Below are 72,089 nucleotides of genomic sequence, written 5' to 3' on the forward strand. Positions count from 1 at the left end.
GCACTAGAGCCGAGCTTTTGCCGCTTCTTCAGAATATCTGCCAGACACAAGCCCGTCAGACTCAGAATATTACAAAAATAAAGAAGGGCAAGAGAGAAGACCCAAGTCACCTGCTCTCTGGAACCCCCGAGGAACACGAGTCTCGTAAGACCCGGACTCAGCCGTCTCCCAGCGACCGCAGGCCCAAAACCAATGTTCTCTCCAATGTTTGTTGGAAGTGGGAGGGTCAGTTATTAGGGAGCCGCCTCCGCCCCGCCAAGCAGTGAAGACATAAAAGCCGGGGTAGTTCGGGTTCACGCGCACTTGGTATAAGTGGAGAAATTGCCGATCGTTAGCGGTGGTCGCTCCATCTCAGCCCACAACACCGCACATCCGAATAAGTTCCTCCACCCATTCGGAACTATTTGCCCCGGGGCAATCTGAATACGAGATAAAACTCCCCGGACAATGGCCTGAAGGGGCAGACGCAAGCCGCATTGCATCGAGACTTGGTAGATCGCGACCGCCCCAGCAGGAGGATGATCCGGCAAGTCATTCGGACGGGGGAGATAAGTGATAACCGATTCGGGGATGTGATACCCGATTCGGATTCTATCTAAATCCGCCTCAGTTAAAACTGAAGGAACCGGGCTGCTTAGATCATCCCCCGATCCTTCTCCTTCAGACTCGGCATGTGCCAACTTATCAACAGGAACCGGCCCAGAGGTTCCCTCGGCAATCAATATTTTCTCTTCCTCCTCCTCTTCTTCCTCCATGCCCCTTGGAAGATTAGGCCTTCCCGGGCGGGTTATTAAAGACGACCCACCACGAGAAGGATCAACGGAAGCAGGGGGCTCCGCCGGAGCTTCAGTGACCCTCTCAAAAAGAAAAGTAGCGTTCGCATCAACTGTTATCTCTGTCAGTAAGGAAGGCGATTCCGCAACATTCCAAAAACGTTGCGCTTCCCCTTCATCTCCGGAAACTCCCTCCTGGAGACTTCGAGAACCTCTAGCCGCCATTATCACTAAATAAAGAGGAAGGGGAGACTCACCGGAGGGAGGAAGGAAAACGGAAATGGCGAAAGGAGCCGCTGACAGTTAAGAAAGAGGAAAGGAAGAAGGCGAAAGACCGAAAAAGCTCCAAAGGAAATGCAAAGCGGGAATAGCAGTAGAAGTTCGAAATGCGGGACCCCCACCATTTTATAAGATTGCCATGTGGCGGAAGCAATTAATGGGGAAATGATTCGACGCCTGCATCGACTCCCCCACTCGACACGTGGCGCACGTCGACTAACGACAATAATGCCCTTGCTACGTGTCCAACCCTCATTGGCGGGGCGAGCGATTTGACGGCTGTCGGCGCATGCGATGTCAGAAACTGAACCGTCTCCCGTCAAAGGCGACACAGAATGCATTAAATGACTACTTATTGTCTCGGACTAAGTTATGAACCGACTCAAAACTCGCTACTCCTAAGTGTCATATGAAACACACGGAGTAAGGGGGCTTACTGTTGGGGACAAAAGATACAGAGTTCGGAGACTCGGACTTAATGCCTCGGGTCGCCAAAGGATGTGTCAGATCCGAGGCATGGTTCACTAAACCGAGACAGAAGTTAAGTCGGTTCGGACGACACATCAGCAATCCGGGCATGCATCGGGCCGATCTTCTTATCAGATCGGCCAGCGCAAGATAAAACCTCATCCCGAATATCTTGGGATAAGATCCCCGACCCCGAAGCTCACGGGATCGGATGAAGACTGGAGATGGGCACGATCCCATCTCCGTGATACCAGGAGAGGATCCCGCACACGATATCAGGAGTAGAATCCTCGTATGATTAAATGCTCCAGCAGCTATAAAAGAGGAACCTCTATCGTCTTGTGAGGTGGGCAAAAATTCTTTCTCAAAACCCCTCAATACATTTAGACCCAGAATCCAGGCCTGACTTTGGCATCGGAGGGTCCCCTGCTCAAGTCAGGGTCTCCTTTGTCCTCTTTCCGTGCAGGTATACGAAGGTCTAAGAAGAGGACGAACCAGATTTTCGCATCAACAAGTTCATTTTAGGATATAAAGTAAAAAATGAACCGTATATAATAGTCAAGTGGGCCAAAAACGTGATAATTGAATGTCCACAATTGAAATATTCATGGGCAACAAAAGTTTTAAATCATGCTAATATTTGTGTTTTCAGTTCATCCTAGTATGAATGACGTTATCAACAATACGAATGGCATGTAAACATCACTGTCGAACCCAAGGAGGTTTCAACCGTGGGAATTTCCCTAACCTCCTTTTCCTTTAGTACAGCCCACCTGAGTCTTGGATGTAATAACCCATTTTATCGTGGGAACCAACCCCATCGTCTGCTTGCGTGTGGCCCACCTGAGTTTTGGATTAGCCTTATTTTTTGCCTCATGTCCTCTCATGGTCAGGCCAAGATGATGGATAGAGTGAATTTATAACATCATTAGTGGGACCCACCACATCTTTTTTTTTAAAAAAAAGAATTATCTACTTCTACACATCACCGCCGGAACCAACCCACTCCTCGACTTTCTCTATTCTTCCTTTTTCGTACAGTAATGGGCACCGAACCCTCCCACTAAACGAAATTGTCCCATATTCCCCACTCTTCCATTCTGTTTCTCGCCCGCTAAAAATAATAAAATAAAATAATAAAATAAAAACCAATCAAATCAAAAGGAGAGAGAAAGAGATAAGATAAGGAAAGCTCTGTAGATCAAGAGAGAGATTGATATTGAATCATGTCCTTTCAAGTTAGATCAACAGAAATTTTTTTTAAAGGCAGGTAATCTTATATGAATTTGGAATTTTATATTTCTATGTTTTTAAATTCGAAATTTCTATGTAATTTTATTTATAATTAATTAATTATAATCTATATAATAGGTTAGTTAATCCTTTAATTTTTAAATAAATTATTCTGCATTCTTAGTGTGATTCTAACTCATATATAAAATTTAAATACTTCTATCTATTAAATTTTTGTTATAAAAATTAATATATAATTAATTTAAAATATAAAATTCTTGAGAATTATTAATTTTAAATTATTACTAAAAATGTTTATGTAAATTTATGGTTTCAATTTGTTACAATTTATAGACTCTTTTGAATTGAATTGTTTTACTATCAATAATATAAAACCCACTTTAAATTTATGGATTTATTAATTAATTGAAATTCTTTTATATCTAACTTCAAATTAGTCCAGAAATTTGTAAAAAAATAATAATAATTAATGTTATAAATTAATTAACTTAAATACAAATTATAAGAAAATTTGATGTATATAAATTAAATTAGTAGCATAAATCCTCTTGAAGATTTTAAAATTTTAATTTGATGTATGATTAATATTTTGGAATAATTAATTCAATAAATTCAATATATACAAATATAGATCTAGGAATTTAGATTTGTTGATTTATTAACCTAAATCAAGAATTACCTTAAGATGTTTAATTGAGTTATGAGTTTATATTATAATTTAAATTGTATTTACTATTTATAAAATTAATAGTAATTACGCTCACTTGGAATATGAATTCAATTCAAATATTAAGAACTAAATCTATTTGAAATTAATTAAATAAGATTAAGATTATTTATGGAATTGTTTAGAATTATAGAATTTGGTGTTTAGTAATTAATATAAACTTTAGTATATATGGTTAAATAATTATTTAAGTTAGAATTTTAATATCATAATTTTTATATTATTTTAAAATTAAAAAATTAATTAGTTATGTCAAAATTTTAAAAAAATAATTAGTTATATCAATATATAAAATATAAAAAGAAAATCACAAATTAAGAGCTTAAATAAAATTTTCAAAAAAGTCAAGGGCTTGGCATAAATGTTCACATTGTTACGAAACACGGCTTGTACCTCAGAAAATTTAAATTTACTGTCAGTTACAATAAACAGTCTTTTTATAATTTTATGGACTAAATTTTTATCAGCATTAATTTATGCACCTTAATAGATTTTGTATTGTAGCGTAGAAATTATATTTATTAATTAATTTATTGCTAATTTTAGAATTATTTATATCGTTCATGCTCTTCTATTTAAAATAAATAAATAAATTATATTTGTATCAGCAAGTAGGGCAATCGTGCCCCTTGGTTGAAAGACCCTAAAGCTAGAAAGTAAGATAATTGTGTCCCTTAGGTGAGAGACCCTAAAGTCAGTAATTAGGGCAATCATGTCCCTTGGGTCAAAAACCCTATAACCCGTTGGATCCTTCGGAGTCTCCTTTGTGTACAACATATGAGTACAATTGTGTGCGTGGACATACATTAGAAGTACAACTAGAGCAATAGTTAGACCAGCTAAAGTATAAATGGATCCCTCACCACGAAATACCGGTGCATAGGTGTTAATGCAACGTGGTCATATACTGAGTAGGTATTGTAATTAATTCTAAATGTTTATTTAATTAATTTTGTTGAATCATTAAATAGTATCGCATGCATATCATTTTTACATTCATTTTATTCGATGTTAGCATAAGTCATGTTGTTGTGTTTATTCTAAATATATAACTTACTTAAAGACATAAGAAATTTAGAACTTTAGAGTTGTATCTGAGACGATCCTATTAAATCGTTGTACTCACGTTAAATTTAAACCATACAGTACCGAGTTGGAATATTTTGAGCATGCGGGCCTTTATTATTAGTTACATTAGGTTTAGTTTGAAATTTCAATGTCAATGTAATAAATTAAGTTACTTAATTTAATTAGTTGTTCCAATTATGGATGTATGAATAATGTTGCCTAATTAAGTTTAAAAATTTGTAGTTGTCCTCCTTTATTTTATATGTACATAGCCTTGTGGGAGTATTTACTTGTGCATTAATGATAACATATAAATTGTAGCTTACGTGCTTGGAATTTGGGTATTGAGTAGCCCTACTTGGGTACCCAAATTTTGGGTCGTGACATGTGATCCTACTCAATTTTAGTTTACTCTCCTAAAATGAGCTCACAAAACGGATGGACGGAGCAGATTCCTGACAAACATTATGGTGAACCCCACTTAAGTTTACAGCGCAGGAACTTCCTGTGAAAGGATTTCGCAGGAAATCCGCGTCCAGTCACAGGATTCTTATGACCCCTAATTAATTGGAAACGGATTGGTTGGTGGCTGGTGGTCGGTGCTCTGTGGGTCCCACCATGATGTATGTCTTTCATCCATTCAATCCGTATATTTTTATAGATCATTTTATGTTATGAGACCAAAACTTAAGTGTATCCCAATCTCAAGTGGACCACATTACAAGAAACAGTGTTGAATGAACAACGACCATTAAAATTTTTTTAGGGGCCATAAAAGTTTTGGATCAAGCTGATCTTAGTTTTTTCCCTTCATCTGGATCTGTATGACCTAATCAACAGATTGGATGTCAAATAAATAGTACAGTGGGCCTTAGGAGGATTTTAATGATGGATATCCAATCACTAGTTTTCCTGTGGTGTGGTCCAAATGAGATTTATATTCCTATAATTTTTTGGATCAAGACCCTAACATGATTGGTAAAAATGGATGAACAGAATGGATGAAGCATATTCATCATGGTGGGTCCCACAGAGCACTAACCACCAGCCACGGAGCTGATGGTAGGGGGAGTAGTCAATCCGTTCCCTAGTTAATTTGCACCTGTTAATGAGATGGAGAGAGAGCTCTACGACGAGTAGCAATAGGTCAAGTTGTGCTCGGGCAACTGGCCTAAACTGTTTCTAAAGCTAAGCGGGTAGTTGGTTGGACTTGGGTTAGAAAATCGACTTTTTTAAGGTCATTTGGCAACATGGACTTAGTGTATTCGAATGCATTCAAGACCCAAAAGTTGTTTAACAATATGAGAGTCTATTTGTGTAACGCCCCGACTTTTCAGGACCCGAGTATATGACCCGTGTCCTAAAAACTCGAGTGTTAACTTTAAAGGATGGTCAAATTTGAGTGTACATTTTTTTTTCTTCATCAGAGTAAACAAATGAGCGTAGAGTGGATAAATCGACATAAAGGAAAATTTCATTATCGTTCAAATATACAAGAAGCTACCCATAATGACTTATACAAACCAATGTCTCTGAATTTAAACAAGTACAAGATTTACATGATTTAATATATGAAGAATAACAGAAGGCATATAAACATAAGCCGCGAGATTAGCAGTTCCTCCAAACAAATACAGTCATGCATCCCTAGCGATCGTACCATACTCCTCATCAAGTCTGAACAAGCATATTACTTAAGCTACTTGTATTACCTGTACGATTGTATATTTTATGGATGAGTGGCCAACTCAGTGTGAATTCCCCTCAAGATTACATACCACCGCATTAGGTAAGAAATAGTATAAAACATCCAGACAACTAAAACAGAGTAAATGCAGTCTTATTAGGTGCATGGATGCATGAATGCAATCATCGGCCCGGGTAAATCATCCGGACAATCAGTGCCCCAGGAAAAACATCCAGACAGGCAATGGGGTCGTCACCCAAGGATGTGACTGATCATCAGCGCAACACGCAGCGTAATTGTATGGGCATGAATGATCCAAGTCATCATCATAAATCGATCGGCTGGTCATTAGCGCAACACGCGGCGTAATCGTATGGGCATAATGATCCAAGCCGTCGTAGTATGCTATGCGTGCATGATTTGCCAGCCCATTATTAGTCCAATTGCAATCAGCCGTTTTAGAATAAGCTCACGGTCACTTTGGGGAGCACAGGGCGGAGCATAGGCCGACGGCTCGGGCATAATATCCCATGACTACCATCCTCGGCCCATGAGGCTAATATCTTGGGATGTTTAATGGAAACCTGTCGACTAGTGGCCAATCATATTACAGTATATGAGGCTTACCATCGTATGGTTGCACAGTATAAAACATCGAACCCATATAGGGAAAATACTAGGACAAAGCCATATAGGGCAATATCAAACAAGCCACATAGGGCAATTATCAAAATAGGCCTCATAGGGCGAGTATCAAAACCATGCGATAAAAGACCATCCTTGAAAATTATTGGACACAACAACCATGGATGGTAGGCCCACATTAATGATCCATTTAGACCACCACTCAATAACCACTAAGTCGAAGGTCCATTTTAATCACAACCAGTCGGGTTACATCCTAAGTATGGGTGTACATTTATAGGTGGGGGTTTCCTACTAATGTACCAGTTTAAAGTCCATAAGCAATACACAAATAATCCATAAGCATGAACAAATATACAGGATGAACATTAAGCAGGCAATATAGCAATTCACATTAAGCAGGTATAATAAGAGTATTAATTCAGCAATATTAACGATGGTTCATGAGTTCTTGTTCAAATGTACTGACATTACCTAATATTCTTATGGTTACTGATAATCTCTCAAATAATTCAAGTAATAATAATAGAATATTTACTAATGATACTATAATAGGGATTAATATATACTTAATAATTATTTTAACGAGTATTATACTAATCCCAAAAGGACAATGACAAATAGTTTCTAATGCTAATAGCCCTAGGCTATCCACAGTGAGTTTAGTCATGATAGAAAGTATTATGGTCTACCATGAATTACGAGCTTCCATAACTAGATACAGACATAGCACTCTATCTAGGTTTAGGGTTTGAAATCTAACTTATATAATTAATTGTAATAATATTAGAATGAAGTAAAATAATCAGTAATTGTCTACGTATTAACAATACTAACATTATAATCAATGACAAAATAAGAATAGCATTAATAATGATAATTGTTAATATCAAGCTTTTATAATTTATTATTAGTAAAGTTATCCTACTCGCGGTTAATCATATTGCAATAATTGTAGTAATGCTAATGAAGATGATAAATCATGGAGCTTACTTAGGGAGAGGAAGTTTACTCACATAGATTGACTTGGTAATTCAACTCGTCCTCTATTCGAGCCATAGACCCGCTCCGTGACTCGACTCAGCTGAGTCGACCCAACTTGACCTCAGCAAGGCCTGGACTAGGCCCAAGCATTATCTAGCCCAGCTGAACTCGGCCCTGACTCGGTTCCAACCGAGTCGACTCGGCCCTTCTTCAAGTTTCTCATCTTTCCTCTCTCTCTTTTTCTTCTTCTTCCCTATCTTTTCTTTTTCTGGTTTCTTCTTCCCTCTCTTCCTACTAGAACCCAGCTAGACCTAAACCAGTCCCCTGGTCAACTCATCCCAGCTGACTCAACGAGTCAACCCATGGCTCAGACCCAGACTCTCTCTTTCCTCCTCTACTCTCTTTTCTATCTTTTCCTTTCTTCTTCTTCTCTCTTCTACTTTTGCCCCTACATAGACCCACGCGTCCAACAAGGTTGCTGGAGTGAACCAGCACAACTCAACTGAAACAGGCCTACTCAGGCCGAACTTGACCCAGTTGACTCGGCAACGAGTTAGCCCATAACTCAGCCCCATCTCACCCTCTCTGTCTCCTCTCTGCCCTTTTCTTTTCTTCTCTTCCTATCTCTCTCTTTTTCTTTCTCATTTCCTCACCTCAGCGAGATCGTTGGGCCGAAACCCGGACACCAACTCGCACCAGCGAGTAGTGTGAAGTGGTGCAACGGCTGCACCCACCTCCTCTCTCTCTCAACTCTATTTTCTTCTTCCTTTCTACTGTCTGCTTCCAGAAATGCTTGGAGTGAGTCATCCCGACTCGAGCTGGTGCAGCGGGAGGTCGAACAGCAACCCCCAACTCAGTCCGAGGTCGGCAGCAACCCGTGCGCATGGCCAGTGACTCGGTTGGGCTGAGGCAGTGCAGCGGACCGCACCCACGCACCTAATTCTTCCTTCTTCTCTTTTCTTCTTTTCTTTTTAGACCTATCCCACTAGGCATGGACGAGGCCGGACGAAGGCTAAAACCAACAACAACCTCCTATTTCTCGGTGGAGAAGAAGACAGCCATTAATGGTGTTTTGCAAATGAGAGCTTCTTCCTTCGATCTGCTTCTTTCAGACGATCCATATGGACCCTACGAAGCTTGTAGATGAGCATCTTCGAAGGTTGGAGGTGATAAGGTCGGTGGGTTCAAAGGTAGAACGGAAACAACTGTTTTCTCATGTTGCCGCAGGAATGGTGGTAATAGGGCGTTTCGCTTTCTTTTGTAGGGATTTCAGCACCCTCAAGACTGTCAGATTGGATCGGAAGGCTCGAATGAAATCCCGCCATCCAGTTTTCTAAAATTGTGGGAAGGATAGGTGTCGGTTTTGCATAGAAAGCCCTAGCACACGAGCAACGGACGGACGGTTGGGATCTGTCTCAGTGAAGGGCTGGGATTGGAGGATGCCTCCCACTGCGCGGATCGCTGAGCTGGCTGGGAGAGGGCAGTCTCCCCTTTAGGAAACATGGTTGTATGCAGCCCGCTTGCGCCTGTGAATGTTCATCTGTATGTGCATTACCCTGTATAAAACTTCCTTGATTTTGGTCAGAGCCATGCTCTGAGTGTGATGGACGGCTCGGATCTCGCATGTGACAATAGATGGTGGGCACACTGATCGAACAGTGGCGTCATCCGTCAGAAGGAAGAAAAACGAAAGAGGGAGAGAATCTCTCCGTTTGCGGGAAGTCACAGGTCAGACCCGTTTGACTGTGCTAGGCCGACCAGTGCACAACGGGTGTTCATAGGTTCGTGTACATGCATGGGTTAATAGGTGGGGTCCACGCACTTCTTGCGTAATCTGTACCATCTATTCTGTTTGGGGGTTCCTAAGAAGGGCCTTAGATCAAGGATCAGGTTGATGGGATGCCTGAGTGGGGCCCACAATCTGATTTGGGCTCTATTTGTGAATTCTCGACAATTTGGCAGTCGGATTGTCCCGAAATTGAACGTTAACGACTAAATGATCCTAATGACTCTTTTAATTACTAGTCAGCTACTAATATCAATATTAATTTTATTACTATTGAACATTACCTATAGTTACATTGATTAAATAATTTAAACCTATATAAATAAAAATTTTATATTAACATACTACTATTTACATGCTATTGGCCACACATTTATTAGTGTATAATTCCTAATATCTTTTATCATACTACATATATATATGAATTGGAAATTGTACAACATCCTATTTAAAATCACATTGTTACATAATATAAAATTTTATTCAAATATCTAATAATTTTTGGTGTACATGTTTATAGAAATATTCAATACTATAGTAATATTTATAACTCAATTATACAATGTAAAATTATTATTTATTATGTTAGTTAATATAATATTATTTTCATAATACTTTATGTATATTAAATATATAGTTGCGGACTGTTTTTCAACAGTCAGATTTAAATTAGGATGAATGTAAGTGCTTACTTAGGTCTGGTTTGTATTTATGCTAAGCTTGGCTATACGGTAACACCCGAGTACTGAAAAGTACAGGGTGTTATAATTTAGGAGATTGTATTTTAAATATTTCAATTTTAAATTAAGGTGATTCGGAATGAATCCTTGTTATGTTTGTCAGCTTGGATTCAAAGTATATGAAATCCAAAAACACTGATGCATTAAAATTATGTAGTATATTTATTGTTGTGAGATGTCTTTATTCTATATCGAAACTGGTCCATCAATAGTATCGAAAGAACCCTCGATCCCATCAAGAATTTCTCATTTTTTTCCTATGCTCACTAGATAGTTTTTGGATCATTCTTCGATCTCATTAAAGGTGGCTTCGATCCCACCAACAGGCATCGATAACTATTGATTCTATCAGAAGTCTCATCGATAGAATGACACAATTTTATGAAAGTGTTGGTTTTGTTTCCTAATTTGATTGTAACTCCATATAAATGGTTTGTAATCAGGAATTAGTTTAAAGAATAACATGTAAGGGTTATTTTGAGCGTAAGGGAAAGAAAAGCTAGGATTTGTGAGAGGAATTTTGAGTTTTTCGGATCAGTAAGTATCGTGGTTTTTGTCATGGTTTTTTCCTATCAGATTCGTTTTCGCTTTGTGCCGTGGTTTTTTTCCACAACGGTTTTTCCACTTAAACTTGTGTATTATCTGTGGTGTTTGTTTATATTTATCTCTCTTATTTGATTCGAATTCGGAGTTTGCTTCCGTGATTCCCTAACAAGTGGTATTAGAGCTAACGTTGAGTTTCGAGTTTGAATTTGAAACATGTCAGCAAATGGATCAAACGTGAAGTTCGAAACGAAGAAGTTCATTGGTAAAAATAACTTTGAAATATGGAATGTAAAAATGAGAGGCATTCTAATTCAACAAGGATTGCAACACGCTCTCCTTGGTAAAGTGAAGCGTCTTGCATCTATGAGCGATGAAGAGTGAGATAAACTTATGAAAAAACGACTACTTCAATACAATTATGTTTAATGGAGAATGTTCTCTATAATGCCCTTGATCAAAAGATTACCGCAAAGGTTTGGACGAAACTAAATAGTTTGTACATAAAGAAATCAATGGGCAATCGTCTGTATCTTAAGAAACAGTTCTATAATCTTAAGATGACAGAAGGGTTTGATATTAATGAACACATTATTACATTCAATGAATTGCTTTACAAATTGACGAATGCGGATGTGAAGATCAAGCAATAATCTCGTTGAACTTTCTTCCACCGTCTTATGAGAATCTCGTATACACTGTGTCATAGTAAGAAGACCATAGATGCCGAAACTGTCATCGCGTCCCTTCATGCAAAGTAGTTAAGAAAGAAAGACATTGGTGATAGGTCTTCTATGAATGCATTGGTCATTAGGGGGAATGAATTCTGATCGAAAAAAGGGTAACTTGCAACCAAGATCTAAATAGAAGTGTTAAGGTAAGATGAAGTGCTGGAACTATAGGATGATGTTACATATGCAAAATGATTGTCAGAATCCTAAAGCTTAGAAGAGAGAGAAATTAGATAATTTCAAGTAATTCTCAAAACCAATCCAATCCAGAGAAAACTAAATTCACTAGTATTGAGCATAACATTCACCTAAACTCTAGTACTTAGTAGAATGCTCAATTAAGTTCAAAGCAATGATCATCCAATTAAATAAATCTCAATATTGAGTTTCATGAATGCATCATGTAAGCTAGACTTATCATAACTATAGGTTCAATTCTTTCACTTTCATGTTCATATTGATAATCAAAATATTTCTTTTATTTCAATACTTTACTCTTCCAGATATTGATTTTTCCATCGACAACTTTCATTATATCTTTTTTCTTTTTTCTTTTTGTCTATACATTCTTTTTTCTCTATACCAAACAGTCTTTTCATAGACAATTCAATAGGTAGCACATTTTAACAACTTTTTTTTAAAAAAAAACTGGGATTTATTCTTTCCTTTTTTTCTTTTTTTCTTTTTCATTTCATTAAACATGATGGACAAATTCTTTAAGTTTAGTTCATAACATTCTCAATAATTAGCAAATTAACACTTAAGTATCAAGCTAAGCTCTCTAGAGTATAAGTTAGATATGATAGACTCAATATACACAAATATATCAAGACTAGTCCAAAATGATCTTGGTGCCAACTAGGTAAAACAATGGTCCGATATATACTCTCCATCATGATCATGAGGCTATGTGAGTGTCCACACCTTCCACGTCACAAGTGTGCACCAACCGCACAATAACACATTTATACAGCATCACCACAACAAGTTATATATTAAATATGTACAAGGGATGCGCACATACCATAACATGTATCAAATTGGCATGTAAAGATCCATACCTATTCAGAAGCTAGGCCATACCACCAACATATTCATTCACGGTTAATGGTTAAGTGATCTACCTCATCAGCCCCATGGTAAGTGGGTGCATAAGTGTTGCACCACCATACGGTGCTAGGTGTACTTTCTATAACCCAAGGTAATACATACAATGGTCTACGTAGTCCTTATGTTCACTTAATCACCATCCAAGCATGTAAAGCTAAGCTAGCATTACTATACACATACAATCATCGCATCCAACCACACACATACATAATCATCATCACATGCATCATATCACATAATCACTACACATGTGACATCACCACATGCATACTTCAATTGCAATCCAACACCTCAACATGTCTGCCTATCGTTCAAAGCGGACTAAGGCCCAATTCATTGCCACACTTGAATGGGCTGATTAGTAGGTCACTACATCCTTACCCTTTGGCTTGTTGGGTGACCCATTTGATCACCAAAATCGGTCCATTCAAAGGCTCAACCATAACTCATTCGCAAGACCCAAATGCGACTTGTCATACACACATCACAATGAGTCTCATGCATTTGCTAGGAGGCCCAAACATAGGCCCAATACGCCTTCCACTAATAAGCCCACAAGGCATTTGCTTAAGGTGAACCTCAAAGCAGCCCACCATTCTAATGCCATAGTGAACACTATATTAGGGACCACACAAAGCGGTCTTATAGCATCAACAAGTTATCAAGCCGACACACATCTCAAGTTCACACCCCTAAGATGCTACACAATTAGTATAGTTCACAATTCCAAGTGACCACACAATTTTCATAAGTTCCCATGATCGAGGGGCCACATAAATAGCACTCTACCTACCATCATTAAAGATCTATGATGACATGGTCACTTACTACACCATAGCTCACATAATATGGCAACCACTTTATTAAACTTTCACATGGTCAAGCGGCTAGTGCCACAATTTCAAATTGTTTAATGGACATTCAGTTATTATAAGTTATCATGAACTAGTGATCTCATTTTTAGGCATCCAAGGCATAGTTACACACAATACAAGTATACACTACATTACACAAAGTCTTACATTTTCTTATAGTCACTGACTTAAATTTGGTGTCACATGAGCTAAGGGCCACATTTTGGCACATTGCATATAGTCTAGTAGTCCCCACCTCTACCTTCTTGATGAGTATAATGTAAGGACCATATTTGGGTCACCTACGGCCACACTATCATCAAGATTTATTATTCAGCCCTAACATCATAGTTCACATGGTTAGATAATCCACGCACACTCCATGTGAAACCAAAAATGAGGTATATCCCGATCTCAAGTGGACCACATTACAGGAAACAATGTTAAATGAATTTTTATGGGGGACATAAAAGTTTTGGATCAAGCTGATCTTTGTTTTTACCCTTCATCTGGGTCTGCATGACCTAATCATGGATGTCAAATAAACATTACAGTAAAAATGATCTGTGGTGTGGTCCACCTGAGATTTATATCCCTCTCATTTTTGGGTTAAAACCCTAAAATGATCTGTAAAAATGGATGAACTGAATGGATGAAATATTACATCATGGTGGGGCCCATAGAGCACCGACCACCAGCCACCGGGCTATTGGCAGATGTAGTAGACAATCCGTTTCCGGTTTGGTGTAAAATAAACGTTATAATGGATTCTAGGAAGTTTTAAACAGTGGGAATCATTCTCCCAAGATTCCATTCGCATGGTCGACTTGAGATTTTAATCAGTCACGTTTTTGTCTCATGCTCTGAATGAGCTGCTAAAACAAATTGACAGTTTGAAGGGCATATGAGGTCATAATAGGGCCCACATCCTCACAGGGGCTGCACGTTGCTGGTGGGCCCCTGGACAGGCTAAACGGTGAATAAACATTGCAACGGGTCCTAGTGGTTGGATGGAATGGATCAAGCACATTCATCATGGTGAGCCCTGTAGGTCGGTTGGGGGCCACCATCAGATTGGGTGTCAAATAAACATTACAGTGGCACTAGAAGGGCTTTAACCGTGACCGTTCAATCATCACTGTTCCTATGGTGCCGTCCACATGAGATTTGGACGACCGGGCAGATACATTATGGCGGTCCCGGGTATGGCCCCACCTAATGGATGGTGTAGGTAAAATCTACACATCACAGTGGTCCCCCTTTCACTTTCAAAACTGTGGACGTTCAAACCACTATTTTTTTTTTTTTTTTTGGGTCCACCTGACATGCGGATCTGGCTCAGATCTTGGGCCCCACCTTAAAAAGATCTAGAAAATTGGATGGACGGCCCAAATATACAGTACATCATCAAGGAGTGCCCCAGAACAATTTCAATGATTCAATTCTCACTGTTTCAAGTGGTATGTCCCGCCCGATCATTGGACCGACCTGATTTTTGGAACCATACCATAAAACGGGCTGGTGATATGGATGGACGGTGTGGATAAAACATATATCAAGGTGGTCCCAACGTTGTCCAGTCTCCATTTCTTTTTTCTTCTTTTATTAATATTATTTTGTTTTCATGCAGACATAGGTGACCTTATAAGCAGCAAAAGGGGAGTGGCATCTAGGCATTACGGTGGTCCCTACTTCTTTCAACGGTGGACGTTCAAACCCACCAGTTTCTGCTTGTGGTCCATCAAAGGTCTGGATCTGCTCCAGTCCTGGGACCATGGCCTAGAATAAGCTGTTAAAACAGATGAATGGATTAGATATGGTTTACGTCATCAAGTGGGCCCTAGGACGATTTTAGTGGTAGAAGTTCAATCCTCACTATTTCAACCAGTATGGCCCACCGAAACTCTGGGTCGGCCTGATTTTCACGGTGGCCCGCCTGAAATGATCAGGGGAAATGAATGGATATATGGCTTGGAAAGAACACTCAATCATGGTGGGGCCACGGTGGGCCCCACAGTTCTTTAGCTCCCAAAAGAGACAGACCTCTCTCTGGATGTGCATCACGTCCTTATTTATTATTATTATTATTATTATTTTATTTTTATTTTCAGTGTGCGCATGTGGAAGTGTGTCTGTGTGTGAGCTAGAGAGGATGTGTGAAGGGGTGTGGGTCCCTGGGTCACAATGAGGTCCATGATTTGGACAGCTCGGGTCACAAATAAATATCATGGTGATCCAGTTGGGCTCAATCAAACTGATATTGGTGTGATCTCTTCATCCAGGTCATTGTGACTGTGTGAACAGGTTAGATGGCTGATAGTCATTATGGTGGGGGTCCACAGTCAGTGGGTCCCAAACAAGCATTTGGGATAAGTTATTTTTGTGTCTTCCCTTCGATCACATGTAAGGAATTCATTGAATGGGATGAATGGCGTACAAATATTATAGTGGGGCCCACTATAAGTGGGTCCCTCAATCATTATCATCATCTATGTAATTAAAGAAAACATACTAAAGAGACAAGTGAAGGGGGTGTACTCACCTTGATGAATAGTTGAGATCGACAATTATGATGAAGATGGCCCACCCAAGTCCCACAAGCTCTCTCTCTCTCACTTAAAGTGAAAAATGATGAAAATGGTTAAAGGAAAGGGATATTTGTAGAAACTTAACAATGGATAGGGGGTGAATTATGATTAGGTTAAAAATTTAACTATGGACAGGGATTAAGGTAGGATTTGGAAACTTAATCCATAATTTAGGGTTAATGGTGGATTAAAGGAGGCATGGGATGGCATGGTATGATGAAGTCATGCATAGGGTGTGGTATGGAGATGTGAAAGAAGAGATGACTTTGTGGTACATATGAGAGAGGGATGGTAATGTCACATGGCGTGGTAGAGATTCCCTCACATGTGTGGGTAGAGATGTATACGTGAGTGATGTGTGTGTGAGACATGTATAAGTTTATTGGGTTTGACATCATGCGCACATAAAAGATGAGAAGTTCTTTGCGGCGTATCTCACCAAAGGAGTGTCACACAGACATGTAGGTAGCACTTCTGCGACCGCGGCGACGAGGCGATCGATATGGTGAGGGTCTCGAGGTCTCAGGGTTCTGATCGGTCGGGTGCACACTATGCACCACCAATCAACGTCTTGCCAAGGGCACCGGTCATTATGCACACATGCATAGAAAATATACGGAATGGACGGGGTCTTACAGTCAGTCCAATAACCTCCATATTCATGACAGTTTCCTTTTCAACAAAAATTGGTTATGCATTATATGGAGTTCGTTATGAGTGTTATCCGATAACTCCATGGAGGTGGCCTTGGCAGTCACTTAGGGCAAGACAAGACAATAGCTCTATTGGAGGAGCTTTACTATTGGCCATAGTTGAAACAGGATGCTGAAAAAGCGATGTAGCGATGTCATACATGTCAGGCCTCCAAGTAAAGATCATATAACATGAGCCTATACACTCTATTGTTGGTGTCTAATGACCATTGAGAGGATTTGTCTATGGACTTTATGATACGTCTTCCGCAGACCCAGTGTGGAATAGACTTAGTGTTTGTTGTGGTTGACAGATTCTTCAAAATGACTTATTTCATACCGTGCAGGAAGACTCTCGATGCTACACATATTGCAAATTTGTTCTTCCAAGAGGTTGTTCAACTACACGGTGTCCCAAAATCTATCACCTCATATTGTGACACTAAGTTCATCAGTCACTTTTGGAAGACTTTGTGGAGGCGATTTGATACCAAGCAACAATTCAGTAGTACATATCATACATAGATAGATGGGCAAACTGAGGTAATGAATTGTATACTCAAGAACTTTATATGATGCATCTCCGATGATAAGTCTAAATAATGAGATTTTGCCTTAGCTCAAGCGGAATTCGTGTTCAACAATATGCAAAACCGTTCCACCAGCAAGTCCCCGTTTGAAGTTGTGTATGAATGAGTTCCTAAGTATACTCTTGATTTGATTCCATTGTCCAAGCTTCTAGCATGAGCGTTGATGCAAAACAATGGCGGGCCAAATAATAAGTGTACATGCTGACGTTTAGGCCAAGTTGCAAGCATCAAACGACAAATATAAGGAAATGGCTAACACACATCGGTGTACGAAGGTGTTCAACATGGGCGACAATGCCAAGGTTCACCTGCGCAAGGAGAGATTTCTGACAGGGATGTACAATAAATTGAAGAACAAGAAGATTGGACCGATACCTATACTCCATAAGATCAATGACAGCACATATGTTGTTGATCTTCTTGAAGACATGAAGATCTCATGCATGTTCAATGTAGAGGACCTGTATGAGTACCATGAACCAGAGCCAGGGGATAACTCGAGGATGAGGTTTATTTTTTTCAAGTAGAGGGGATCTAATGTAGGATGTGGAGCAAGCTCGTTCCTATCATAAATGGGCCAGAAGAAGTCCAAAGGGAAATCAACAAAAATTCAATATAGTTTGATCAATCAAAGTCAATCAAGCAAACTAATCGATTCGATTGATTGATCGATCGATCAAGTCGATTAATTGATGGAATTTTAGATTTAGGTGAAAGCTTATTCGACATTTTTTGCTTAGTTCAATTGATCGACCGATCAGGTCAATCGATTGGAACAAATAAAATTTTGGGATTTAGTGTTTGGATGTTTTTGTGCCCATCCGCTCGATCGACAATTTGATCAACAGATGGTGAAAATTTGTGTGTTTTTCAGTTTTTTGTTTCTTCATTTACGCAAGTAGTTTCTAATTGCATTTTACATTTTGTTTAAAAGTATTTAAGCATACAAACTCGGTTATTTTAATAGCTTTTTAGTAAAATTCTTTAAAATGTTTATTTCTCTTGTGTATTTAAGAGAATTCTCTCGTAAATTTAAAATAACCTCGTGGATTTTAAAGTCTTAATTGTTTGAGGAGGATGGTGATAGTCTTTATGACGACCTTCCCTGCGTCATTTGTAATCCAACTTGTTAATAAGGTGGCTGAGACCTGCACGAAGGAAAAACACAAATGCATGATTCAAAACTTCGGTGGCCTCAAGCAGTTTTTAATGGTAGGCGTTTAATCACTAGTGTTTTGGTGAAGCGTAGTTCACTTGAACTTTAGATCTGCTACATTTTTAGGTTTATGGGTTCATGAATTGAAATGAAGGGACAAAATGGATGGACGGTGTGAATATAAAACACATACATCACGTTGGGCCCCACAGCGTCCCACGACCGCCAGGGGTGGTTTTGGCAACACCACCTGATCCACGTCCATGGTTCCACTGGAAAGTCCTGATTAATGCCTCATCCTGCAACGTGTGCCAAAGATGGATGGCGCTAGTGTCACGATTCTTCCGTCTCTACCGTGTGTCCTCTCAGATCATGAAAGCCAAACTGCTCATCTCTCCTCCCTCAAGGCTTTTGATCCAGACCGTTCACCTACATTCCACACGCAAAATAGATTATTACCCATCAAAGTCCTAAACCGTGTTAGAAACAACCGTCCAAGAGCAGTTTCTAACTAACCTTTGTGTGGGCCAGGTGGGTAATTTTATTTTTATTATATATATATTTTTTCATGTGCCCATTTACGATGGGATTTTCTAGATGAACAATTTGGATCATCGCGTACCATGGCAGAAGGAGCGAGCCTCTCCATTCCGGGTGCTTATATGGTGAGCCCGGGTGCTTATATGTGTGGACAGGTGGGCCCACCGTGATCTATCTGTACATCCAAACCGTCAATCCCTTTTCTCAGATTATTTTAAGCATTATAATAAAAATGAGGCAGATCCAACAATCAACTGGACCACACCACAGATGACTCTTGCATTTAATGCTGCATTTTAATGCAATCAAGCTTATTATTTGGTGTGGTCCACTTGAGCGTTGGATATGCCTCATTTTTGTGTTCATGCCTTAAAATAATATTAGAAAAGGGATTTACGGTTTTGATATATAGATACATCACGGTGGGCCCGCCCACAGACCTGAGCTAGGGACGGGCGGGGGTAGTACGCAATCCGCGTCCACAATTTAGTGGGTGAGTCGCTGACCGTTGGGCCCACCTGACGTATGCGTTGTATTTACATGCCCTACGTGGCTTATTTGCAGGGGCCAAAAAATGAAACAGATTCAAATCTAGTAAACAATGGTGACTGACCATTAAAAATTTTTTGTGGGCCACAAAAGCTTTGGATGAAGTTGATATTTGTATTTTTGACTTCATTGAGTGACCTTATCAACGGGTTAGATGAAAACTAAACCTTACAGTGGATCCTAAGAATTTTTTAATGGTAGGCATTCATTGAAAAATCCTTATTGTGTGGGCTACCTAAGATTTATATCTGCTTCATTTTTGGTTCGATGACCTAAAATGATATGTAAAAACGGATGGACAGCGTGGATATACAAAAAATCCATGGAGGTGGGCCCCACACTCAAGTACTCACTCACCCAGCTGTTACCCCGGACGCACCTAATCCGCGCCCCTCAATTCCTAACTGCTGAGTGCGGATAGGCTTTGGCTTCCGTCTTCTTTTCCTTTTTCTTTCCGAGACCAAGAAATACTAGAACGATTTGCGCGCGGATAGATAGACGAGTCAATTGGTTCACACGTGACAACTCAGGACATATGTATAAGATCGGGTCCATTGCTCAGATGAGGCCCTTCAAGGTCATTCCTTTATCTATAACTGAATGGCATGCTAATGTTGTTATCGAATGTAAGGCATTGATAATTTTTTCCTAACCGTCCATTTTCATTAAAGATGCATGCCCAGTTTATGATTGGTCCGATCTGATTTCTGTTTCTATAGAAATTTCAAGTTGGTCCTTCCTGATACGGATCTTTGGCTTGCACTTGGAGCATTTGCACGTACCGTGAATTGCTACTTCATGCGCGAATTGCCAGGGGTTACTTCAACAAGTTGACTCACGTTTCCAGCACGTGTGAAGACGGTGGAGAATCGTAATCGGATCGCGTCTCTATGGGCCCACTGATTTATGGTTTTATCCGCGCCGTCCATTCATTTTTCAAGCCGAAAACTTCGGCGGCTCCCAAGAAGTTTCTAGTGGTGGGCGTTCAATCTCCACTGTAAGGTCCACTTGAACCTTGAATTTTCCCAATTTTGTTTTTATAAGCTAAAATGATAGGGCAAATTGGATGGACGGTGTGGCTAAACTCATGCATCACGGTGGACCCCACAAAGCCCTGCCTGTACGGATTATCGTCCGGGGGCAGGACCCACTCCACTTCCGTTGATATCCAAACTAATAATCTGATGGCCAATAACTTGGATGGGCCACAGTCCAAAAATAGCACTTAAAATCCTAACCATTGGATTGGAGTTTTTTGGGGAAAGGAAAATAGATGGTCATAAAAATTCAACCAAAGTTCGTTGGACCATCCATTTTTTCCCTGGATCTCTCCTGCAATCCAGGGTCTACGATATCCCAATCATTGCTAAATAACAATTATACCCATCCAAGGCAGGTCCCACATGATGAACAGTCCGGATCTAGCGAAAATTTGGCACGTGTATGAAAAGCGTGCGGAAAGGGAACAGAAGTTCTCGGGTTACTAAAAAAATCTGCTGGCCTGTCTGTTGCCTTCCGTCGTTGCTCGTTAGTCAAACAATCCTCATCTCTAACAAATCTACCATACGCGGACGGAGGATTTGAACAGTACTTTTGTAGGCAGTGAGTAATCCAGACCATTGATCTGTTCGTTTCCAAGATGATCGGACCATTCTTAAAAGATCTTCTCGAGGGAACAATCACAACCTTTCCATTTGTGTAAAATAGAAACAGACTTTTAAGAAGGTAAATACATCGACGGTCCAGATTCAAATGAAGAGAGTCCAAAGATTCGTGATCAAAACTTCCAATCCAGGATAGTATTTTGTTTCGTGATACATCCATATAGGCATGAAACAGATCATTGGTTTGGATTACTGAACCCTGGGCCCACCAATCAAACATGAAAACCCGCGTATACTGTTAAAAGCCTCGTTCCTCCTCCATTTCCATGCAGTTTCTAACTATATGATACGTGGTCACATCCTTGCACGTAATACCTGGGTTCTTAATTTTGACAAATGGGGCCTATAATATGAAATCCATACCATTGATCTATTGATTCCAGCCGTAGATAGGAGAATTTCTCAAAATAATTCAAGATTGAAAATAGTCATACCAATATTACGATACTTTCGGTTATGAACCGTCCATCCATAGGCAGCCAATAGAAGGTGGGATTTTCTACCGTATAAATTTTAATTTCATAGTTTTTGAACCGAGGGGTATAAGATAAGTGGTCTAAAATACCGAACTATGAGCCAGATTTTTACGACTTAAAAAAGGTGTACACCGTTCAAAGCCATGGGCTACGTATCCATCACATTCTTCCATTTTCAAACCAAGGCGAGACTCACGAGAGCGGATTAGGTGCGGTCCCTGCCTCACCCAAGATGGTGCCGCCCTTACCATGTGGCCCATATTGATGTATCTATTATATATCCACACGGTCCATCTTTTTCCCAAGATCATTTTAGATCATGAACCCAAAATTTAAATAGATTAAATGTCAGGTGAGCTGCAAAATAAAAAGCATTGGTGATTGACCATTAAAATCTTATTGTGGGACACAAAAGTTTGGGATCAAGCTCATATTTGTTTTTCCTCCTTTAAAATTTTTGTGATATTTTCAACGGATTGGATGTTAATAAACATTACGGAAACATTAGGGCAGGAGGGAGTTTTTAATGTTGGAGAGTTCAATCACCACTAATTCCTATAGTATGGTCCACCTGAGAGATGAATCTACTTGAATTTTGGAATCATGCCATAAAATGATCTATAGAAACGGATGGACGGGTGGATGTAGTATGAATGCATCAAAATGGTCCCACGGTAAGGGCTGCACCGTCTTAGGTGTGTCCGGAGCCGCACCTAATCCGCTCCGGAAGTCTCGCCTTTGTTCTTAGACCCTTCAGCTGCAGACAAAAGATAAGGTCTCGAGTACAACTGGCTGGGTCACTAGTTATGGTCCATCCAACTGATAATTCAAATATATAAAGTTAATATAGAATCCAACCCATACAGTAGTTTTTCCCATCATGATGATCATGATATATAAAAATAAAGGTTATATATTTAGTTACATGGGCCATACCATAGAAAATAGTAACTACACATTGATAAATATGAAAATAAAAATTAGGTCCAATTGGAATTTTCTATAGTCAAATTATGAAAAATGTAATCATCGTTTTGGGTCCAACCTTCTGGACGGTTTGGATTTAGCATGTACATAAAAAGTTGGAATTTATCAACTAAGTAGACTATAATAAGATCCAATTCGTTGGACATGAGATCCGCTGCACGTAATATAATATTTCATGAAATTCCCAAAACAAAAGTTACTTTCACGAGCTACCAGCTACCTGCCGTTAGCGACCATCTGATTTAAGGAAGCGGATTGCGTGCTGATTTACTCAGTACGCGTACTGGTTAAATTCTTTGGGGTCCACTGTGATTTATGTATTTTATCTACTCGTTTCATCCATTTTAACAGATAATTTTAGGCCGTGAAACAAAAAATGAAGCCTATCCAAAGTTCAAATGTACCACACCACAGGAAACAGTGTGAATTGAATGTCTACCGTTGAAAATTTATTGGGGCCACATAAGTTTTGGATCAGGCTTAAATTTCTTTTTCCCTTAATCCTTGTTTTTTTATACCTTATGAACACGTTGAACGGCAAATAAACATCACTGTGGGGCCTAACAAGGTTTCAACGGTGTAAATCATTATTTCCACTCTTTCCTATGGTATGGTCCATTTGAGCTATGTATATGCTTCAATTTTGGGATCAACCCCTAAAATGAGCTAGAAAAGTGGATGGACGGCTTGGATAAAACCAAGTAGATTCAAGGTGGGCCCAAAAGAGTTTACTCAGTACGATGAGAGCGTACTCACTCAGTACGCAATCCGATTTCCTGATTTAGCCCTTGATTTCGACCAGTCAGTAAATTTAATTTAAACCATCCATTTGATAACAATCAATTAGATGGTCACGATTACTCAATCATTGAGATTTTAGATATATGGTCCATCCACAATGTACCCCACAACTTGAATGGTCTGATCACCATGAATAAGTGCCACGTGTGTGGATAATAAATCACCACCATTTTCAAAATGGAGTAAATATATTGGTACTAACTCTTGTATCCAAACAGGTCCCAAACACATCCAAACAGCACAGATTACCCATTTCTCCGAACCTCCCAATCTTTCTAGAAATCCCTTCCTCCAAAACGGCTGCTAAAGCTGCAAACAGCATTCAGAATTTACTCAGGTAAGCTTACCAAACACACCTCTAGCAATTTCCATCAAAATCAAACAAAACTCTTCTATTTCACACTCATTTTAGGAATCTCCAACAAAACCCAATACAGAAATCCCTAATTCCAATCCCCTTCTATTTCACACTCATTTTAGGAATATCCAACAAAACCCAATACAGAAATCCCTAATTCCACCCACCCCACCCCCCCGCCCCCCACACTCATTTTAGGAATCTCCAACAAAACCCAATACAGAAATCCCTAATTCCACCCACCCCATTCCCCGCCCCCAAAAAAAAAATGTCATTCTCCAAAATCACCTCTAATGTCTTCTTCGCATTCGCCGTCTTCTTATCACTGCTATTACTAGTTTTAGCTTTCTTTCAATCCAATAACGGCGTCAGCAGCTTCCGTAATCGGAGACTCGCATCGAGCTCGGACTGTCCCATGAATTTCAGCGTCCTTCGTAAATTCCTTGACACCTCCCAAAATGGCCGCACCGCGAACGTTTCTTTGGACTGCCAGTACGCGCTCCAAGGCATCCACCTGGTGCAGGCCGAGTATCTCCGCACCGATGGCCTGTTCGTCCCGCCTCTGTCTACCGCCGAGTCTTGTTGGGATTCGTATCAGGATCTGGTTAAAGATTTCATTTCTGATTTCGACGTGCGGTCTGTTTGTGGGTTTGAGACTTCTTGGATTGCACAGGGGTGCATGAATATCACAACCCGGTCTCAATTTGAGTCGTTGGTCCCGGAGTCGTCACTGCAAGATGTCCGTCGTGCCTGTAATCAGTCGCTTTTGAACAATTCGCCGTGTGCGTCCTGTACGACGAGCCTGTCACGGCTCAAGGCGTCGTATCTCACTGGCCCGGATGTCGGGAATGTCTCGGATTGTTCGGCGTACCCATTCATCTATGCCGCCGGTTCGGTCAACTCTTTCGGGCCCACTGATGGCGGGACTGCGGTGTGTTTGTTCCTCCTTCAGTCTTCATCGTCTTCTTCGGGTGGGAAAGGCAAAAAGGGTCTTGTTTTTGGAGTTGTGGTGGGTTGTGTCGTTGGGTTGTCGGTGGCGGTTCTTGGGGTTTGGTTTTTGTGGAGAAAAAGATGTGGGAAATGGAGAATGAGGAAGAAGAAGTCTGTTCAGGTTGAGATGAGTTCGATTTCTGGGTTGGATTCCATTGGTGCTAGTACGACCCTGGTTAGATTCACGTTTGAAGAAGTCAAAGCGGCGACAAGGAATTTCTCAAGAGATAATATAATTGGGAAGGGTGGGTACGGGAATGTTTATAGGGGCATCTTGTCGAATGGGTCGGAAGTTGCTTTGAAGAGGTTCAAGAACTGCTCAGCCGCGGGAGATGCAAACTTTTCACATGAGGTGGAGGTTATTGCTAGTGTTAGGCATGTCAATCTTGTTGCATTGAGAGGTTATTGTACCGCTACGACTTCTTTTGAGGGTCATCAGAGGATAATTGTGTGTGATTTGATGTGTAATGGGAGTCTTTACGATCATTTATTTGGGTCGTCGGATGAGAAGAAGTTAAGTTGGCCAATTCGTCAGAAGATTGCAATTGGGACTGCGCGTGGGTTAGCCTACTTGCATTACGGGGCGCAGCCAGCCATAATACATAGAGATATCAAGGCTAGTAATATTCTCTTGGATGAGAACTTTGAGGCCAAGGTTGCAGATTTTGGCCTTGCCAAGTTCACACCGGAGGGAATGACTCATCTAAGTACGAGGGTGGCAGGGACTCTGGGTTATGTTGCACCTGAATATGCTTTGTACGGGCAGCTGACGGAGAGGAGTGATGTTTACAGTTTTGGGGTTGTGCTACTGGAGATTTTGAGTGGGAAGAAGGCGCTCATTTCCATGACTGAGAGCCAGACGTGGCTTGTGACAGATTGGGCTTGGTCGCTTGTGCGGAAAGGGAGAGCATTGGATGTCATCGAAGAGGGTATGGCAGATTTGGGCCCAAGGGAAGTCTTGGAGAAGTATGTATTAGTTGCGGTTCTTTCTTCTCATCCGCAGTTGCATGCTAGGCCAACGATGGATCAGATTGTGAAGATATTGGAAACTGACTTGCCGGTCCCATCGATCCCAGAACGGCCCATTTCTCTTGTTGCGAACCTGGATGACATTGAGAGATCGGTGAGCAGTAGTAGTGGCTCAGGGCATCTATCTAGTTCTGCTGGTTACCAGCCATTTACCTTTGAGAACAACAATCCAAGTTCAGATTCTAGATAGGAGCAGTTGCCACTACATCTGAAGATAATCGAGTGGAAGTTAGATGAAAGGATATAACGGATGATCGTAAGACTTGAATTGCACTTGCTTCCCCTTCTGGTGGGAACATGCTTCCATTTTTGGATTTAGATTTAAATAGTCCATTTCCTCAAAAAAGAATCAAATGACCCACTGTTTTAAAGTGATATCTTATTCTTTTGGATTAAAGAGAAGTATCATGTATATAGTATATGTATTTCTTTTCATTCAAAGACTTTCATTTAAATTTAATTTTTTTCTTGTTCAATCTATATGTTGAATTTCAAAACTTGATGACTAAGGGTTGTAACTTGTAAGAGTGCTAGCCCTATACTTTAGTTATTAGTTTCATTTTGAGAGCTTGATGTACAGTCGCTTGAGAACAATTCGCCATGCCTGTCCTGCATGACGGGCCTGTCGCGGCTCCAGGCGTCATACCTCACCAGCCCAGAGGTCAGGAACGTCTCGGACTCTGTGGCGTATCTCCATCTATGCTGCCGGCTTTGTCAACTCGTTCAGGCCCGCTAATGGTGGGACCAGGCTGTGTTTGTTCCTCCTCGGGACTTCATGGTCTTGTTCAGGCGAGAAAGGCAAAAAGGGTTGCCTTTCAAGTTGTGGCGGGCTGTGTTGTTGGGTTGTTGTGGGCGGTTCTTGGGATTTTGCTTTTGCAGAGAAAACGATGCGGGAAATGGAAAATGAGAAAAAAGAAGTTTGCTAAGGTTGAGACGAGTCTGGCTTATGGGTTGGATTCCATTTTTGCTAGTGTGACTTTGGTTAGATTCACGGTTGAAGAAATCAAAGCAGCGACAAGGAATTTCTCAAGAGATAATATAATTGGGAAGGGCAGGTACAGGAATGTTTATATATAGGGGCATCTTGGCGAATGGTTCGGAAGTTCCTTTGAAGAGGTTCAAGAACTGCTAAGCTGCGGGAGATGCAAACTTTGCACATGAGATGGAGGTCATTGCTAGTGTTATACATTTCAATCTTGTTGCATTTGAGACGTTATTGTACTGCAACGACTTCTTGCGTGGATCATCAGAGGATAATTGTCTATGATTTGATGCGTAATGGAAGTCTTTACGATAATTTATTGGGGTCGAACTAAGTTGGTTGATCGATTCATCAGAAGATGACGAAGATTGCAATTGGGACTGCACATGGGTTGGCCTACCTGCATTACAGGGACCAGCTGGCCATAATACATAGAGATATCCAGGCTAGTAATAATCTCTTGGATGAGAACTTTGAGCCCAAGGTGGCAGATTTTGGCCTTGCCAAGTTCATGCTGGATGAGATGACTCATCTGAGTACTAGGGTGGCAGGGATTCTGGGTTATGTTGCGCCTGAATATGCTTTGTACAGGGAGCTGACGGAGAAGAGTGACATTTACAGTTTTGGGGTTGTGCTACTGGAGTTTTTGAGCAGGAAGAAGGCACTCGTTTCGATGAGCGAGGGCCAGAAGTGGCCTGTGACAGATTGGGCTTGTTCCCTTGTGCGGAAAGGAAGAGCGTTGGATGTTGTTGAAGATTGTATGGTGGAGTTGGGCCCAAGAAGTCTTGGAGAAATATGTATTAGTTGTGGTTCTTTCTTCTCATCTGCAGTTGCATGCTAGGCCAACGATGGATTGGATTGTGAAGATATTGGAAACTGACTTGCCGGTCCCATCAATCCCGGAACGGGCCATTCTCTTGTAGTGAACCTGGATGACATGAGAGATCGGTGAGCAGTAGTGGCTCAGGGCATCTATCTAGTTGCTCTGGTTTCCAGCCATTTACCTTTGATAATGACAATCCAAGTTCACATTTTAAATAAAAGTACCGGTCGCCACTCCATCTGAAGATAACCGAGTGGTAGTTAGATAAGGGATCTAACGGATGATAACACGACTCCAGCTGCACTTGCTTCCCCTTCTGGTACGAATATGCTTCCATTTGTGGATTTAGAATCTAAATAGTCCGTTTCCTCAAATAAGAATCAAATGACCCACTGTTGTAAAATGATACCTTATTCTTTTGGACTGAAGAGATGGTTCATGTATGTGGGATATGTATTTCTTTCCATTCAAAGACTTGCTTCTAAATATTTGTTTTTTCTACGTCAATCTTTTTTTTTGAATTTCAGAACTCAATGACCAAGGGTTGTAAGAGTGTTAGTCCTATACTACCATCATTAGTTTCACTTTCATAGCTTGATGTACAATCGCTCGAGAAGAATTCGCCATGCATATCCTGCACGATGAGCCTGTCTCGGCTCTAGGCGTTTTACCTCACCAGCTCAGAGGTTGGGAATGTCTTGGACTGTGCAGGGTGTCCGTTCATCTATGCTGCCGGCTTGGTCGACTTATTCGGGCCCACTGATGGTGGGACCACACTCTGTTTGTTCCTCCTTGGGTCTTCTGTCATCTTCAGGAGGGAAAGTTCAAGAGTGTCTTTTTTTTTGGAGTTGGTGGGCTGTATCGTTGGGTTGTTGGCTGAGGTTCTTGGGGTTTGGTTTTTGTGGAGAAAACGATGCAGGAAATGAAAAATGAAGAAGAAGAAGCTTGTTAAGGTTGAGATGACTGCAGTTTTTGTGTTGGATTACATTGGTGCTAGTACGAATCTGGTTAGATTCACGTTCGAACAAATCACAGCAGCGAGAAGGAATTTCTCGAGAGGGTATAATTGGGAGGGTGGGTGTGGGAGTGTTTATAGGGACACCTTGTCAAATTGGTCAGAAGCCTCTTTGAAGAGGTTCAAGAACTGGTCAGTCACATGAGGTGGAGGTCATTGCTAGTGTTAGGCATGTCAATCTTGTTTCATTGGGAGGTTACTGTACTACAATGACTTCTGTCGAGGGTCATCAGAGGACAATTGTGTGTGATTCAATGCATAATGGGAGTATTTACAATCATTTATTGGGGTTGGATGAGAAGAAGCTAAGTTGGCCGATTCGTCAAAAGACTGCAATTAGGACTGCACGTGGGCTGGCTGGCCATAATACATAGAGATATCAGGGCTAGTAATATTCTCTCTTGGATGAGAACTTTGAGCCCAAGGTGGTGGATTTTGGCCTTGTGAAGTTCACACCAGAGGGGATGACTAATCTGAGTACTAGGGTGGCAGGGATTCTAGGTTATGTTGCGCCTGAACATGCTTTGTATGGGCAGCTGACGGAGAAGAGCGATGTTTACAGTTTTGGAGTTGTGCCATTGGAGGTTTTGAGCAGGAAGAAGGTACTCGTTTCAATGGGGCTCGCTTGGATAGTAAGTTACTTATACCTTAGTAGCTTTTCTTGTTTATACTTCTTTAGCATATAAGTATGTTTGGTAAACAACAGACTTATTTAGTCGCACTACAATATGAGATAATGGAATCGATTGACCATAGATCGGAATCTTGATCACGACTGCCCAACCGATCTTGATCACGGTCGGAGCAAGAGGAAAGCAAATCGAATGGTCATATCCTAGTTATCATCCCCCAATAGATCTAACTCAGCCGCCCGACCATGGGAAGATGGATCGGTCTTTTGCATGTTTTCAATAAAAACTAGTTCGCTGAAAATCTCATAGGTATCCGTAGTGGAGATAATCATACGAGTTGGATCACATTTATAAAAATCATTTGCAATAAAACCCTCACGGAGTATCGGTCTCCAGTGTGGGGCAACTTTTATCAGAGAAAACTTCAAAAAGAGCACCAGTCTTTTGAGGCACTAAGAGATCTTCCATATCTATAGGTGGGGGCCAGTACAAAAGCAAATAAGATATGACGATTCTCGGTTTTCCTGGAACTTTTGGGTCCGCATGTGCACATGGTACGGTCAGTCTGAACTCAAGAGTAACAGAACGTTCGTACCGAATATTAATGCCATGAATGGATGATAGGCCAAGTCCTAGTCAAAAGAAACTATTCGAATAGGTGGAAAAGACATTGTAACTTAAGTATCAAAACTTGTGTCCTTACCTCAGTAGTAGGCTCCGAGGAGTTTCAACAGGAGTTCTTGGGTTTGATACCCATAGGTCGTGAAATCCCACCACGGCGTGCGTGGGTGTGTGTCTGGTGCGTGTATAAGTATCAAAACCTACAGATTGCATGAAAAAGGATCACTTGCACATACCTAATCCTGCATATTTGCATATTTTGATTGATTCCAAGTCAGCATAGTGAGATATTTGTAAGGTTGCAGAAAGCGCATGGTAACCTAACCACTTTGACGATCAAATAAATCAAGTACTCCTGGGGTGATCTACGAAGCAACATACATTCCAGTTCCAAACAGTATCCTCGTAAGGCCGTAGAAAGCGCATGGGCTCTACTATACTGGGTTATTCCGATGTTAGTATCGATCATGAGCGAAAATGTTGTGGTTGGTTGCCTATAAAGCTGTAGAAAGCGCATGAACAATCACAATGTTTTTCCCAGGTACTTGTATTTATAAATGTGGTATATGTGTAAATCAAATTAAACGGTCCAAATCATGGAAATCACTTTAGATAGGTTATATAAACCCAAAATAGTACTAAGTGGATAATTTTAATTTCTGTTTTTTTTTTTTTTTTGAAATTCTGTTGTTGAAAATTCATGTTGTGTTGTTATTTTTTACATTGATCGCCAATTACAAATCAAGTAATTGACTATTTAAGTCATCTGGTTGGTTTAATTCCACGTTTACAATTTTTAAGTGCCGGTGTATCATCCATCGCTCTCTGCAGTATGAAAGTTTTTCTCATAAGAGGCAATGAGAACATGATTTCATGAACCATATATCAGCTTTGTAGGTGAACTGGTTGGCATTGATCCCTCAATCTCAAAGAAACTTCAGAGATACAGAGAATGGGTAGCTGGTGTGGCTCTTGGTTTTGTTGGAGGCTCATAGTTGGAGATGCCAATGGCCATGGCAGGGTCGGCTCCAACATGACTTGAAATTACAAAGCCTGGGTCCAACCTGAACTGAAACGGACCATCTTTTCTTTGTTAATTTTCTACAGTGTGTGGTCTGGTACCCTCAGATTTTTGAAGGTGTGCTGGGTGATGCCTGATTTGATAGAGAGCTTGTTTCGGTGGCATTATGGAGGAGGGGGTCTTCCGAGTTCTTCAAAATAGAGATTGGCTAAGTGTGGATGCTGGATCCCGAATTTCGCTTCTGTGTGTTGCCTCTCTCTCTCTCTCTCTCTCTCTCTCTCTCTCTCTAGGGTTTTAGGGGCTGTGATTAAGGGCGTGTTATGTTTGACCAGTGTTGTCACTAAACAATTACTTCGAATATATAGTCGGTTAGGGAAGCGGATTGCGTACTGAGTAACTCAGTACGGTAAGCGTACTGAGTAAACTCCGTGGGCCCCTGTTTCATTCATGCATTACATCCACTCCGTCCATCTTTTTTAAGACATAATTTTAGGGCTTTATCTCAAAAATGGATTGTATCCAAACCTCAAATGGACCACACCACCAGAAACTGTGTGAATTGAACATCTACCATTGAAAAATTCTTGGGGACAACGGAGGTTTTAGATCAAGCTGATATTTGTGTTTTCCCTTCATCCATGTCCTTCTGATCTTATGAACAGGTTGGATGACAAATAAACATCACTAGGGGCCTTAGAAAATTTTCAACGGTTGAAATCAATAGTTCCACCTTTTCCAGTGGTATGGCGCACTTGAGCTTTGTATATGCATCAAATTTGGGTTGAACCCATAAAATGATCTAGAAAAACGAATGGACGGCGTGGATAAACAACATGCATTCACAGTGGGCCCAACTGAGTTTACTCAGTACGATAAGAGCGTACTGAGTAACTCAGTGCACAATCCGATTTCGTCAGTTAGACCCTTTAGAAACACTTAGGATTGAGAATTCGAAAATTCTTTGCCCTAAGATAACTCTTGAGTTTGCATTTCAGAAATTCTGAATAAGGGACCACGGTTACAAATAGGGAATGTGTTAGGCACCCACTTTACCTTTACGAGCGTACGGTCTCTATTTCATATAATCAAACTAATTTATGAGGGATATGATTAATTCTCACACACAAAAGATGAATGCAATGATGATAATGGCTAAACAGTTTGAATTTTTGATGGGCATGATTCGATTATATTGGGAAGCTGCAGAGCATACATTCAAATTGACCGAGTGTTGAGTGCTATGTATGTGGAACTATGATGTATGTGATGCTTGATGTTGTATTAATGCTTATGATAAAACAGAAGCTAACTGGTTATGTTTTTGGGGGCAAACTCCGTTCATATCTGCAAGCCACAAAGCATACTGTTCATAACCCCGAGTGTAAGACTGCGATGTAGTAATAATCTCGGTGAGACTGAGGTTGAATCCACATGGACTAATCTTGTGTGTTTTTTGAAAGCAACTAGAACTAGAACTAAAAGAAGATAAAAACCTAAATCTGGAAGTATATAGAGTAATTGTGAGAGATTTAATAAAAAACTTAAGAAATTCAAAGGTAAGAAACTAGGGTTTCCAAGGATCCACTTGTAGAGATCAGAGAGATCTATGCTTGATTCACAAACAAAACTGGAATCAGAGTCCCATCTTATCCAATTGGAAGATATCTCAGTAAAACTAAATCTAAACTTCCTTTGACCTAATTCTTAATGGATGAGAGGTGTAAGAACTGGAAGTGATTCCATCACAAAACCATGCCCAAGAGACAAGGCAAATAACAGGATTTACCAATCCCACAATCAATTATAAGAGAATCATGAAGATTAGAAGGATTCCATCACCCAACCATGCCCATGGGACGATGGTGAACAACGAGATTTGTCTAATTTCACAATCTCAATACATGGAAAGAACATACTCAAAGATATCGCAGATCTATTATAATTTAAGTCACAACAAACTATTAAAAACTGAAAGTATTTCTTATAAACAAACTAGAATAAAAGATAGTTCATCTTAAACATGAATCAAAGCAATAGAAAATATCCCATCACGTTACAAGTTTCACCTCTTAGCCCTAGCTAAGAGGTTTAGCCAACCATAGACATGATTTAACTAGAATCTCTTAAGAAAAACATAAAAATGACTAAGGAAATGGAAAAAAAACTCTTGGCGACGGCTTCTCCACGCTTTTGCTCTACTCTCCAAATCCTAGAAGATGCATAGGAACATCCAAGGGAGTCCTATTTATAGTTGTGGAATTCCAACTTTCGTACCTAGTTGGAAAACTCTAAAAATCGCCTCAAATTTACGCAGTTTTTCAAAATAGGCTTCATTCTACACAATTTCACAGAATGTCCAAGCGTTTCAGAATATACTTCTTCAGGACACTTTCAGGAATATGTTTGTTTTTAGGATAATTTCATAGTTCCTTTCTTCACTTTAAGTCTTCAATGCTCTTTATTCCTCACTTGGTTTTCTTGGATCTTTAGTATGTGAATTTTTCAATCTTGGTCTCCTAAGATTCATTCCTTGCCTTGGTGATTCTTGAGCATCAAATCCATGCTTATAGCACCCTTTTCAATCCAAGCTCTTAAATTCACCTTGTAACACAAACATGATTAAAATAGAACAATACGCATTATCATGTTTAAAAAACTAAGTAATAAATGGGGGATAATATGCAATATTTGACCCTTAACACATACGCCCGAGCCAATTACATGCGATAAAATAACGTAATGCAATGCAATGGTGTTGTATTTGATGAGCAGATGAGTAGAGAAGGAAATGAGTGTTGCACAATGCTATTGCTCAGAATTAGATGAAATTGATTGATGTTTGAACGGTTAAATGAACGGTATTATCACAAAGGCTAGATCGAGTGGCTAGGATTATGACTTAGTTCAAGAGACTTAGACTTTGGTTAGGGCAGGCTAGACTAGACCAGGGTTGGACTCTCTCTTTCGCTTGTTCTCACCCTCCTCGAGATGTGATGACTAGATGGCTAAATGCCTAAGGGATGAGGAAGCTTTGAAATAGGAGTGGATGCTTGAAATGACAAGATACGGGGGTTATTTATAGCTCCCAAGCCTAGTTTTCTTGCTATTCTTATCAAGTTCAGGGGTAAAATAGGGTTGGATGGTTTGGATTTGAGATTGCCACGTGGCATCATCTTAGTCAAAACCCAACAGGCTGCCCCCCTCCCCTATGCGCCTATACTCGATGAACAGCCAGGGATGTTGACCCGGGATTTGTACAGCCGAAACCTTGGAAATTCTTGATTAAATCTTTCCATGCAAAACTCGGGGAATGTGCCTTGAGGCTCCTACTGCTATATTTTGGACCTTGTTCAGACCCTTGAGAGTCATCACATTTTGTTGGGTGGTCAGGAAGGGTAAGGTTTCTTACTGTTGATCATATTAGGAATGTATCTTGTGCTTTAGAATTGTGGAATTTGTGGAAAATCAATTCCTTCGTTATGCTTTAATGATGGAATTTTGGTAGGCCTTCTCAAGCTCATTTGAATGTCTTGCTCAATGGACAGATTGATCACAATGCTTAGTTTTTCTGTTTCTTCCTCATGAGACTTGTGAATGGTTGGATAGAATATAAACCTCATCGTGGGGCCTAGGAAGGTTTTAATGCTAGCCTTCTCCATCCCCATTGTGTCCTGTAGTGTGCCCACTTGAGCTTTGGATGGGGCCTGATTTTTTGGATCATGACCATAGTTGCAAATGATGGAGGGGTAGACATCAAACACTCACCATGGTGGACCCTACAGAGCTTGTCCTTGCATGGGTCCCTGCCATAGCTGTTGCTGGAAATTCACCTCCCTCCTAAATAAGGCTGTGTCCTGACCCCAAGATAGAACATGGCCTAGAGCATGGCCGGTGGGGACCTTGATGGATCAAGGTTAGCAAGCCTGAGCCTGAGCAGACCTGAGTCCAGCCCTTCTGTGCAAGCTCTGGGTTGGGCTATCAACGGTCAGGCCACACTGTACGAAGATCTGTCCATGTTCTGGCTCCAAAATAAAACTTAGCCATGAGCATGGACCGCAACCATGATGGGCCATGATTAACAAGCCCGAGCTTGAGATAGACTTAGTCCAACCCTTCTGTGCAAGCAGTGGGTTGGGCTATCAAAGGGCATGTGGGCCCCACAATATGGTGGCCAAACCATTGATCTGATTTCTCCCATATCTGTCCCAAAACTCTCAACAAATTGGAAGATCCTAACCTTTGATCTTTGGAAATTTTTATTTAACATGGATTGTTGGTGTGTTTTCCCTTATTATCTTTATCTTCAGGACATAGTATATTGTTGTAGATGTTTTGTATTCAGTAGGACAGTGCAGGAGAAGTCATGAGGACCGCCCTGACCGGATATGATATTTTAAGTATTTTTATGTATGGTGTGTTTTTTTTTTTTTTTTTTTGTATAAATATTCTCAATGAGAGTCGAATTAAGGTAACACAAGGAAGACACTTTTTGAATTTTGGGTAGTAAAAGGTTTATAGCTGTAATCCTTTTTGAAAAGATAGTGATTTCCACGGGACTCATCCATAAATCTGTTATGTTTTGTATGTGTGTGTATGTGTGTGTGTGTGTTTTTCTTTCTTGGACTGCAGGTTCATTTCTACAGTGTTTCAAAACTTGGAAGCTCGAGTCCATGTTTGGCTGGGTTGAGTTGACTTGGAAGCTCAACTATGTCTTCTCTTCACTTCCACGTTGTATTTTTGTAACTAAATAAACAACTTAATTTAAGAACATTTAAATAGCTGGGCATTGAAGTAATTAAGGTTGAGTTTGGTTGCACCAAATATCAAGAACTTTCATGATTAATTAGTCTAATCATTTTGATGGGTTTTTACTCAATCGTGAAAATCAAGTTCTCATCAACGTCTCTGCCCAGATTGTTTTTGGGAGATTTTCAAATTTTGAGATTTTTCTCAAGATATTATTAGGAAAATCTAGTAAAAAAATAAAAATATTTATTCAATATATATATATATATGTGTGTGTGTGTGTGTGTGTGGGCTTGAGTTTTGGACATCAGGTCTAGCTTTTGGTGTGGTCTACTTGAATGATGTATGGGCCTGAGTTTTGAGTGTAAGGTCTATCTTTTGGTGTGACATTTAATGGTTGAAGTAGATTTCACGTACTCATCACGATGAGCCCTGCAAAATTCAAGGGTGGATGTTGCTCTCCCAACTGTTTTCCTGGGTGTGGCCCACCTGAATCATATCAGTCTTATGTTTTGACTCTAAGCCTGTCATGGGATTACACATCTAATGGTTGGAGTAGATCTCAATATACACGTCATGGTGGGCCTCATAAAAATGAAGGGAGCATGTCTGGCACATGTTCAAAAAATGGTGATATATTCCTGAAAAAACGAGTTCTTATGTCCAATTAGTCCAACTAGTGGGACCACACACTATAGTTTACCCATATGGTAACTTGCAAAGCGCATGTGACATCCAACCCTTCCAACAGGTTCGCCTCATCATGAGGATTGCCTGGTGCAATGATCAGTTGTAAGTGCACATCCAGTGGTCCACACCAGATAAAAGTTCAGATATGGTAAATATCAAAACACAATTTTAATTCACTCAATGACGGAGTTCTCCAAAAGGTGATGCTCATGACGAGCCAACCTACTAGACGGGTTACATTACATGTTCAAATGAAATGTTGGAAGGTATTTGCTCATTAGACCTTAACTTATAAATGTACACATGAAATGTTGGGTGGTATTTGCTTGTTGGACCTTAACTTATAGATTGGACTTGAGACCTCGTAAAAAAAAAAAAGGAAGCAATTTTATGTGACGTCAGCCCTTGATTTGTAATGGGGCACACCATGATGTGTATGTGAGATCCACTTTAATCGTTAGATGTGTAATTCTATGTTGGGCCTAAAGCCAAAAAAATCATGCGGACCTATGATTCAGGTTGGCCACACTAAGGGAAACAGTTGGGAGAGATGCTTCCACCCTTGTTTACGAGGTGTGAAATCCACTCCAACCATTAGATACCACACTACAAGCAAGTGGGTTATGCCAAGTAGAGTTGTACACGAACCGAGTTAGCTCGGTTAGCTTGCTCAAATCGACTTGGAAAAGCTCGACTCGACTCAGATCAAAATTGTGTTTGAGCTGAGTCGAACTAGTTTTATTGAGCTTGGAAAATTTCGAGTTGAGTCCGAGTTGGACCTTGAGCTCGAACCCGACTCGGTTCGACTCGACTTGATTTTTTGACCAGGAATATATATTTCAAAACATTATTAAAAAAAACCCTAACCCACTTGAGTCTTGGCCGTTCTCCAGCGCCCGACCCTAAAAAACCTAACCCACTCCAGCCATCCAGCGGTAGCGCTCGACCCAGACCCTATCAATCTCTCTCCTCACATCTCTCTCTCTCTCTCTCTCTCTCTCTCTCTCTCTCTTGCCATTCTCCAGCGCCCGACCGGTGACCACTCTCCTCTCCTCTCTTTCTCTTCGTTCTCCAGCGCCCGAATGACGACCGACGATTACTCTCCTATACTCTCTCTCTATTCTCCAGTGTCCGCATGGATGACCAGCAACTGGAAGGTACTCTCCCCTACTCCTCTCCTCATCTCTCTATTCTCCAGCGTCCATTCGATTAGTGGACTCCACCCGACCACTGGCCTGGTGGCTATGGCCTAATCGGACAGTCAGACCCCACTCGAAAACTCGAACTCGAACTTGGCTTGAAAACTCGAACTAAAACTTAGCTCGAACTCAGCTCGAATTGGACTGAGTTGCTGACCGAGTTGAGCTGAGCTGCGGATCGACTCGTGTACACCTCTAATGCCAAGGGAAACCATTTGGAGGGTGAGGTTTTTCCTTTATACTGTTTCCTATCGTGTGGTCTACTTGAACTACAGATAGGGCTGCTTTTCAGGCGCGGGTCTAACATGGGGTGGTGCATCTAATGGTCGGGCTTGATGTAACATTAACGCTATGATGGGCCCACTTGAGCTGGCACCACTTTTCCATAGTGACCTTTAGTAAGTATGACGTGATAACATTTATTAACATTAATTACTCTGTTAAATTATAGTTTTATGTCCAGCTGGTTGTGTAGCATCTCTCTCTACATGCACAATGAGGTCAAGCTATGTGGGCTTCACTATGATGTGTGTTGAACATCCATACTGTGCATTTGGTGGGTCTCCTCTAGGTTTGGGATGTCCCAAAATCAATCATAATTGAAACTCAGGTAGGCTACACAATCTAAAACCATGTAAAATTATGTCTAAAACATCTAAAAGCACTTGGTGGGGCCTACTAAAGTTTTGGAATGACATAGAATTTGGTGTGACCTGTCATCCAAGTGAGACATACAATGGATGGGTTAGAAGTCTGAACTACGTCTTTAGGAATGTTTCAATGGGTCGACATCCACTCCACTCTCAACTGTCATCAATGTTAGCCCACCTAAGTAATGGATTGGCCGATTTTGAATCACATGGCCTACCATGGAAAGGTGCATTTAATTGACTGTGTGGATGTCCAACACACATCACAATAGGGCTCATAGAGCTCGACCTCATGGGAACTTCCCATGAGTCAAGTTGTGTGGGCCCCACCGTGATGCGTGTTGAACATCAACGCCGTGCATTTGATGGGTCCCCTTTAAATTATGGGATATCCCAAAAATCAGCTGTATACGGAACTTAGGTGGGCCATACCATCTAAAATTATGTGAATACATGCCTAAAACATATAAAAGCACTTGGTGGGGCCCATATAAAATTTGGATGCGTCTGAAACTTGGTCTGACCCCTCATACAGGTGGGACACAAATAATGGATGGGCTGGATTTGTGAACCACACCTCGGTGGGCCCAAAAACTGATTATGAATGTTTTAATGGGAGGGTAACCCCTCTCAACTTTTGTATATGGTGTGACCCACAAAAGTCACCAATTGACTTGATTTTTAAGTCTAATGCCCAACATGGAATGGTGAATTTGACTGATGGGGTAGATGTTTGACGCACATCACGGTGGGGCCACACAGCTCGACCTCATGGGAAGTTCCCATGAGCTTTATCGCATAGAACCATTTCCCATATATATATATATATATATATATATATATATATATATATATATATATATATATATATATATATATATATATATATATATAATGTTTTGTGTCGAGCGATGTGTACATACATTGTGTGTTTGTGAAGCTCTGAAGTCCAACAAGTTGGACCATACAACAACTTTGGTGACTAGTGATTACTAAATGTTATTATAATTAATAAATAAATAGGAGAAAAAAGTGTTATAAAGGTAAGAATAAATGTATGCACATATGTAGTTATTTTTCAGGTTATGAAATACTTTCTTTCTATTTAATATTTGTTAGTATTAATTCAAATTAACAAAATTTAAATTAATTAGACCTGAGGTATAGTCCAATCAATTAGACATGAGAGCGCCTCTTATATATATGCACACACACATGGTGTAGATGTCTGACACACATTACAATGGGGTCCATGTAGCTTGACCTCATGGGAATCTTCTATGAGGTCAACTTCATAGAACATTTTCCATTATACATATGTGTGTGTGTGTGTGTGTGTGTGGAGAGAGAGAGAGAGAGAGAGAGAGAGAGAGAGAGAGAGAGAGTCAAGTCTAACTTGTTCGATGTCAAACCAACATATATAGAAACTTCAATAAATGTTAGGAAGAGGGTTCCCTGTCTTGGGTGTACACGGGACATCGACATGGTGTTTATGTGAAATATGATTAAGGTAGACCACACAATTAGAAATGAAATTTTATGAAATATTATACCATGGCTATACGTGAAAGCTTGGAAGAGCTAAGGAATAATGGTTATGCCCATAAGGGGGGTGATTAGGACTAAGTAATTTTTTCATCTTTTAAACATAATTTTCTATTGAAACTAATATGCAACTTAAACTAAGCAAGACAATTAACTCTAAGACTTCAAAGCCATTAAAGGGTCCAATCACAAAGACTAGTAATGATATGTCATTCAAGCAACTAGTTTATAAACATGATAGTGTACATGTGTGTATGGAATGTGCTACCTATCAACTCCCGGCATTCATCTAATCATACATACAGATAATTAAACATTCATCACATAAGTATAATTAAATAAGTGCTCAAATACAATCTCAAACACAAGCATTTATATTGGTTCGATTTTCCTACTCCATTCTTAACGGATGCACTTAATCCATAAGTGTACTGGATTTTCCTAACGGAGGTTTTAAATCAGGTTCACCTCTAACCTTTGCAATCCTACATATATACCAGCCCCCGCAAGAGACTTTACATGGTTTTCTATTGGCTCGCTACCAACCTCGGTCCTACACAAGAACCTATTGATGTACACTCCTACCGGAGGCTCTTTTAAGAGATTTTAATTGAGTTTCTATATGCTAACCAATAACCACGATCATAATCTAAGGATCTATATTCCCGTCGGAGGCTCCTACGGAGACTAACATGTACCCACCCGTGTCCGGTGAATTTAGTCATATATAAGAGCCTAGGTCCTACAAAAGAAGCTATCGAGTTTAGGTTACAAACTCTTACCCTCAATCCTACATAAGGAAAGAGAGTATGTACTCACTTAATGACATTTATCGAATTGAGCCCTATTGGTGCATCGTTCTTGAGTCGCTTCTTCAACTCACCCGTGCTTGAATCCACTCAATTGCTCCCCTGATTATGTTGTCGATGCTTTGCCAAGGTTTCAGTTCCAAGATTGAACATTTTCTATGTGATACTCTGATGTGGTGATCAAGGTGATAGGATGTACGGTGAATTTCCTACAAGTAGGATGAATCACGCCCCAAAATTTGGATACAAAGTGTGCACCCTCAGACTTGAGTTTTAGCTCATGACCCGTACACTGAGTGTACTTAATTTCCTCTTCATACAGTTGTCTGGAGGCATAATTTATATGAATTTTAAGTTCACATCCAAATTTAACATCCATTCATCTATGTTTGTGTTACATTCTTATAATTTCCATCATCATATATTCAAAACCACATCATCTGAACATGAATCACCTGAGTCCACTCATTTGAAACTTCATTTAATAAAAGAAAATCAAATATCGTTCACCATGATCAGATTTATAAACAGTGATGAATTATATTTATGTACAAATAGAAGCAATAAAGAAATCAAACTCCTAAATAATAAATACATAAATAATTCGTTAATCCAACATAACAAGTTCATCTTTTGCAAAATACGGCAATTGGTCCCCGAGATTCATCTGACAATTGGTCCTTATTTTTTGACACTTGGTTTGGATTTCTTGTTTCATTCATCTCTGTATGGTTGTCAATCCACAACATTAGCTGGCCAGGCTAATGAATGAACCCATCATGGTTTGTGCACAATACAATTAAAATAATACACACAAGTAAAGTATAACATTTAAAGAATAAAAATTAGAAATACAACGCAAATAATGTAATTAATACGAATGCTATTAATAATGTTGATGATGCAGTAAGTGGGTATAAATAGAAACCATCCACTTGTTTGAGTTGGATATCGTCAACTCGCATCTACACCGATAGGCTTCTACCATTGGTAGGCATGGGCAAGGCCCGTATTTGCACTCGACAGGCTTCTACCATTAGTAGGCATGGCTAAGGCCTGCATCCCTCCATTGGGCAGGCTTTCACATATAGTTGACTTCTAATAGATACAATGGGTTATCCCCTACGTAATCATACAAAAGCATTAACAATGCAAGGCATGAATGTTTAATGCATCAGTAATCATATAAACAATCACATATATCTTTTTATATGAGAGGCATTTCATATGTTCATAATCCAAGAATATCTCAACACTAATTAGTCTATAATCAATTCAATATAGTTACTTACAATAATCATAATACAATTAATAATAGCAATACAATAATTTATTTTAATCATATGGAGAGGAAACATATTGGGATTACTCACTTGATGATTTATGGAGAAATGTGATGGAGTAGATCAGAGAATACCTATAATCCATATGTAGTACACCATAAGATTAAAATGAATGGATGAAAAAAATATCAAGTTCATAAAGTCCTTGATTTGTTTTGATTACTGAAGCTATAAATGGGAGTGATGTTTATGTTTTACAAGGTAATGTGCCTAACGGATATGGTTTTTCTTATCTATCTCAGCTAAAAAGGATAAGATAGATATCTTATAAGATGACCTACTAAATGGATAGCATGCTATAATGATACATATTTTAGCATGTGGATATTTTGTCCTAAATATGCATGTGGCTTAGATAAGTTTTACCATGCATCCATGTATGGTAAAAATATATTAGATTATATATATTTAACACAAATATTTAAATATATATATATATATATATATATATATATATATATATATATATATATATATAACGTACATTTTTTTATGTGGGTCCTATTACAAGGATCTGAACTGATTATATAGTTACTACCACTATAGTGATTATTGAGAAAAAATTTCAATCCAATCTAAAATTAGTGAGAGGCGCAATGACCTAGAAGATTATCGTACAACCACCATTGTTTTCTTACTGTATGGGCCACATAAATTTTGGATATGTCCTAAATTTACACTCCTAACCCAAAGTAGTCTTCCAAATCAAATGGATCTGGTAGATATAATACATATATCACTATGGGTCCACAATCTCATGAGTCATGGCCCAAGATGGTTTTCAATATTGGAAACCGCACTTTGTTTCAAACACTAGAACTAAACTTTTTTATTTGTATTTATTTATTTAATTTTTAAATGGGTCCCATGATAATCTGAGCCATGTGTGTGATGGGTAATCCCTACATAAAGGGTGAACCCAAAAAATCTCCTCGAAATAATACTTCTATGACCCACACAAATGCTCAATGGTAACCATTCATTTTTCACTGTTTAAGGCACTGTGGTCCACATAAATTTTCTTTCGAATAAAATTTTCAACCCAAGTATCTTATTAAGTGACAAGATCAATAGACGGTATTAATTCCGATTCCGTAATTACATAAATTTCACTCTTGTACGTTGAGTGTTTTTATACATATTTTATATTATTATATTATTTTTTCCCGATGGTCTACACATAATGTGTGTGCATTAAATCTATTCCCTTCACAAATTTACCAATATCGTTTTAGGAAACTAGTAAAAAATGAACTAGATTCATGATTCTGGTGGACACCATACTATCATGAACAACACGGACCATTCTTCCACCATTAAAACATATACCTTCCTTATCTCGGACCTTACTGTCTATCTAAGATTCGATTTGTTCATTGGTTCATCTAATTACTTTTAAATAGTCAAAATAATTAGTATCTTCATCGGAAGTCCCTACGGCCTTGATAGATCTAATGACGAATGTACCATGAATTCTATTTTGAATATTGTGGCCCACCCAAATGTTGATTCGGCTCAACTTTTGGAGGTTTTCCATATTTTAATCTTGGAAATCTAATGAACCGAATTGATCGAGTACAACATGCACTAATAAGCCCAACACATAATTCAAGTAAAAGCAAAATAAGCCTTTTACATGTTTGCTTTTCTTATTTGTTTACATGTGTGAGGTGCTCCAAGGTGCACCATACATATATGCACTTATTAATATATGTACACATGCATTGCGCCCATGATAAATCCACACCGTCCATCATGATGGTAAATTCACACCGTCCATCATGCAGGTCCAAAGCATAATAATATAATTAAATAAAAAATAAAATAAATACTAACCTTACAAGCCTTTTTTTTACTTTATCTAATCTCTCTCCCTTATCTTTTCTCTCTCTCTCTCTCTCTCTCTCTCTTTATAATTAGAGAAAACGTTTGTAATTATAAAGAAAGAATGGTTTTGTTGGAGATGATCTCTCTCGGATTGCAGGTAGGTTTGTTTTTTGAATAAATCATATTAAGGAAGAAAATCCTCTGTGTTGGCGTTACAACATGATTTCAAATCTTGAGTTCTCAATGTGATTTGTTTCCCACTGATATGTGGGGTCCATCCTATTGCTTATGAGAAATTCACTCTGCCCATCTGCTTCATTATATCATGTTAGGTAATGGGCTAAAGGATGAGACAGATCTAATATTCAGGTGAGCCACACGACAGGAAACAATTTATGAGTGTGTGGTGATGATAGATGGTTGGTTGGATTGGATTGATAGTAACTAGGGTCACATAATTCGGATGGTCTAGATCACTGGCCACCCGTTAGCTAAAGTCTCATGTATGGCTCTGAACATCTAGAGACATAGCTAGTTTCTTTATTTGTTTATTATTATTGTTATTATTATAATATAATATAATATAATATTTTATCTTATAAGAGTCAGAGTCGAGTGTCTCATATTACAATTTTTAAGGAATACTTTGATTTACACGTAACTTTTTTCTGCACAGTCCATCTTAACCCAAATTTCACTTTGTCCTATCATTTTGCGTGCCTATTAGCAGCCTAAGTTTGGGCCTTGATCTCACAGGGATGACTAATATGTCTTTTTAATGGCTTATAATTATGTATAATTCAAAACAACTTGCACTAATATTATATGTGAAACTAACCAGTAATTTTAATATATATATCTTATGATCTTTCAAATGAATAGTTTATTTTGATATTTAGATGGTCCGTTTGTTGGATACAAACATATAGATGGTTAGATGAATGGTTAAAATTTAAGTAATTGAATGGTTAGGATATTAATCGTATTTACGATTTATTGTACAATTAATTTTCTAAACGGATACTTATAAAGTGATTTTTGTATATAGTTTATATTAGAAATGTATATCACTAGATTCAAGTGATTGGTTCATCGGTGTAAAATGCTTAGATCATAGTTTTAATGGTAAGTTAAGCATCTTTATAACTAGCGAATAAGATGAGCGGATTCAAATTTTAATTTGATGTGCGAACAAGTAGATGTGAATATTTAGTAATTAGTTTACTTTGATCGAGTGGTCCAAATTTAAAGTGGATGGTCATATATTTTCATATGATAGTAGTAGGTTATATTAATGATTAGTTTTAATGTATGGGTAAGAATACGATGGTATTTGATGGTCATCCTATCAATCAATGGTTGAAAAGCGCTCCATATGGTTAGATACAGGTTAAACTAAAGAAAAATTAATCGATCTACAAGTATACAATTGAACAAGTGTAATCATACATCCTTATATACAGGTAAACTCACACTCAAAATTTCAGGTTGTTACATATAAAGCCCAGGGGTTTCACTTGGAACGGTCTTCTAGAGGATTTAAACAAGGATATACCAATAGAGGTTGGTTTTAAACTCTAGAGAATGGTAGAGATTGAGTTCATCTTCAACATTGAGGTTGGAATCTTCATTAGAGTAGTAAACCTCAAGAAGATGAATCGAATCTCATGGAATATGACACTTATGATGTGGGGATATGATTGAGGATTCACTTAAGCTTCATTTGCACCAAACCCCCCCTAAAATGCCCAAAGATAGGATCTCACATATAAAGAAATACAATCCTACAAATAGACCAGCCCTCGCGAGAGACTCTATATGGTTTTTTATAAGCTCGCCACGATCCTCGATCGTATACAAGAACCTACTAACGTACACTCCTGCCGAATGCTCTCGAAAGAGACTTTAATTGGTTTTCAATGGGCTAACCAACAACCTCGGTTCTAATCCAAGGATTCATGTTTACTCCCCCCGGAGGCTCCCACAAAAACTAACACGTACACACCCGTATCCAGTGAATTTCACCCTACACGAGCCAGGTACTACACAAGAAGCTATTGAGTTTAGGTTATAAACTCTTACCCTCAATCCTACAGAAAGAAAGAGAGTATGTACTCACTTAATGACACTTGTCGAATTGAGCCCTGTTGATGCACCGTTCTTGAGTTGCTTCTTCAAAGTTCACCCGTGCTTGAATCTACTTTTTAGTTACTCCCCCGATCATGATATCGATGCTTTGCCAATGCTTCAACTCTAAGATTAAACACCATGCATGTAATGCTTCGATGTGGTGACCAAGGTAATGGGAGGTAGGGTTATTCTCCTACAACTAATGGAAAGTTGTAAAGTGTGGGAGTTTCACTTGGAAGGATCTTCTAAAGGCTTTATACAAGGATATACCAATAGAGATTTGGTCTAAACTCTAAAGAATGGTGGAGATTGAGTTCATCTTTAACATTGAGGTTGGAATCCTTATTATACTAGTAAACCTTAAGAAGATGAATAAAATCTCATGTAATATGAGAGGCTTAGGATGTGGGGATATGATTGAGGATTCACTTAAACTTTATTTGCACCAAACCTCCCCTAAAATGGCCAAAGACCGGATCTCACATATAAAGAAATCGAATTCCAATGGTAAAAAAATTGGCAGAAATGATTACTCTTCGGTCGCACCGAATTAAGGATGATTAATTTAGGCTTCTATGGCTTAAGGGATGATTAATAAAAGATTTACTTATTAGGTTTAAAATTATCTAGAGCTTTATGTTATTTTAAGTCAAGTGTTAGGGTCACTAAGGCACCACATTTACCTGTTATTTACTCTTTGATATTCTACCTTCACTTGTGTCTTTAGTTTTCAGCTTCAAATGACTCAATTGACTACATGACACGAGACTCACATGATTGAAAAATAAAGTATATAAATCAACAGACTAATAAGAAATAGTGTATACGACAAGTGCATCCTCCAAACTGTTTTCTTTGGTTTGGATAAAAGCCCATACATCACGGTCATAGCTGTGCATCGGTCCGGATCGGACCGGATTTAGTATAACCCGATCCAATCTGAATTCTCCATACCCTGACCCGAATTCGGTCCGATCCGGGATCGAGTCTGGGTCATCTGACTCGGATAGACCCGATGGATGGTTGGCCTGACCCGAACCGAGTCCGACTTAGTCAAGAAAACCGAGTCGGATCGAATTGGATATGATTCGGATCGTTTGAATCTAATCTAACTGTTTCATGTTGTGTGATCCACTTTAGTCTTCAATATACCACATTTTTATGTTCAAGGCCTAAAATTATATGTCAAAATAGATGAATGGCTTAGATAAAACATATACATCAAGGTAGGCCCCACATGGATATGAAAGAGCTGTACACACCCTTTTACCAGACTAATACCGGGTTAACGTGCACTGCACGTAAGCACCCATCAATGTCCTTTTCACACATTGACGTTAAGAAGTTCCGTGGGTCTTCTCATGGGGTATGTGCTATATCCAAACCGTCCATCCGTTTGGCGAGCTCGTCTTAAGGCTTGAGACGAAAAATGAGACAGATCTAACTATTGGGTAGACCACACGAATTGTTTAATGGTGAAAATCATACTATACTGCTATTTGTGGTGTGGTCCAGATGATCTTTGGATATTGTTCATTTTTTGGATAATTCTTTATAATAATATCTAAAATTATATGAACGGTGTATATATAATAAATACATCACTGTGGGGCCCATGTAACTTTGATATCCTTTGAACCGTTCGTACAACGTGGAGCTCAAGGAGCATGCTCGTCTTCTCACGACACGTAACTACAGAGCAGGTGGCTGTGTCAGGTAGCCATCATATTCATGGTGGCGCACAGAGAGGGAAACGGGATTGGCTACTCCACCTACATGGTCAGTGCTATGTGGACCCCACCATGACGTATGTGTTTCATCCATGCCGTCCATTTATTTTAACAAATCATTTTTATAGTATGAGTCCAAAAATGAGGTATATCCAAATCTCAAGTGGACCACATTAAAGGAAACAATGTTGAATGAGAGTCAACCATTAAAAACATTTTGAGGGTCATAAAAGTTTTGGATCAAGCTATAAAAGTTTTGGATCAAGCTGATCTTTGTTTTTTCTCTTCATCTAGGACTATATAACCTAATCAATAGATTGGATGTCAAATAAACAGTATAGTAGGCCCTAGGAGGATTTTAATGGTGGATATCCAACCGTTATCGTTTTCAAGTGGTGTGGTCCACCTGAGATTTATATTCTTCTCAATTTTGGTATCAATGTAACGCCCCGTGTTTTCAAGACCCGAGTATATGACCCGTTTCCCAAAAACCCGAGTGTTATATATATATATATATATATTTTTTTTCATTCAGAGTAAGCAGATGAGCATAAAGTGGACAAAACAAGATAAATGAAAATTTCATTTACATTTGGAATATACAAGAAGCTGCCCATAATGACTTATACAAACCAATGCCTCCATTCCTACAATTACATAATGAAATAATATTACATGTGAAATAAAGTAAATTTCAACAATATTGGGATGTGAAATCCGGTAGTAACCCTGTGAACAGCATTGGCTTGCTCTACACTTGCATCAACTATTACGGTTTGATAGCGTCAATGACTATCACAGTGAGGAGCACCCTCTAAGACTGCACACTCATCATTCAAAATCCAATACAGATAGCAAGTCATGAGGATAGATATATTAAACAGGGCAATTCATAATCATGATCACATACTGAAAATTAAGCCAATCAACATAATCTCATCACAAGCAAAATACAATAGCAATCGCAATGCGAGGGAATATGTCCAGATAATCAAATAATCAACCTTACAAACTCCATAAAATGATTAGAAAATTAAGCTTTAAACCTCTACTTCACCCGGAAATCAAATCGTACGCGAACACCGCAAGATGGCTAGGAAATCGTAAAACGAACACCCGCTCCACCCGAAAATCATGGTACGACTAAACATCACAAGATGAAGAGAGAACAACATACCGACGTCTACTTCACCCGGAAATCATATCGTACGTGAACACCCCAAGATGGCTAGGAAATCATAAAGCGAACACCCGCTCCACCCTGAAATCATGGTATGGCTGAACACTGCAAGATGAAGAGAGAACATACCGATGTCTACTTTATCCAGAAATTATATCGTACGTAAACACTGCAAAATGACTAAGAAATCGCTAAGCGAACACTCGCACCACCCGGAAATCATGGTACGACAAACACCGCTGATGAAGAGAGAACAACATACAAACTCTAGACAACCCGGAAATTATATCATACGTGAACACCGCAAGATGGCTAGAAAATCGCTAAGCAAATACCCGCTCCACCCAGAAATTATGGTACGACTGAACACCGCAAGATGAAGAGAGAACAACATATCGATGTTTACTTCACTCGGAAATCATATCATACGTGAACACCTCAAGATAGTTAGAAAATTGCAAAGCGAATACCCGTTCCACCCTGAAATCATGGTACGACTGAACATCGCAAGATGAAGAGAGAACAACATACCGATGTCTACTTCATCCAGAAATCATATCGTACGTGAACACCGTAAGATGGATAGGAAATCGCTAAGCGAACACCCGCTCCACCTGAAAATCATGGTACGACTGAACACCGTAAGATGGTTAGAAAACCAACATATAAACTCAGACCACCTGGAAATCGTATCGTATGTGAACATCACAAGATGGCTAGAAAATCGCCAAGCGAACACCCACTCCACCCGAAAATCACAATATGAACGAACACCGCAAAATGACTAGGAAATAATAAGATATATGAATATAACCATCAAGCCACAAAAGGGCACCAACAACCCATCAGAGCCACGAAGGGCAAATAGACGATCCGAGCCACGTAGGGCAACGTGAACCGCAAGATGGAGTCCACAACAAATCTCATTTTATCCATTAAATGATCACAAGTACGTCTAATCAACTAGCAGGTTTTACAAATGAAAATAGCATGTGAGCATCAAATCATTTATACTACTAATTTTAAAGAGACATGTCCATTATTTGAATCAATCCCACAACAGATTAACATATTTATATAATAAGGTAAGTAACGCAATAAGAGAAATCAATGTATCATCTATATCTAGATTGATGAATTTAAGTGAGAAGTTTAAAGGGTAAGTCCTCACTTTACGTGTCGAGTTGTCCATTAGTGTCGCTAGGAAACGTAGGTGTCATTAGAACCAAATCCTACCATACATTGTAAAGTCGTATGGTCAAATACAAGTTTTATACATTATTTAGGGTTAAGGTTTTATTCTAGGATTTGAATTACCTCGGTTTTAGGGCTTCATCCTTAGGTTTAGGTCTAGGGTAAACTTTAAGTTTTAAATCCTAGTTGGTGTATAAATAATTACAACAACATAATTATTTTCATTAATGATATAATTAACATTAGCTAACATGGTTATAATAGTTGTTGTGATGGTAATAATTTGTGAATTCCATTGTCAATGAAGACATTTAAGAACGGCCAATAGAATACAACTATTTACTAATTGAAATTTCATTTATAATGACTAGTTCTAGCATGAATTATCGGTCCAAAAGGTTGGTCTCAGCATGTAGAACGCCTGACACAAGAGTCAAGCTTATCCAGACCTTGGTCACACTATTCACAACAATGGACAGTCGTCCACTCAATCAAATGTACATATGGACGTTAAAAATCAGGTGGGCCACACGTGTACATCGGATCCACCCCATCCATGAGGTGGGTCCCTCAATATTATGTGGGCCTGAGTAGAAACTCGGGTCTTTCTTTCATTCTACGACGATGAGGCCTGTTTTCATACGCCTCATGTCACGTGCATTACTATCATTGGGTGACCCACCATATTTCTAGGCCACCACAAGTAGGTGGAGATTATAGGGACCCAGCCAAGTGAAAACCGAGCCTGCACCTATCTAGATTAGGCCCAACAGTTGAGGCCCAACACTTGGACCCAAAACTGGGCCTGGTCCCAGCCCGGTTCGGCCCCTCTGTCCAACAGTGGCCTGACAAGGCGGCCTGTACTAGGCCTGGTTTGGCATGGGTTTTGGCCTGATTTTGGCCCAGCAGCTGGCCCAAACCTGGTTGTCCCATGGTGCCCAAACGGGGCTAGACTGGGCCCCATTCGGCCCAGCCGTTGCTGTCCACTGATGGCCTATGTGCCGCCCACAGTTGAGGCTGAGCCCAGCCCAGACCTATGGCTGGATCCGGCTCAAACTCGGCCCATAGCTGGACCAAAACGGCTGCTGGGTTGGGCCCGATTCACAGGCCAAATGGATGGCAGATCTTGGTCCAGATCACGGTCCAGCTCGTGTCCCAAATCAGGGGCAGTACCCACCAACTGATGAAGCTAGGATTGGACCAGATCTTTATCAAAAGAGTTGGAGTGTGATGAATCCAACCCAGGATAGAACTTGGCAAAACTCTCTGCCATAAATCAGTGATTGAGGAAAAATCGGATTAGACTCAACCGGACTCAGTGCGGTGACTCAGTTGAGGTGATCTGATGTTGAAAAGGAAGAAAAACACAAACCAGTAGCTTCTCTCTGCATTTTCCCTCTCCATTACTGCTAGAAGATGCTCTGGCTTGAACTGATTCCGCCCCGACTAGCGGCAACAGGTGCAGCTCGAACGGAGAAGGGGAAGGCCGCCATTAATGGCGTCTTCACCACCACCACCTCTTCTTCTAATCCGACTCCATCAGGCCGTCCGCGAGGACCCCAAAGAGCTTGCCAATGAGCTCCAGCGAAGCTTGGAGGAGGTTCGAGCGGTGGGGAGATTTTAGGGAGAAACGACTACTCACACTCCTTCATTCTCTTTCTCACCTAAAAGCTAGCTTTAAAGGGTTAGGATTGCCTGATATGGACGGCTGGGATTGGAGGAGAGTCCCTCACATGGATTGTGCCAGTTGGCAAGAGAAGGCAGTTTCCATCTTTGGAAAGTTAGTGTTTTCGAGCTCACTTTCGGCGAGGATCGTGTGCATGCACGCTGGTGAAATAGAGTGAAACTTAGGTATTTTGGTCTCACATGTGTTCTCTGTCTGATTGACGGTTTGGATCCTTCATACGATTCATTATGGTGGGCCTAATATCAATCAAACAGGGAGAGAAAACTACCCTGTTTGAATCAGCCGTGGGCGGGAAGGCTTCCCATTTTCGGAAATGGCGGGTCAGCGCAGTCTGACCAGCCTGACTCGTCTAGTGCACACCTGGTCCACATGCTTTTGGTGCACCTCCATGCTTACGTGGACCCTACCGTGATGGGGCCCCTCAATCCACACCGTCTACTTGCTTTGCTAGGTCACGCTGAGGCCCACCCAAAATAATGGGCCAGATCCAAAATTCAGGTGGGCCATACCTAGAGATCTCACAATCAATTGTTGATTCCTGCTAATATAATGGTTGGATTCGATCATCACCTATCCATTGGGTTCTAAGGGCCTAAAGATTATCCACCTAATGATTTATGGTGGGATTTAGGGTCTCATCCTTACAACATAGCTGTGTGCCATTCGTAGCCTATTTCAAAGGCCGACAATTAACAGATTCAATGATCTAGCACTATAGGCTACTAGTGGACGGTTAGGTTCACTTAATGAGGAGGTCAGGTTCTAAAAATAGGTCTTTCATGTAATGTGATGGCCCACTCTTGTTGTAATCCATGAATGGACGGTTGTAGATTCCTTTTAATGGTTGGACTTAAACTAGAGTGAAAGTGGGTCTATAGATGAGTCAGGTTTGTGTTCATATAAGTCAGGTTCTCGTGGTAATACCCGAGTACTGAAAAACATGGGGCATTACAATCAAGCAATAACATGATCTTTAAAAATGGATGAACAGAATGGATGAAACATATACATCATGGTAGGTCCCACAGAGCACTGACCACTAGCTACGGAGTCTGTGGTAGGGGAGTAGCTGTCCAGTTGCTCTCCCTCTTCAAAAATCCATTGCAGTATCCTGTGCTTGCTCCCTGGTATTTGAAAGCGAGCGAAGCTGATCCATATCTGTGAAGCCACCTCCACACCACATCTCCCTAGCATTTGAAAGCAAGCGAAGCTGATCCATATCATGTTCAGCGAATGCTTCTCTCCTTTTCTCACGCTAAAGCTACGTCTCACAAACGGTGCTAGCAAATGCACGTAGTTTATTCACTGCAGATCGGGTCGGGTCGGGTCGGATCGGATCCAATGGGATCGGATTCCGGATCGGATCGGTCCGGGTAGGCGTGGATACGACCTCGACCCGAAAATATTTCGGATTTACCCTGTACTACTCGATCCGCACCGATCCAAGCCGTCGGATCGGTTCGGAACAGGTTGGATTGAGTCAGGATTGCCCAACTCTAATCACGGAGGGCCCCATAGAACCCTGCATGGATGGATTATTGTCCACACGAGGGTAGGACACAATCCGCTTCCATGTGAAATCCACTCCATCCATCTTCTCACCCTTGTGGTCACCATAAGTACAGGATATGATCAGCTCGATAAAAAGACTCTTTTTCGTGCTACTACGAACAATGTAAAATTGCGCAAAAAACCTCTATTATCAATGCTATGCAGCCTGAATGAATTTTGGATCAAACCTCTATTATCAATGCTATGCAGCCTGAATGAATCTTGGATCAAACCTCTATTATCAATACCATGTATATATCCTGAACGAATTTAAAGCTGATTTTTGAATCTTCTCTTGGTCCTGAATAGTTACCCTTGATGAGCAGCTTTGGTGAAAGGAACACTCTGATCTATAGCTCAAGTGGTAGACTGAGTGAAGATACCCTGATTTCAACACAGGGGTCTTGGTATCGATTCCCTAGTGGGGGTTGCTAACCGTGGAGTATGTGCTGTGTACTAACAAGCTAACCGAAAAGAAAAAACACGGCTGCACACACTAACATACATTTTGTTCCCTGTAATGTGACCTGCCTAAGTTGTGGATCTGGCTGATTTTTTCGTGCTGGAGGCTAATATTGAGGAGCACACTTGATGGATGGAGAGGATTACAGTCCTCATGTACCAACAGTCTTACTTAATGATGTGAGTGATGCACTTTCCACATTAGCCTAATTCAAGAGAAAAACCCAGCCCATGACTTAGGCCCAAGTCAGGAAGGGTCCAGTTCCATGGCTCAGTGATAGATAAGCTTTTGTTTCAACACTGAGACTAGGAATTGTGTGCCCATGTGGTGTGAGTGGGTGGGTGAGTGCATATGTTAAAAATAAAAAATAAAAAAAAATCATGAAATCTGGCCCATTATTTTTAGCCCAATTGTATTCATGATGCATGGCTTTGTAGTCATGTTGCATGCACAAGGAGGGGAAGAATTTCAAAATCATGCCAAAAAATAAAATAATAATAATTTCAAAATCATGCAAAATAATAGTAGTAATAATAATGATAATATAATAATTCAAAGATATATTTTACTTTCAAATTCTTTCCTTGTCTATGCATGCAATATGGCCTCAAAATCATGCATTATGAATGCAGTTGGGCTGAAAATAATGGACTATATTTCTTAAATTGGGCCTGATTCATGGGATTGGGCTTTTCTCTTGAATTGTGCTAATAGAAGGTGCTTCAGTGAGTGAGCCCAATTTTACGGAGCTGGGTTATTCTTGTTAAGCACATCATTAGTCTTCTCTCCACAAGGGAAGCAGATTAGGTGTAGCCCCAGCCTCATCTAGGACGGTTCAGCCCTTAATGTGCGGCCCACCTTGATGTATATTCTATATCCACACCGTCCATCCATTTTCCAGATCATTTTATGGCATGAGCCCAAAAATTAAAGAAGATCCAAATCTTAGGTTGACCATTATATATGAAACAGTGGTGATTGAATTCATTATCGTTAAAAACTTCTTAAGGCCCACTGTAATGCTTACCTACTGTTTATTTGCCATCCAACCTATGATATGGTCAACCTGAGAATTGGATCTGCTTCATTTTTGGGCTCATGCACTGAACTAATATGGAAAAACAAATGGATGGCGTGGATATAGAATACATAAATTAAGGTGGGCCCCATGGTAAGGGCCACACCGTGTTGGGTGAGGCCGGCCGCACCTAATCCGCCCTCCCGACTGTGAGGTAAGACTTTTGTTCCGCCCTTTTAGGTGTATGTTTTTTTAAGTATATTTACATACACCTCCGGTTGTACACTCCACCATTTTATTTAAAGGTTGGACAACAACGAATGTCAGCTACCCCATCCACCTACCACCGTTTAAAAACAAATGTTGGATGTGACAAATGCTACCTACCTTTCTTAAACATGACAATATTATTATAAAATTTTGATTAGTCGATAATATCCAAATTTTTAGAGAAATACTTCTTACTCCCATAGCAATATAAGTTATAGTTTTCCTATTTTGACTGGGTCACTCATATCAACCGTCCATTCTATTGGGTTCGATTCCATGGCTCAGTGGTAGGCAAGCTGTGTGGCTATGCGGTGTGGGTGCGTAAAAAGAAAAAAAAAAAAGTCTCTTTATCAACACACATCTCAAGGGTTATATACCACACCAACCAATAATTAACCATTTATTATTATTATTATTTTGTATTTTTTATAATTTTTATGCCAACCAATAATTAACCATTTGATCACTAGCCCTTAATACACACACATACACACTCATGTGGTAGTGAGATTTCACCATCTATGGATACTCAGCCCTTGACCTGGTGTTGAAACTCTTTATAAGTCTACCCCTCAAGATCATTTAAACAAAGATAGGTTTAGTCAGCGATTTGCGCCATCTATTTCTTAGTACCCATCATAGATTGCTTATTCTTTAAATATTAACTTTTGCTAGGTAATTTTAACCACCACATCCATGGCTTAGAAAAAGGATGGCTATGGAAAATAACACCAAATCAAGGTTTGATTGGATCAGTTGGTTGGTGCGATTTTTGCATCATGGCACATGAAATGTGCTGTGCATTTTCATAAACGGTCCGGATCAATGGTTTGATTGTCCAAGTGAACTGACGCAAGTAGGAGCATTATAACTTAATAGTATTTTGAGAGCATTTGATCATTTCTCATCATTTTTATACTTAAAATTATTTATAAATTTATAATAAATATTTTTATTATTTTATTTTTAATAAGATTTTTCCAAGAGCATCCCAAGAAAAATGAATTTTTTTGAAACCCACCCTAAAACTTTCTAAGCTGAGAACTGCCAAGAGTCAGATTTTATCATTATGTGCACAATATAACCTCAATTCATGAGATGTTTTTCATGCCATTCCAATTCATTTATATGATTAGTCATGAGGCTTGACTTCTTTTTATTGGTCCCCATCGTTTGAAGGTCATTTGAAATGAGTTTGAATGGGAGTAAATGTATGGAAATAAAATGAAATGAGAGTAAATAAACCATAAATGAATTGCTCTCTCCCATGGAGGATTTAAAAGTAAAGGGGGGTGAAATGCCCTTTCGAGCTCCCTTACATAGTCGCACTGGTAAACAAAGGTGCTACTATGCACATGTCCTCCATTCATATGGCACGTAGATGATACTTCCAAACAATCCAATCATCAGTTGCTTGTTTGTGATCCTTATGTTTGCGGTTTATTTAAGGCTTGAAATTCTCTCTCTCTCTCTCTCTCTCTCTCTCTCTCTCTCTCTTGTTGAAGTATATATTTCAATGGGCTTATTATAGATCAATTTATTAAATATCACACATGTACACTCATTTGAGATATTAAATTAATCAGATTTGGGATATCATATATAATGAAAAATACTAATGGATCCCAATTTCTCTTATTTACTACCATTCAAATAGAATATTTTGATTTCAAATGCATTTCATTTAATCCCATCCAAACATATGAGTAAGCCATTTACTTCCAATTCATTTATGTTATGACAACCTCAAGTGCAGGCGTGCAATGTAGTTATAACTCAATGAGACTGAAGTCATACCCACAAGGACTTTCTATTATGCGATTTCTAGAATACGTTAAAACTAGAACTAGAATCTAAACTAATTACTAATCATATTTTAAGAGTAATTGTGAATAAAACTATTAGAGATAAAATACTAGAGTGCCAATGATCCACTTATAGCTTAATGTTATTTATTTATTTATTCAATTAGATCACACAATTCGAAGTAAAGTCTTATCATATCTAGCCGGATAATGGAGTAGTTAAATAATCATTCATATATTTCAAAATAGATATAAACATCATTGAATTGGTTTTCTCATAAAGTATTAACGTATTAATCGCAGGGAGTTCAAAGTATTTATCATGCCCGGAGTCAATGATAAATTAATGAATTTTACAGACCAAATAATTGGAAAACATGTGATATAATATCAATAGTGTTCCTAAGCATCTAAAGTGCTCGGAGTCGACAATAGATCAATTAAAGTAAATTGATAATACTTCTTAATTCAAACAAAAAATTAATGAATTGTTCAACATGAAAGCCAAATAACTTGAAACAAGTAAATTAAACATTAAAAAGAACTACAAGATTTACTTCTTAGCTCTAGGTAAGAGATTAGCCAAATTATAGACATGATTGAACTAAAATTCAAATAGAAAAATATAAAAACTAAGTAGAATTAAACGATTGAAGAGGAGGGAGGACTCATTGAAACACAACTCCTTGCTCCACTATTTTTATCCTAATTTGTATTTTGAAACTCCTAAAACATCAATTTATATAGGCTTGATTCGCACCGACTTCAAAACTGACTTGATTTTACGCAGTTATCGCGGCTTCGATAGATCGAGCTCCCATCGAAGAGTCCGGGTGAAATTGAAAAATTGTTCAGTAACGAACTTTCGAATATGTGTATTTTCTCGATGTCATGAACCTCTTTCGATGGGATCGAACTGGCTTCGATGGCATCGAACATGTATTCGATGGAATCAAAGAATGCACAATTATGTCCAGCAACAAAATTTGATTTTTCTTGATTTTTGCTATGGGATCGAAGTGGCTTCGATGGCATCAACACTTGCTTTGATGGTATTAAAGTTATCATCGATGGAATCGAATGATCGATTTCTGCACTTTTGATTTTTTGTATTTTGACTCTTCGATTTTTTTCCTTTTTCACTTATTTCCTTGGATCTTAGACTCTTTAATTTTTCAATCTTGACCTCCATAGATCTAATGCTTTACTTGATAATTCTTTAGACATTAAATTTATGCTTTAAGCATAATTTTTTCCTTAGCTCTCAAAATTATGTCGTAAGAGAAAACATGTATAATTAGATCAATTAAGCACGTTTATGTTTATAAAACTAATGCATAACAAGGAGGAAATATACAATATTTAACCCTTAACAATTTACCTCCAATTCCATTTCTCATTTTAATCCATTTACAAGCTCATAAACAAGCTTAGTACCAATAAATGTCAGTAAAAAAAAAAAAATTGCTAATCAAAGATAAAGTTGCAGCGTGAGAGCTGAGTTGGGAACGTGTAACATACGCTGATTTTCTTGTTAGAATGTATCAACGGACTCACTTCATGGAAATATCTTCCACACATGTATAGATAATCAAACCTAGGGCTCTATCATTTTCTATAAATAGATGCATGGGAGAAAAGGGGCACACAGGCCACACTCTTCATTTTTCACACATGCTTGATTCAGCTCCCATTAATGGCTGGAAGCATTGCAAACCGATGGAAGGAGATCAGTGGCAACGATAACTGGAAAAACCTGCTTGATCCTCTCGACATCGACCTACGACGGAGCATCCTTAACTACGGTGACTTGAATATAGCTGTTGCTGCTGCTTTCAATGCGGAGAAGGCATCGAAGAACTATGGCACTAGCCGGTATTCGATGGCGAACTTGTTCGACAAGGTAGGCATAGTGAAAGGAAATCCATTCAGATACAATGTGACCAAGTTCTTCTATGCGACATCTAAGATCAAGCTGCCTGAACCGTTCTTTATTAGTAACTCAAGCTGGATAGGATACGTTGCGGTGGCCACCGATGAAGGGAAGGTGGCTCTTGGGAGGAGGGATATAGTAATATCTTGGCGGGGAACGCAGCTGGGTTCGGAATGGATAAATGACATCACTGTCTCAATGGTTTCAGCTTCTGAAATATTGGGGAATGCTTCTTCTGGAGGTGGAGCCAAAGACCCAAAAGTGCATGAGGGTTTCTTATCAATCTATACCTCAAATGATCCACAATCCTCCTACAGTAAGACCAGTGCTAGAGATCAGGTAAGTTTGCAACCACAGTAATTCTTTTGTGTGTAACACCTACACCCAAAGCATGATTTAGTAATCTTAACCTAATTAAGAGCAAAAACTACCATGTATCAGCAAGCATGATTTGGATGATTGATCTGTTGGACCAACATGAATGGACAATAATGGTGATATTCTTTTGTTTTGGGCTATGGCCCATTGACATGATAGCCAAACATATCAATGGTACACATGTGCCACATGTGTGGTGAAGATGTTCATGTGTACACGGCACACATCATGGAATTTGATGAAGCTGATGTGGAAGAAGAATTCTTCTTGGAGGCTAAGGAGTTGAGGCTACAATGGAGACTTAGGCTTATTTTCAGCACTCATTATTGAAATGAGCCATTTTCAGTGATTTTTTTTCATTTAGGTTATTTGGTAAATTCAAAAAATTAAGTGCTTAATTTGAATTTTCACATAAAAAATGAGATTTTTTAAAAGCTTCCTTCGTTTGACTTAACACGTAACACAAAATGCAGGAAGTGATTTGAATTAATTTTTTTTTGCTAATTTTGAATACAATATACCTAAAAATTTTGCTAAATGACAGCTTTGCCCTTTTTCGGGCAGGTTTGAAAGTATTAACATGGCAAAGAACCTTTGGCTCCAGATGTATGTTTTATATCCACACTGTTCATCCTTTTTGCCAAATGATTTTAAGGCAAGATCCAAAAAACGAGGCAGATCCAAAGTTCAGGTGGAGCACACCACAGAAAGGGGGGCAATGACGCCCATTAGTGAAACCTTCCTAGGGCCATCATGATGTTTATTTTTCATCCAATCTACTCATGAGGTCATACAGACCTGGATGAACAGAAACACAAATATCATCTTGATCCAAAACTTCAGTGGCCCTAAGAAGTTTTCAATGGTAGTGTTTAATCGCCACTGTTTTAGTAGTGTGGTCCACTTGAGCTTTGGATCTAGATCCCATTTAATATCCTACCTTAAAATGATCTGAAAAAATGGATTGACGGTCTGGATATAACAGATATATCAAAGTAGGGCTCATAGAACTTTGCCGCGTAAACACGGAAGCAATTTCTATGCTTCGGAACCGGAACCAAAACCGGATATGGAAGGAGCATTTTATGGGATAACCTGGTACCACCTTAGCGGGTGTTACCATAAGTCCTGCCTTGAAGCATGTGTTGTATTCACGTGGTAGGTCGATTTCTACATCTCACTTTCGGCCATGGTTGCATAAATGAAGCTGATTCAATTTTCAAGTGGACTGCGTTCATTGAAAACAGTGGTCATTAAACGGCCACCACTATAAACTTTCTAGGGCTGGCCACAATGTTTATTTGCCATCCAAACTATTGATAATGTCACACAGATCCTGAGGTAAAATAACAAATAGCAGCTTGATCCAAAACTTATGTACCCCATGAAAGGTTTTTCATGGTGGGCAGTCAATCCCTACTGTTTGGTTAACATGAGATTTGGATCTGCTTCATTTTTGCTACCATCACCTAATATGAGCTGTAAAAACTGATGAATGACAAAAATATACAATACATACATCGAAGTGGGCCCCATGATCAGGGTATCACCCACTAACGGGTATCACTTAATCCAGCCAGGTGGGTACGACCCTGACAATGAACCCACCTGGTGTATGCATTATTTTCCAGCTTCTTTTAGTGCATGGTCCTAAAATTGAAGTAGATACAAATCTCAGGTGGACCTATGAAACAGTGGTCATTGAATGCCCCCTATTAAAAATTTCCTACAGTCCACCCTACTGTTTATATGCCATCCAACCTGTTGATAAGGTCAAACACAACATCTTGGATGAAGGGAAAACACAAATAGCAGCTTGATCCAAAACTTTTGTGGCTCACAGAAAGTTTTTAATGGCCAATCACCACCGTTTCTTGTGGTGTGGTCCACCTGAGATTTGGATATGTATCATTTTTGGGCTCATGCCCTAAAATGAGTTGGCAAATTGATGGACGACAGTGGATATACAACACATGCATCAAGGTGGCCCCACGGTCAAGGATCGCAGGCTGCAGCTTGATGCACATTTGTTGAAGATGACTTTGATAGCCTACCACAATAATATTTGAAATGGTGGCAACTAGTCTACCATACAAACTGCGTTGCATAGATTATGTGACCATTCAAGTTATGGGTCCCGTTGTAAATGGATCAAAGACAAAATCAAGGTCATCCAGAGATCTAACAATTCAATTTGTGGCTGTAAAATAGATGGTTAAAACTAAATTGGTTGGGGTGTAGTGTCAATGGGCTAATTGGGATGGGCAATAATAGGGTTTCATCTTGTACTTTATAAAAAAAATAAAAATTGAGATAACAAGGGCAAATATGACAAATTGTCAATTTTTAGACATTTATGATTTATGTTTACCAAATAAGTTTATATATATATATATATATATATATATATAGATATATATATATATATATATATATATATATATATATAAATGCTTATTTTCAGATATCAGAACTTCTTTTTTTAAAGACAAATTATCAAACAGATTTTTCAACATTAAAATTCAACACTTTAAGTTTTTAGCACTTAAATTTATTCCAAGAACTTATTTTTTAATTTACCAAACGCCACCTTACATGTAACGCCAAGCTCTATGGGATGTGCCATGATATTTGTATTGCATGCACTCCATTAATTTGTTTGGAACTCATTTTAGAGCATAAGCCCAAACACAAGGGATCCAAAACTCAAGTCCGCCAAACTTGAAGAAATAGTGGATATTGAATGCCCGCCATCGAAACTTTATGGGGTCTCATAAGTTTTGCATCAGGCTGATTTGTGTGTTTTCCCTTAATCTAGGTGGGAATCACCTTATGAAGGGGGTTGGATGGCATATAAACATCATGTGGGCCATAGCAATGTTTTAAATAGTGGGCATTCAAAAAAAAAAAAGAAAAGAAAGTGCGTGGTTGCATCCCCAATGTTTTCGCTGGTGGCCCACTTGAGTTTTAAATCCCTCTCATATTTGAGCTGTCCTAAAATGAATTAGCAAAGTGGATGGACAGAGTGGATATAATAAAAACATCACAAGGGTGTCCCATGGAACTTGTGCTAACCTTGGCCTGCAGGCAAGTCGAATCCGGGTACAGTAGCACTGAAAAATCACTTATCCTTCTTTTTAGCCAACCAAACAAATGAATTATCTGCTCGACAATACATTTCTCGCACCTTGATAATTCATGAAGTCTACATCCATGCATGCGGATGTACATCACGTACGCATGTGTGATCTAAGCCGCTCATTAGGTGGCTGGCAACATATAGATGATTCAGACCAAAAATAATATTGGCCGTCAGTTCATCAGGTGGGCAACAGATGTACATTAAATCTCAACCATGGACAATTCCTTCCAGCTTTCCATTTGCTTTCACATAATTAGCCCACCACATGAGAGGACCAGTCTGACTTTTGGGCTAGGGAATCTGAACGTGGGGTTTCATATTCTTATGTGGAGGGTGGCTGGCATTGACTTCAAAAAAATCAGATGGGAAGATTCAATGCTTTCAACTCTGGATTATTTTCCATTGAATTTGGACGGTTGGACTTGGCTTAACTTTGCAAAGTAGCCATTGGGATGACTACTCTTCCCATAGGAGCCTCGATCCAAGATCCTGATGATTCATCGGGTAGGCCCACCTGGTACTCCCTAACATTGGCAGTTAAGACAAGGCCTACGAAAGTTCAATATAAAGTCTAGCTAAACCGAGCTACTTGTAATTTGATTATCTATTTCATATGTATAATATATTTTTAGAGTATTTTAGAGGTTGGAAAGTTTTGAAATAGTTTAAAATTCTTATTTAAGTTGAGAATTAAAGTCAGAGTAGAAGTTATTTACTAGATTTAATAAATTTATCATTTTAAAAAAGTTTATTATTTTAAAAGATTTAAAATTTTAGAGTTTAAAACTTATATAAATTATATAGAAGGACTTTCTAAAATAGACTTTCATCAATAATATTAATTTTATCTCTCTTTCTAGAGATTTATCTCTCATCATGGATCAAAGTACTACTCTTGAGAAAAAGATGATGATTGCTTCTCTTTATCCATACACCCGGCTAGGGTACAGCTAAATCAGCTCACACACATATACATATGAATGTAGACCTTAGCCATGCATTCTTTTAACACATGCATGGTTCATCTGATTACTAAAATTCCTGATTTTTGGCCCATGCTAAGCTCATTGCAGGGTTGACGGCATGAAAAAATTAACAAAGAGAAAGGTAAAAACCTAACCAAAGGTGTCATTCTCATCTCTGGCAGGTCCTCAGTGAGGTAAGAAGACTAGTGGAACTTTACAAGGACGAAGAAATCAGCATAACCGTGGTCGGCCACAGTATGGGTGCAGCAGTTGCCACTCTCAACGCAGCCGACATTGTCGCTAATGGAGCCAACAAGTCCAATGATCTTCCTAGTAAGCCCTCCTCAGTCACTGCCATTCTCTTCGCAAGCCCTCGAGTTGGGAACTCCGAATTCAAGCTCGCCTTCTCTGCGATGAAAGATCTACGGCTGCTACGTATCAGGAATGCCCCCGATCCTGTCCCTGGTGTCCCTATTTTAGGTTTCGTTAACGTCATCGAGCCAATTCAATATGTGGATATCGGTGTGGAACTATCGATTGACACGGAAAAATCAGACTACTTGAAACCCGAAAACAACAGTCCACATGACTTAGAGATTTATTTGCATGGGGTTGCAGGGACACAAGGGAGTAAAGGAGTATTTGAACTTGAAGTGAATCGTGATGTAGTGCTTGTGAATAGATGGACAGATGCGTTGAAGGATGAGTATCATGTGCCCATTTCATGGTGGATTGAAAAAAATAAAAGTATGGTGCAATCTAATGATGGAACATGGAATTTGGACGACCGTGAGGAAGATGGTGTTGGTGTGGACGTTTGAATTTAAGTGGTTTAATTAGATGGTGTCGTTTACAATAAATAAAATAAATATGAGAATAAATCGTACACGTGTTATATGTATGATGATTTGAGACCGTTCATTGTGGAATGGACCATGGACAAAAGTTACAGTGATGGAACAATCCTAACCATTGTAAAAATGGCGTACAAAGCGTTTCAGTACACCAATTTTTAAATGGTTTTGGTCAATGTAATATACTATTCTTTGTCAGTGATTCATTCTTACTTGTTTCTGATTAATGAATGATCTGGATTATCATATAGATATACCATATGCACCGTGGATGAACTGGGATTTGTCCTCTTGAATGGTTCCATGTTTAATTAGAATAAGCATATGGAAGCTGTAGACCTGGAATCTAAAATAAAATATATTACTGACCTTCTTAAATTTGCTGCTTTTGCCTTTCCTAGTTCTGTTTATATATATATATATATATATATATATATATATATATATATATATATATATATATAAAGTGAACTCATATTTACTTAGTGTGTGGTCCTTAGATTATCCTTTCTCTCTTTTTAGGGGAACCTTGTCTGATGGTTAAGATCTGACTTTGGATGATCAGATCCAAAGTCAAATTTGTTCAGGAAGGATTCTAGACCATTAGATTATCTATTGATAGATCTCAACCATTAGAGATTGGACCAAGTTGAAATTTGACAAATCGGACAAATTTGATGATTGAACGTATCCAAGGGTCCAAATTAAGTATTGAGAGGCCTAATCATGTATTTTCTTAGATTAGTTCTATATCATGCATACTTGATTCGTGGGTTGTGTCAGACATTGCATGGTAATTCTATCGTATGTTGATATAAGTTGTGCGATGAGGCTCATAAATTTCAAAGGCTTATAAACGAGGGAAGATATGATAGTCCGAGCCAACGCCTTGTAGTTCGTGCATATATTATTTATATGCTTGCTTGTGTTGTGAAACTGTTTATTCTGAGTTGAGTTCATGTAGGGTGTTAAACTGGCAATTATATGCCTTGGTAAGACACTGCATGAGATGTCAACCTATGAACTCATGCAACCTATGAATGGATACATCATACATGAGGCTTTAATTATATTACCCTTGATTATTTTGTACAATGTGAGCAGTTACTCGTGCTGGGGCATGACAGAACGGACTCCACGCTTGTATACCTAAATCTTTGCGAGCCTTATAACTTAACTTAAAACGAAGAAAATAAAAGAACTAAACGACTGAGTTGATGAGAATGGTGAACCACTAGGTTGAGTTTTGAAAATTTGAAAAGAAAAAGAGTTACCTGGTTGATTGATGTGAAGAGAAGGCAATAGATCTTTGAATGTAATGCCCCCATTTTCATAGCCCAAGTTTGATACTCTTACTTTGAAACCTGAGTGTTAACTAAGGAAAATGTCACACGTAACTGTGTTTTTCATTAATATTAATTTCCACATATGCATATTGTGATTCATTTAGTGGGAATCAAAAGACAAGTAAAGAGAAGCCAAACATGAGATATCATACCCATGCCATCATCAAAACAAATTCAAAAGTCCACTCAATAGGACCAGATACATGTTGAGAAGTGGAGCCACATCTAGGGCCGCGCACGACCGGTCGTGGACCCCTGCTCGACCAGTCGTGGACTGGCTCGACTCAAAGTCCAACGAGCATCAGTTTTTGGTTCCGAGGTGCTCGACCGGTCGTGGCCCATGCTTGACCGGTCGTGGGGTCTGCTCGACCGGTCGTAGTTACACAGATTCTTTTCCGAATCTGATGCGGACTGCGAATTTCTATGTCGCCTTTTGCAAGGATGCGAAAGGGAAGTTGCCAAAACTATATATTGGGGTCCCTAGGACTATTCTAGGGTTAAGGTGAATATTGAGAAATATTTCTAAAGTGTGGGCAAGGGATTTTCTCTGTACTTCCAAGGGAGAGGTTAGTATATTGCCTTGTAATCTTCGTTCTTTATAGAGAAAGTTTGCATCCATGGTTTTTTTTACCCTAGATTGGGGTTTTTCCACGTATATTTTGTCTTGTGGTTTGTTTTGTATTGCTTTGATCTGTTTCTAGTTTATATTTCTTCATGTTTATCGTTTATGGGTGAGACTTGAGATTGGATCTCGGCTCACTCTGTTGTTGGCGTGCTGCGCAACAATACAAACCCAAAGTAACCAAATATTTCAGAGTAGAGTACCATAACCACCAAAAGAAAAATCAGTAAACTAATTATTGGGCTCCTAGAGCTCGGCCACATACGTGTAGGGCTCCCCATCTCCTGGCTCCTCTTTAACTTCCACAAGAATGTCCTTAGGTAAGGTTTCACCTTAGTCTACACTTGTATCAACTATACTTATTTTTCAATCACGTCAGTGGCTATCTTAGTAAGAATATTCCTCCCTCTCTCCCCCAAGATTTCTTACACAACATATTAGTCAAGTATAAAGGAAAAATTAACAAACACCAATATATCTCACTAAGATATAAATACATGGATGTATGAAATATTCTTCACTAAGGGCCCGTTTGGACGGGGCGATTGAGAGTGATTCGGACGATTTGGATGGGATTCGAGAGTCAAATCCCACAGTGTACGGGTGACGTCTTGTTCGGGTGGGCGAAGAGATAAGGACGAGATGGTTTCAGTGGATTTTTTGTAGGATTCGGTGAATTTGGGCGGATCCTCCTCTCTCTCTCTCTCTCTCTCTGGATTGCGTCTCAAGCCCATCCCACACCCGTCCGTAGCCATCGTATGGACTGCGGGATGGGATAAAAAATGTGTAGACATGGCGGGAGTGGTGGCGGGAGGTAAGTTTTCGTGTGAATCCAGGGTTATAAATGTAATTCCCGTTGAAATCGCGATGGCCATATTCCTCTATCGCCATTGCCATTGTGATCGGATGGTTGGGCTGGTCAGGGCAAAAGTAGGTCTTATTCCTCCCTCCCGGCATGATACGCCATGTTCTATTGTAAATCCTTCATGCATGTCAACCCCCCATGTTATGACAGGGCCATGGCGGTCCGAGATGCATGTCTGTTGTTTGCTTTCTACCATGGCTTCCGGTTATTGTGTAATATGTGTGCATGTTAGATTTTAGCATCAAACTTTGAAATACTCTGCTATATTTACTCTCTTTGTGCTTTAATATTGTTGTGGTCATTGGTTCGTTTGGGTTTTTTGACATTTCGCTGCTGAGGGATTCGGGATTTTGGGGGTTTTGGAATAGTTGCTTTCTCAATCCATGAATTTTGATGAAAATAGGGGTTTTGGGTTATCTAAAATCAATTTTTGCCCATTATGACTATTTGTGCTTTAAAGACGTTGTTTATCAGGTTCAATCATTTGGATTTTCTGAAATTACTTTGCTCATGGTTTCTGAATTTTGGGAGTTTTGGATAGGTGATTTCTATTGTTCATGAAGTACCATGAAAATGGGGGTTTCTTGATTTTGGGTTAACTAAAATCACATACATTGTTGGATTCCAACTGAGCAATTTTTCTAACTGAGCAAATGGTTCAAGTTGAGCAATCAGTCCATGGAGTTCGCATTATCAACGATGTCCATGAAGAAATCTGGGACGTAAACTTGTAACAATTAGTTCATCTAACACTATTGGATTCCAATATATATACACAGTTGAATTCCTTTAAAATACGTCAACTATAGTGACTTATTATACCTAATGCTATAAGTTATTTTTGGAAATCTGTTGGTTACTCGCAGAAAGGTTTCCATTAATTGAAGGTCATTGATCTCCGACCTTGGATTTGATAAAGATCTTTGGTATGCTCCATATCATCTATCTTACTTTATTTCTGTCTAATTCATTGCATTTGCTATTCATGTTTGATTTTCTATAGTGTTAGTCCTTGGTAACCTATTGATGCTTGTTTTTAAGATCCTTAGTTAGAATCTAGCTATTCAAACTTCACTTCAATGTTATTTTTAGATAAAGTATGAGCCATGCACATCCGTTCCATGCCTGTTTTTGACTTGCTGTTTTGTAGCTCTCACATTGTAGAGAAATTGTTGCATTCAGATATCCATTCTTTTTATTAGATTTGTTAGAAAAATGTAGTTTTGAGTTCTTCGAATCATTATGAGTGGCCTAATTTTGTCTATTGCAAGTTCAGTTCTCATTGTCATATAGAGACGGTTCTAATTAAGGTTTGACATGCTAGTTTTGTTCTTCTTCTTTATTCTTTTATGGTGTTAAAGTGACGTGCTCCATGGTTGTTAAAACCACTGTGATGTTTTGCTGCTAAGTTTCTACCCATCTTTCTCTTGTCATGCTTTTTGAACTTCTGAATGGGATTCCTTAATCCTCTCTGCTTAATCGATTAGCATCTTTGCATACCACTCTTATTTATAATAATTCACAACTTTCATGGCAACGCTAGTTGAAACTCTTGGCTTTGGATGTTGCATTAAGTGCAACATGCCACTTCTAGTCATTGATTTGGCCATAACTCTCTCCTATCTTTTTTTGTATTGCTGGTTTTTGTTTTGGTTTTTTGTGATTGGACATGTCATCCGTTTTCTTAACTGTCTTTCGGGAATTAGGTCTCAATCATTTTTGAGAAAATAGGAAACCCTCTCTACCAAAGGAGAGTGATCCTCAACTTTGGTCGTCCCTTCTACTTAAGGTTTGACATGTATTCAGGAGGGTAAAGATTGATGTATTCGACTGGGTTATGAGTTTGGTTCCTCTCATCCATAGCGATGGGGTCAAGTTGGTTGGGGGCCTTGTTCTAAATTTTTTGTATTCTTTGCCTAAAAGGAGTGTTCTCTAATTTTTACCCTTCCCACTCAAGATCATTATGTTTTTTTTAACTTTTTTTTTTATTAAAGGTGAAATGCTGCTAATCGCATTGAGAAATATCAACTCAAATAGCTGAAAATTAGAATCTACAGAGAAAAAAAAATAGTCCTGGAAACATTCTGGCAAGTCTGATACTTGTTGGAATTTCAGCCCAAATGAAACCAGGTGGTTTCACCTTCATGCAAAAAAAAAAGAAGGAAACATTTCAACCCAAATAAAATGAAATTAAAAACTCTGGTATTTATCCATTTGATGGCCTCTATTAATTCTCTCAGTACAATGTCCATTGTACTGTGAATACTCATCTTCATATTGAATTGATCACAACTTCTTATTGTTTTGTTGAGCACACATTGATGAAGTCATATTGTTTGATGAGAAATCTGCATTTTACCTTTCAAATTCCACAACTCACTTTGACAAATATCAAAATCTAGAGAATTATTTGAGAGAATCAAGTTCAAAAGCGATTTAACAGCATTTTGACAGTTAGTTCTCAATCCTTGATATGGATGTATGAAATGCCACTTACTTTAGTCATTTCCTCTGATGCACATTCAAATGTTGCCCAAAATAGTTAAAAAGGAACTATCTGAAGAGGCAAATCACAAAAGCCATCCAACTTATAGTTTAAGATTTAAAAATTTGCACCTATGACAGTAAAATTGGCACCTGCACTTGCGTTTGGATGCACCAATGAATTGAAATGTGAACATTCAATTCAAACAAGAGGAGAGCAAACTGCAGTTGCATTTACCTTCCCTTTATTTTTTTCCTTGCCTCTCATGAGCCTAGTCAACATAGCAAGGTATTTGCATTCTCTTATGGTAACCTTCCCTTTATTTCCACTCTTATAGCATTTGAAAACTTTTACATGTTTGGATAAGTTTGGTGTCTTTTTATATTTCCCATTACCCTTGAAAAAAAAAAAAAAAAAGATTGCTAGATTCAACATTAAGAATTACAAGTAATCTTTTCACATTTTCAGGGTGTTTATGTAGGCATGAATATGATTAGATTAGCAACACTTCAATGTCAATTTGGACTACGATGAGAAATGTTTTAGGTGTATGTTGTGTAAACAATAGTTTTCTCGTATTTGGACATGGTTAAAGGGTGAAAGGTCCATCAGAAGCAGATTCTAAACTATCTTTTACCTTTAAAATAACCCACCATGCATGAAACCTTCATCATTTATGTGCTCGGCTTAGAAGTCTCATTTGTTTTGGGGAAAGCTAGATCATGAGTATCAAACCATGACATGCTATCAACATGATCTAATGATGAATATGTTGCAGTTGATTAGTTGTTATATACCTTGTTAGTAAAACACCTTATACATACATACATACATACATATATATATATATATATATAGATTGTGATTCATGTGTCCTACAGGTGTGGTGTATCTCGGTATTCTTATGTCTACAATTGTACATTGACAGGCACAAGTGAAAAGGAAGTACATACACAACCTAACTTAAAGTGAGATTTGGAGTAAATTGATATTTGGAAACAAGAGGTCAGCACCAAATCACACTAGATGCTTTCGTTACAATATTTCTTAATTTCAATTTCCTCGGTTGAAATTGTACAATATGTTTATTGATTGCATATAATGAAAGATGGTTCCATCTCTCAAAAAATAAGAAATCAATTTTCTAACTCCCAATCTGTGCTATCATTTCTTAAATAATTCCTACACACCTGATATGGTCTTCCCATTATGAGCTCTTCCTTGTCAACTTGTCAAGTATGTACATTAATCAACCCGATACAAAACAGAAAAAAAATTTAGCCATGTGAACCGGTGGGCAGTTGAGCATTTGAATATATATACATATATATATATATATATATATAGATATATATATAATATATATATATATATATATATATATATATATATATATATATATATTTGTAAACACATAGTATTTATGATGTATATTTATGAGAAATCTGCACGTGAGAATGTAGGTTATCGGTTGGTGATGGATGATTCAGATGAGGAGGAGATGGAGAGGGTAATTGTGTTTCAAGCGGTGGCAGTTTGTGTACAGGCTGTTGGGGAATATTGTCGCTTGTACTGTTCAAACAACCAGCACGTCATGGGGAGGATGAGCGAGCAAGGTTCATCAATTCTATCATTTGGGCTAACAACGGAGATTATGTCGATCAACTAAGGATGAATCGAGATTCATTTTTTGAACTATATACGAAGCTACGCAAGAAGACACGGCTAAGTGATACTCGTAATGTTAGTCTTGAAGAACAAGTAGTTATTTTTCTACATACATTGGGGCACAATGTTCGGAATCGGGTCATAGGGCACAAATTTATTTGATCGGATGAGACTGTCAGTCGGCACTTGCACCGTGTACTAATGCAATTGTATCAATGTACCCCAATTTAGTTAAACAAGTCGGAATAGAGACGTCATCAGAGATCCAAACAAATGTAAATTGGTCTGCTTACTTTCAAATATTTCTTCAATAGATCTGTTTTCTAAGTATGTTATTTTCACTTCCCTCCATTGTGCTTGGATGCTTGCATAATAGTTGATTCTTCATATTTAGGATTGCATTGGTGCAATTGATGATATACACATTCCAGCGCATGTGTTGACGGTTAACCAGGCGAGCTTTCACAATCGGAAAGGGGTCCTCTCCCAAAACGTAATGGCAGCGTGTTCATTTGATATGAATTTTACATATGTATTAGCAGGTTGGGAGGGTTCTGCTTCGGATGCGAGGGTGTTATATAATGCATTGACCTGATCAGATGATCCCTTGCTTGTCCCAAAAGGTACTGGTTATCTGTTCAAAGAGTGTCAATCTAATTCGTAACTATGAATTCTTTCAGTTTTTCACTTAATAGAACAATGATTCAAATGTGTAGGAAAATACTATGTTATTGATGCTGGATACACTCATTCACCTAGTTTTATGACTCCATTCTGGGGCATTCGATATCACTTATAGGAGTATCAAACAGGGAGAGCGCTTGCTAACAT

General features: G+C 39.1%; 2 protein-coding genes and 2 pseudogenes across 2 annotated transcripts; all 4 read left to right on the plus strand.

Moving 5' to 3' along the window:
* Window positions 1-24,318: 24,318 nt before the first annotated feature.
* LOC131230778 (probable LRR receptor-like serine/threonine-protein kinase RKF3) lies at window positions 24,319-26,444 on the plus strand. The gene has a single exon (XM_058226745.1). It carries the CDS (start codon window positions 24,319-24,321, stop codon window positions 26,257-26,259), a length of 1,941 nt encoding a protein of 646 aa, XP_058082728.1. The 3' UTR covers window positions 26,260-26,444.
* A 225-nt stretch (window positions 26,445-26,669) lies between these two features.
* On the plus strand, window positions 26,670-28,381 carry LOC131230777 (probable LRR receptor-like serine/threonine-protein kinase RKF3; annotated as a pseudogene).
* A 223-nt stretch (window positions 28,382-28,604) lies between these two features.
* Window positions 28,605-51,830, plus strand: LOC131230467 (probable LRR receptor-like serine/threonine-protein kinase RKF3; annotated as a pseudogene).
* A 6,713-nt stretch (window positions 51,831-58,543) lies between these two features.
* Window positions 58,544-64,335, plus strand: LOC131230992 (phospholipase A1-II 1-like). The gene is made up of 2 exons (XM_058227037.1): window positions 58,544-59,272; window positions 63,601-64,335. The coding sequence occupies exons 1-2, from the start codon at window positions 58,697-58,699 to the stop codon at window positions 64,237-64,239; spliced, it is 1,215 nt and encodes a 404-aa protein (XP_058083020.1). The 5' UTR covers window positions 58,544-58,696; the 3' UTR covers window positions 64,240-64,335.
* The last annotated feature ends 7,754 nt before the right edge of the window (window positions 64,336-72,089 follow it).

Source organism: Magnolia sinica, chromosome 17, assembly GCF_029962835.1.
Source record: "Magnolia sinica isolate HGM2019 chromosome 17, MsV1, whole genome shotgun sequence".
NCBI classification, from domain to species: domain Eukaryota; kingdom Viridiplantae; phylum Streptophyta; class Magnoliopsida; order Magnoliales; family Magnoliaceae; genus Magnolia; species Magnolia sinica.

Bases quoted from the DNA above. Each gene is read 5' to 3' on its own strand.
- LOC131230992 (XM_058227037.1), top strand. From the start codon at position 58,697: ATGGCTGGAAGCATTGCAAACCGATGGAAGGAGATCAGTGGCAACGAT. The intron at 59,273-63,600 runs GTAAGTTTGCAA...CATCTCTGGCAG, and splicing joins AGACCAGTGCTAGAGATCAG to GTCCTCAGTGAGGTAAGAAG.
- LOC131230778 (XM_058226745.1), top strand. From the start codon at position 24,319: ATGTCATTCTCCAAAATCACCTCTAATGTCTTCTTCGCATTCGCCGTC.